Here is a 69,967-nt window from a genome sequence, read left to right as displayed (position 1 = left end):
TTTGGTATAAAATCAGGTAAGGAACACAGGAGGGAGTGAAGCTAGGAGCATAGATGTCTACAAACACTAATGAAGCTGACCTGTGGACTGGGATTCTAGTCCATCTTCTGGGGTTCCAGAAGGAGCTCTCTTAGACAACTATTTGAATTTTCCATCAGGTCTATGTCTGAAAGACTTGGTGTGGGATATGGTAAAGGCAGCCAAATGCTAAGTGGTGGTGGGAGGAAAGGGTGATAAAGCTGTAATTCAACAGTAGCTCTGTGTGTCTTGTAATACTGGAGTGATAATAAATTTGTACTTCTTAATTGCAAGAATTATGCAAAATTATATAACTAAATCAATGGCACTGATATACTTAATATGTAATTATATTATTATTCAATTATTTTCTTAGTAGTGTATTCCTTAATCAGTGAATGCTTAAGCATTGTAGTCTCTTACATCAGTAATAGTACAAGCTTGCAGGCTGGAGGATGTGAGTTAGACCCATGAAGAAACAATGTCTAAAGGAGAACATACTTAAACTAGCAAATATGTAAATACCAACTCTAATTTTGTAGTATTGGACCTTAGGTACAAAAACAGATTTCTGTCTTGTCAGATTGTTTAAATATTTAAACAAGAAACTAGTTTAAACAATGGGATTGCAGTCATTGATTGCCTCAGTTCAAGCTGCATTAGAAAAGATCTTTTAATTTCTTATTCTTGCATAGATTTTGTTCTTTCTTGATTCCAGGAAAGAAAATAATAATGAAATGCCTAGATCAAATGAAATACTACAAACTTCTTCCCTGGAGCTACTAGCTTCTTAGAAAGTGAGAAGACAGATTGCTTTCTCAGGCCAACAAGTTGGAAAAGACAGCCCTGTTAAAGCATCAGCCAGTTAATTTTATTAATATGTATATTTCCCAAGATAACACACTCAGATGTACAGTTAGTTTGAGGGTAATACATATAATTCTGGTATAATAAAATTGTTTCATTACAGGAGCCAGAGAGGTATGAAATCACTTCTTGCATTACACCATCTATTGATCATGAAACAACAGATTGCATAGTTTGATAATTTGTTGGAAAATGACTTGGCTGTAGTCTATCTTGTCCCAGTCTAAGGAACTATGTATTTCTTGTATAGCTAATAAATCAGGACTTTACTGAACAGAAATACTGACATTGCTGAAAGTTTACAAGTTACATATTCTAAATAGTAATGTTTTTTACTGCAAAAAGTAACATAGAGATTCAACTCTGCCAAGGAAGGATCCAAGAAGGATGTCAGATGTAGAAGGCAGGCAAAGGGTTGGGAGAAGCAGACTGAACCAGGAAGAGAGCAATGGAGAAAATCCAAATCAGGACTGAGGAAGCTTTGCTTGATATGCAGGTGTTTCTGCTCTGACAATTGTATTTGACACGGATTTTGAATCTGATTAGAAGGCTTTCAGAAAATTGGTCATAACAAAATATTTGCTCCTAATTCAATAACTACATATGAAACTAAAGAAAATCATTATACAAATTAATGTATTTCTCACTCTGTTTTCTGAAAGTTACAGCAAAATACTCTAAGTTAGGAGAAGTTTGTACAGAGAGGGAGTTGCAATGACAGCAAATAAGGTACTTGAAACAGGCACACTATCATACATACATACAATTTGTCAAATTGAACAACATATGCAAAAGAAGTTGTGATATACACATGAAATACATCAATATATGTGGTGTATTGTGGAGTTTTTTGTGTGTTTATTTTATTTTATTTTATTATTTTTTTTAAAGAAGGATCACCAGCATTTTTTATTAACTCTGAGGTAAAGTGAGACTCTTCTGACTCCAGCTGATGACACCAAATTTGATTACTGTGCAGCAAGGACACCTGCCAGCTCCTGAAATCTGTCATCTAGTGTGGTCGTTAGTGCAGCCTTATGAACTAGGGGTTGCAGCTACGCACCAGCTAGAGGAAACAATTTTCCTTTCCTTCCAAAAAGGAGAAGAATAAGTCATAGTCACACATTTCATTTAAGTGAGTGTGTATCTGTGTACATGTACACCAGCTGTAGTCATGGACAACCAAAAATTGGACTTAAACTTGATGTTTCTTCCAATTGAGTATTTGTCAGTACAAAGCAGTAATTTTACAGTACATGCATATTTTCAGTAATACAATCACAACAGTCTTGTAAACCATCAAACTATATACCTTCTTTTATATCACAATGAACAATTTCATATATAAGTAATGTCCTAAGTAACAGAAATATATGTAATCACGTGTTCAAATACCTGTTTTTCTCAGTTACAGTGTTGCTTAAAGTATTCTCTGTATAATCGTGGGCATCATTTACATGAAAATCGACGTATTTGGGTTTTAGAAAAATGATCTATCTGTATTACACAGACAAAATAGCATAGAGCTCATAAAAGCATGGAGAGGCATTCTGTAAGAATTTCTTCATTTTTACACCAAATTTGACAAATCATTTTTTAAAAGCAACATTTTAATGTTATCTCTAAGCAGATACAGGGTTAAGGCTGTAGCTGATTTTCCAAAGCCAAAAACTACCTGCCCTTAGTGTTCCTGACAAGAACTGTACCCCATGTGCTCATGGGAATCACAACAGTTCCCTGCTGCACTCTTTGTTGCCCTCTGCTGTCACCATGCCTGAAGGAGAGAGCAGAAGAAGCCACTTGACTCTCTCTTTTCTCAATATGGCTTTAACCTTGTGGCTTACTGTGTGCTTCTGATCTTTCTAAAGGAAAAAATGTCTGAAACAACAAAAATAAAATTTTTCACAATTCTGGAATTCATTTTTTTTTCACCAGGAAAGATTGGGACAGCTTTTTGAGCACTAGGTCAATGCCACATGGTAATCACACTTGCTCTGTAATCTGTCTTTGAGCTGCTCAGAAACTCCAGCTCTTGTTACGAGATTTAAGTCTGTTCAGTAGGAGTGAAGTGCCTAAATATTATTGATGGTCTTGGTAATGGCATAGCATATATGGTTACTTTGAAGATCAGAGTGCTTCTGCCATTTACTGCTGGCATCTTACTGTGTTTATGCCAACCATCACAAGTCTTATTTGCCCTTGTAGCAGGCAATGTGGGCATCCCTCTGAGAAAAATGTATATGAACCTGGCCTGTAATTAAATATCAAAATGCTATCACTAAAATGCCAGGTAGAACAATTAAGGCCATGTGAACTATAGATGGTGCTATAATCAGCATCTATAAAGAAGTTCACCACTGAGGTCACTCCAAATTGCAAATCCTACAGTTACAAGGCATGATGAAAAGGTGCTTTCAGGTTAAGCAACATGGATGACTGATGAACATTTTTGCACCTCATTTTGAAGGTATTCTGATGGTTTTCTAACATTTTGAAAAAATCATTGCTGACTAAGATTCATTTGGATCACTCACTAGGACATCCTTAATCTGATATCTGCACTAGAGCTAAACCATCAAAATTATTCACATTTTAAAAGGAATCTTCACCTGCTCAGCTGATTTAGCTTTCATCTGGATCTTTCTTGCTTAAAGAAAACAAAGCCTGCTGCAGGAAAGATGAGAGCCTGCCCTGGGAAACCTCACAAATTATTTGGCCTGGAGCAAAAGTGCCAGTAGAATGGCAGAAGAGAGATTTTTGAGTTCAATAAATGCAAGTCTTTGGAGACCACAATAAAATGTGATTCTAGTGACAGTGCATGTCTATGAAAATTCACTGCAGCAGCAGACGTCCCAGGTGCCTATTTTATCAGGAATCATTATGCTGCACAGTGTTCCAGGAACAGTTCTGGACAATGAAATAGCTTTTGTATTTGAGGAGGTGACATTTAGTCACCAGGCATTTAGCTGCCACGCATAAAGGCCACTGCCTGTGAAAGGGGTTTGTTTGAAAGTGCATGTGTGTGTTATTAACTGGAGACTAAGGGTAAACTTCAAAATTAAATATGCTGCAGCTCAGTCAATATCTTGGGCTCAGCACTGTTGGTGGTGGGGCAATGGGGAGGTGTGAGCTCCTGCTGAGCTTACTTAGAGTCAGGACTGCCTCTGAACCTCAGCAAAGGTTTAGTTTGAAATCTTGCCTTTGTGAATGCATATTTCAAATACAAGACTGTAGTAAAATTAGAGTGTGCATTTGAATTTGCCTCTGATGAATACACAGCACAAAGGAAATAGTCATTTATATGTGAGCATCTGGCTGAAGGCTGCATCCTTTGGGAACTGATGCAAGGCAGCAGTCTGCTCCACAGCTCCAGGGAGCAAAGAAATAAGGAATAGCAAGCAAACAGTTAAACTAATCAAATAAAACCAAATCAGTACAAAATGAAAAGCCCTCCAAAATATATTTTGACCCAAAAATTATTTTTTAATTAAGGACTCTCACACTCATGGGAAAAATCTTGCAACTGAAAGGTGAAGCTACCAGCTGGTTAACACTAATGTTATGAAGCTGAGTGCACTGAATAGTTCTGACAGGTAGGATCAGGACAGGCCTGCTGGAAACTCAGTGTTGCGTACTGTCACTGTCCCTCGACTGTGACAAACAGTGAAAGAGCTAGAAAGAGAGAGACACACAGAGAGAAAGTAATATTTAATTTGTTTTGAAACAGTTTTAAGTTCAATTGGAAAAAATAAAATATAAAAAATAAAAAGTAGCAACAGCAAGTCAGACTTTATTTTTAAAGATTTGACCAGGAAGCCTATAGAGAAATTTGTGTGCAATTTAATAATTACTTTAGAAAAAAGCATTACAATTTTCCTTTCAGTTTCTTTGCCACTTTCTTTATCTAAGAAAGCAGTCTGATACTGCACCAGGAGCTCCTGAAGTTTTAAACCCCAGAGACCATGCTGGCATTGAGAATTCCTGTGCAGACACAGTGTCTTCCCCTTTCATTTGCAGCTTGGTTAATGAGCCTGTAAATTGAATTAGCTCAGTCTAAGTGCTCAAAATACAAGCTGAAATAAAAAGAAAACAATATTAGAATAGTGTATGGAGGCTATACTTGTTTTAGTGCCTTTGGTTTCCTGGGGAATGGAGTAAGTCTGAAATAATAACAATAATGATAAAAGAATATGCAACAGAAGACATATTATTCACTATAATGTACAAACCAAACTATTAAACAGTGTTCAAATATAAGAGTGCTTGGTCCTTAGCTGGCAAGTCGTTGTTTCCTAGTATGAAGAGATTAAGGGTAGCTAAAGAAGGCAGCATCTTATTTTTCTTTTTTTTTTTTTCCTCAATGCTATGGTATGTGCATATCCTTTAGGACAAAGTTTGACATCTCATTTTTAAATAGCAAATGAGTGGCCCAAGGAAGTGACTGCAAATTAAAGTAGTGAATAACTGGATTTATGATAACAAGTGCACTGAAGCGTGGGGAAAAATCTGGACAGCACTGCGTCATTTGTTCTCAATGGTTTTGAAGCAACCAGTGCTAAAAGAAGAAAAGATATGTCCTCATAGGCTTCCTTTCTTCATAGATAAAAAAGTAACTCTTTTACTTTTAGCAAGCAGAAAAGTAAGGCTTCTCTCCTCTGTTGGTGGTGCCTCTCCAGCCCCTCTGCACCTGCTGGGGGCTGCTGTGTGCCAGCCTTACCCAGGCTGGCTCTGACAGTACCTGACCTCTCTGTGCTGCAGGAGGAATCACCAGCCCAGGCTCCTCCATTTGCATCCACTAAGCTCTGAATTTCTGTCAGTATGAGGCCAGCGTTTTCATCCAGTGTGAGAGTGATTTCATCAGTCGGTCCAGGTAAGCATTTGCTGACATTATTTCCCTGCTCATACCAAGAGTTAGCCTGAATCAAGTGTCTGAGGTGATTCCCAGTTTGTTTATTGAGATCCACAGAGTCTAAATGATTCACCCCTCTTGCAATTAGCTCAACTATTAAGCAGACCGATACTCTAATCCCCTCTCCTCTGCCTGATCCTTCTCTGTCCACCTCTAAACTTGGTTATGGGTTACTGTTTTGTGAAAAGATCACAGTCGTCTCCTGTCTTCTGTGTTCCTGCATGGCTCATCTGCCTCCAGGTCTCAAAGATTTACCTTTGGGAAGTGAGGGCTATTAAACTGTCCCTAATGTCACACAAGACAAAGCTGATATATGTTTCTATTATCCTGAAGGCTGTATGAAGTGATAAACTTTCCATCTAGGATTTAATAGATTTGTATATTCATAAATATTTCCTTCACTAAAACTGGTATCCACCCTATCTTAAATTAAAAAAGGTATAGCAATCCAGGCATTGGATGACTTTTATCAGCTATTGGCTGGATAGGAAACCCCAGTGTGTGCAGAACTCCTTCCTTAAGTAGGAGTCAGCATGCTCTTACATACACAAGCAGCAACTGGAATAAAATACCAAAAAACTTCACAAGATTTAGGAATCTTTCGTTCTCAGCAATGAACTGAAGACATGTAGGGTAAACAACATACAAGGATTTGTGAAGTTTTGAATAAAAGAAGCCCACAGAAAGAATGCTAGCGATAACGTTAGATAGTTATATTGGAACTAAATGAGAATCCTTTATCTTATTTTCATCACTCTTATTCCCACGTGTGAAATGAGACCTAAGCTGCATTGATATAGGTTATTATCTCTAGAGTATCTGCTGTCTAAAATTACAATAAAAATGTAGTTTTCTAAGGAGGAAAAAAAAAAAAAAGACAGAAAACCACTGAGTATGATTTTCTTTTGTGAAAGACAAGAGAAGAAAAAGAAAAAGAAAAACATTTTCTAAATCACTAGTAGCCATATTTTTGTCTCATAAATTTATGTCAAAACTACTACATAGTGGGAAGTTTGAGACAGGCATGCAAAATCTGTGCTTCAAGTCAGATACAGGGTTTTGGTAGATATTTGCATGCTCAGCAGGCAAATTTCTATACAGTCTGTGAGCAGAAACTCATACATATGCCCACAGATGAATAAATCTGATCAAAAAATGATCACTGCCATGTTGGTAGCACTGATTCCTTCAGAAGTAAAGTCCCAAAATAAATATTACCCACCCAAAACCACAGGCTGGATATAAACCAACCTGAAATACATTTTCATAATCTAAGAATAAAATTTTAACAACAAACCTACTCACAGTATTATAAATCCTTTTAATTTCTGCATAAGATTCTCAGAGTAATTCCAGTAAAACTGTATAATTTAATCTTTCTTGTTTCCAAGGAACATTTAAAAGATGTGTCTAAATAAGGTCACTCACTAATGAGATGTTGACAGCTCAGCACTAGGACTCAGTAGCTGTTTAACAGAACACAGCAGTGAGTGGTGAAGACCACCCATCAAAATTTTTACAACACTGCATTCAATGATCTAGTTGGAATTTGTCAAAAATCTTGAAAGCAACATGTAGGGCTAACATACCTGCCTTTAAAAAACATTTAGCTGATATTGCCCATTTTCAAGAAAATTACTGTAGATTTCAAGTTAACGGTAGTCATTGACTACCTTTCCATGTACAATGTAGAGCATTTCTCCCTAAAGAGTTTGAAGATGGAGGCTTTCTGGTGTTCCTGACAAAAACAGTAACAGAAAGATCCTATATGTCCTCCTACCTCCATGTGCACTTTTGTGCATTGCCTAGATACTTGTATTGTTTTCCTCATTCATTTAACTCATTCATTTTATAAACAGAAAAAACAACACACCCAACTCACTAATGTAATTACAAATACAGACACAGAAACCCTGCCATTCTGCCTAACAGTTGTTTAACAGAAGCTAAATGAAATCTACAAATAAAATAAAAAGGCAGTGTAAAGCTCTTGTAGCATGAATAATTAGATATTATAATAGCAACAGTACGGTTGGTCTGTAGTATTTTTGTTTAGCTGCTATGCCTGACAAAGAAGTGCCAGATGCAAGAGTTCCCTGATGGGTGCCTGAACATGCTCTGTGTGTCCATTTGAACTTTACTACAATTAAAATGTTATTTCAGACCTGCAGGAAAGTAGACAGATGTTTTTCTAGTTTAGCAAATGGGAATATTCCTTCTCTGAGCAAGTGGGAAATGCACTGAATCTGTCTCAGCTAGAAACGTGTTTAGAATCCACTGTTTAAATTGTCTGTTTTTGTAATCTGTGAAGCATCGAGCATGTTGTTCACAAACTTTACTTACCTGCAAAGGGATAAACAAACTTAATATTACACATATGTGTTACAAACCAAAATACCTGCTTCCTAGCAACAGATGGGAAATCTGGGGCTCGTGAATATGAATGTCAGGGTCCTGCTGAATGCTCTACTAATTCTGCATGAACAATTAGAGATTACAGAATATGTTTTTGATTACTACCATTGTAATAAAGTTAGAGGTGGTTGCAAACAAACTATTTACAATGAAGAAAAATTAATATCACAAGACGTGGCACTGTGAATTCAGGCCATCTGTCTAATGATGAATGACACCAGTGTGAATGGTATCAAGTCAGCCTACAGATTTACTATATATACTTAGTAACCTGCAAATACATAAGGCAAAATGGCCCCACTCATACTGTGAATCAAAACAGAGTATAACACTTTGTCATAGATTAAACAGCTCTATTACCACATGTTCAGAAATGAAGAAGACATTTGTTGGTTTAAGCTTAGTTTATTTCTTTTTTGGACACCTTTTTTCCTCCAAAAGTCTCATTTTCATGGTTTAGGATAACTTGTTGGGCTGTTTTAGTAGTATTAACTTTAACAGTTTATACCTTGGCCCTTTGGTCATTAAGTCCATTTTTACAGTCATTCCAAACAGCACACTCTATATTTTTTCAGCAAAATGCACACAATCTCTGCTGTTAATACACATGGCCAGATACTCCTTCAAGCATTTTGCTACAGTTGGATGTTATCAATTTGTGGCCCTTTAATGAGGAGAAGCTGATAGTGCTCTAAATTACAGCAATGGAGTGCCTTGGACAGATTCTCTACTTGCATAAGCTTCTGAAATTGAGGTATATGTATGTATGTATGTATGTATGTATGTATGTATGTATGTATATATATATATATATATATATATACACACACACATATAAATTGTGAACTCTGACAGCTAGATGTCCTCTACAAATTAAAGAAGTTGTGACAGGGCTATAAATGAGACTAGTTTCTTCTCTTCTGCTCTTTTTTTTTTCCATTTTAATGTAATTATAAGGGTCTCACTTGGCATAATGTGATTGCTTCTTTAGCTTAGTTCAAAGCTTTCATCTTAAAAGATTTAAAGAGTTTGGCTCACCTGACCTGGTTTCAGTCATTTCAAAGGTAAGTATTCAGACTGAGCTTATTATCATAGAATATGCTGAGTTGGAGGGGACCCATCAGGATCATCCAGTCCAACTCCTGTCCCTATGTACGGCACCCCAAGAATCACACCATGTGCCTGTGAGCATCATCCAAATGCTTTTTGAACTCAGGCAGGCTTGGTGCTGTGACCATTCCCTGAAGAACTTGTTCCAGTGCACCCTCTGGGTGAAAAACCTTTTCCTGATACCTAACCTAAACCTCCCCTGATTCAGCTTCCTGCCATTTCCCTGAGTCCTGTCACTGGTCATAGGAATGAAGAGACGAGTACCTGCCCCATCTCTTCTCCTCATGGGGAAGCCATAGACTGCAATGAGGTTTAGGCTTTCTCTGCTTTCTCTGTCATGGAAGATGTGATGAATTGTCTTCTGCTGGCACCTTCCTGTATGGAATACAGGAGATTCTCCAATGTCTGTCTCAGAGCAGATGTTTGTCTTTTAGACTGCGCCGTACAGCATCTGTTCCCTGGGCTTCATCCAGTGCTGCTTTCTTGATTGTGTGTCAAGAAGCGTCAGAAGTCAACAACTAGCAGAAATATAATAATCTTTGTTCCTTTCAGTCTAGTGATAAATTTGAATACGATATAATGTGAGGAATTTACTGGAAACCATACTATTTAGCAGCAACATCAAGGTAATGGCTTGGTCCAATTCCTTGTGAGAAGAGAGAGAAGAGACAGAAATGGATGTAATACTTTTTTTCCACTCCCACAGGATGCTTCTCTATTCAGGAGAAATCTCCATTGTGACAACTTTATCTCTGTGTGCTTCAATAAATGCTTGCTGGATCCCCCTGGCCTTGAATTAATCCATGGCAGAACATTAGAGCCAAGCCTAGCAGAAACAAAAACTGACAATAGCCAAATGATTCATGAGGAGTCATAATTATGGGTAAGAACTATTTGATTACTGCAAAACCCTTCAACATCAGTTTTTAATGAAGGCCACTCATTACGTGAAATAACCTTTTGAATGAAACTTCTCTATAGAAGATAGAAAATGATAAACACAAATAGAACAGCTGGCAGGGTGCAGCATCAAACTGGGTAAGTGGAATTAGTGTCAGCATTCACTACAAGTTTTATTCTACAAGAGGGACAGAGATAGCTTAGTCAAGTTCCATCCTTTCTGCCTTTGCTGAGAAGGTGCACACAGCAGATGGTGCAAAGATGTGCATTTCAGGTCTTTGAACTCTCAAATGTCTTATGTCATGAATACAACCAGTTTAGAGCCTGTAATCTGTTTCCTGCTGGCGCTGTGTGCTTACCCCCAAAGTCATGTTTGCTCAGAGAAGATCCATAGCTGCAATATCAAGATGAAATCTTACATGTGTAAATGCTCCTGTCAAGAGGCACTCTCCACTGTGACTGCGTATTTTTTTGCAGAGAAAATCGTGTCTATAGTTTCTCATTTCTCTTAACCAGATGTCAAAGTATTTCCCAATGAATAATGAAATTGCCATGAAACTAAATGATGAGCTAATTTCTTACCAACAGAGAACAAGATCCTAACAGCATTTGGAGTGTTTTTAAAATGTGGTACTGGTTAGTTCTGCTTTTATTCAATGCTACATTAACTTTTGGATCACTCAGGTAACATTAAATCATTTGCACTACAGACAAAACAAGCTTTCCTCTTGCCTGCAATAGGAGTAAAATGGTTTCTGTGTTAAAGAATATGCAACATCAAATGGAGGAGAGAATAATATAAGTGTGTCATACAAAATATTTCTGTAACGGAAGCTCACATTTCTAAACCTGTGGCAATTGACTGCACAGTATTTGGTTTTTTTTTATTATTGAATGACAAAAATATATAAAAAAATCATTACTGCAGGTTTTGAAAACAGTTTTCAGTAATAATGAGAACTGTATGTCTTGTCAAAATTTCCATGGCGAGGTGTCTATCTTACAGTGTGATCCACCTCCCAAAAAATTAATTTCAAGAGGTGTCTTATAGTTGTATTCAGTTTTAGTACAGACTTTGATACAGATTTTTTTTCTTCTCTAAAAGATAAGTAGCAAAGCATTTTGATTCTTGTAAGATTATTCTTACCTATTTTTTTTTCTGTGTAAATAGTAGTAGTTGTTAATACAGTGAATCACCTGATTTAGAAAGAGTGGCAACTATAAATGCTGTGAAATGCCACTAGCAGTTTGTTTCTATTTTGTAGATGGAAAATACATAATTTTAGACTTTAGTCCCACAAATTGTGTTTTTAATTGGTCTCAAGAGCAGTATTTTCATTTCTCTTGTTCAAAAGAAAGGCACAATTGCCTCCACCTAACTGCCAAGAGGCTTGAGCCTACACTTTAAAAATCTTGACCGTAAAGCCTCTTCAGATGCTTGAAGCTCTGCAGCTGCCCATAACCACAAGTGTTACCATTCTGCATTGGCTGAGCATCCAGAGTTTCTTTGCATGCCCACACCTGTCAGGGGGTAACAGCATTCAGGAAGCGATTCAGTATTCATGAGTCTAGAGAGAAAATGATGCTGTAGGGAGTGAGTAGGGAACATTTGCCAGGAAAGTGAGAAGGGGATGGAGTTCTTGGTGCTGCTCTAAGGAATACTTTGCATTTTAATTTAAATGGAGAAAATGCAGAAATAGCACTGTAAGTTGGAATCATCACACAAGCTCAGAAGCAGTTTGGGGATCTAAGGCACTACTACATGGCTATTGAGTAGACAGCCAGAAGCAATGTGGGTTTGTTATTTTTACATCTAGAGCTGGGTGCCTAAAGCACCAGCCTCTGCATGTGATTTGTTGGGATAGGGGAATTTGTTTCCCCTTCAGTTGAATCCACATTTTCCCTACTTTTTTTCTGTTTGCTCCTTGTTGTCCCTGCTAAGTAGCTTTCTCTGGTTTTTTTGTTTGTTTGTTTGTCTGTTTGTGGTTTTTTTGTTTTGGTTTGGTTTGGTTTGGGTTTTTTTGGGTTTTCTTGGCCCAGTCCCTTGAATAACACAAAACAGAGCAGAGGCTGTGGTTACTGTGTGGTACTAGTTGTGGCTGGTTTTATTTAATAACACTCTGTTACTCTGTGCAACAAATTGTGACTAATTGCTTCTTTGCTGCTCTGCCAGTATCACAAAACACCAAGTCAGAGCTCCCTGCTGGGTCTCTGCAAGCTTATATAACAACCAAACTTTGGTGAATGAAGTCTGACTGGTAGGGAAATTAAGTGTTTTGGTGAAAGAAATGTGCACTTCATTGACTCCAGTGCTGAATTTTGCAATTTTTCCATCAGGTGTAACGTATATAAGTAGTTTTGACACTGCACATCTAGTGAAAAACTCTTCCTTTTTGCCTTTCTCAGCAAACAAAAACTGCATTAATATAAACTCATGACATTTGTGTTATTTGATTTATCCTGTGTGGGTTTCAATTTTTATTTTAATCAGTGAATATCATTTCTTGCTTTCTTCCTTAGTGCTAAAAAGTACACCGTGACTTTTTAATAGTTAATTGATGAGATCGTTTTACGGGTTTTAGTTTAAAGGTAACCATAGCACAAACACATCCATTATTAACTGCAGAACTGCAGTGTAGCTTCTTGGGAACCCTCTTTAGTTTAATATGAGAACCTCAGCCTGCAGAAAACAGTGCTGATATTGTTGCAAAGTGTGACAGACTGGCAAATGCAATGGGCACCACGCTGGAACAATGCAAACTGATTATGTCAATGGAAGAGGCGATGCTTAAAAGTGAGATGAAGGTGGAGGGTGAGAGGCTGTCGAGGAAGGTTCGATTCCGCGTTGCGTCCTCACACAGTGGGAGGGTGTTGAAGGAGGTGTACGCCGACGGGGAGGCTGCCGACTCTCTGGACTCCGAGTACACCAGTAGCTCGGAGACTGACCAAACCAGCCGGCTGAGCGAAGTGGACGGGCAGCAGAACGGACACGTAGGGTCTGAGTGCGATGAAAATGAGAACGAGCAGGATGACTTGCTCATTTTAGTCAGAGCCAGGAAGGAGAAGGGGTTTGGTACAAAGCGAGTCAACATCCTCAGCAAAAATGGCACAGTCAGGGGAGTCAAGCATAAAGTCAGCGCTGGTCAAGCCCTCTTTGACAATTTGGCAAAAGTATTTCAGGTAGGTGATGTGGTCCTGCTGACTCTAAGCCCCATACCTGTCCCTTGGAACTCCCTGAGTTATTTTTTCCCTTTGTCCAAACCTGTCTCATTTAGGATTTCTCAATATTCTGCCACATTCCCATTGCAGTCTGTTTACTGTTACTGTAGAGGAGGAGCTTGTTGTTTGTTCTAGTACACTCCCACTCCCCACGCCAAATCAAATGTGAAATTTTTCTTTTAAAATTGACCTAAGCATGTTGTGATATCCAGGTATGGACCAGGAAAGAAACATAACAGAGGGATTAACTGGGGCTTTGTTGGAGATCGATACAGATCCACTGTACAGGATGTGTCATATTTCCACTTCTATTATATTAGTTCTAATGTGTTTACGATGTTATCTACTCTCCCCTACACGTAAATATGTATACTTGCAAATTCCATTGTGTTTAATCTGCAAAGTAGATCAAATTAGATGCAGGATGGCAGCAATTATGATTTTCCCACATGAAAATTTCAGAGGAATGAAATCTTAGTCAGAGGTCTCTTTCATTACTGTTTTCCATTTATTTTGTAAAAGGAGCAGAATAACTGTACTTAAAAGAGTATATGCCACATTGACATCTTAGCAGAGAAATACAGGCCTCAAAAAAACCAAGATAAAGTTTCTAAAAAATTAATTTACATATAATTTATCTATATATGCCATTCAAGTCTTTAAATCATTAATATTAAAAAGGAGCAACATCTATGTGACCAAATTATCTTTAAAGTTTTTTATAATTCAGAATTATGATGGTTACTTAAATTAACCTCTAATTGGCTTCAAAGCTTCATTTTAAAACTATTTATGCTGTTTTAAAGCATAAGGAATTTGATAGCAATGGTTGTGCATTGAAATGGAATCTTCTCAAAGTTCTTCTAACTTTGAAGCTAAATAATTTCGTAATACATTTAGAAATGGCTGTAGATTAACATTCTCTTTCTTCTGAATATTTATGTATCTTCTATGTTGCATCTAAGTGTTAAGTCTTTTTTTCAATGTTATGATATTCCTGTGAAAGAAGAATTTTTCAGAGATTAGTTATCCGTTCATTTTTGTTCTGTACATCACATAGCACTTAAGCATCTTGCTTTCTTTCAAGCCACTCACTGAAGAATTTGTCCTTGAGTTTCCTACTCCAAAAAAATCTGTAAATTCAGGTTTTCTAAGTAGATACAAGTTAGGAAGTGTTAGCAGGGGCATGTCTGGATTCTTCTCCAACCTTTATTCCAAATTCTGTTCCATGTTATTTTGCTACTTGAAGTTCACCCTTTCACCTCTCTAGCCTCATTCCCTCCTAAAACCTTCCTTCTGCTGCATCAGTGACTCCAATTTAAAAAGTTGAATCACCTCAATAAATGGATCCATCTGCAGACATACATACTTTAATTAGAGACCCTGTCATCTTGCTGTTTCTGTTTCGAATTTTAGGCTGAAAGTTCTTCAGGCAAGTTTCATGGACCGCAATCAATGTACTTTGATTGTAATTAAGTTTGTTTTATTCCTAGCAGAGTTAGAGCTAGGCACTATTTCTATGATGTGTTTTGTTGGAAGAAACAAAGGCTTGAGAGGAGGAATATCCATCTGATAACTTCAGAATATGATATGTAGCCAAGTCTACAACAGAAGTCCATAATTAAACCCTGTAAAATAATTAAAAATGATAAGGATCTTGTATTTTACAGCAGAAGAAAGTGAAAAAATTGAATTATCAGGTGAGAACAAAGTTAGAAATTTTTCATATAGCACATAATTAAATATAGGCACTCTGCTACAGACATTTTAAAGGCCAAAAAATAGGCAAGCTGTGAAAACTGATAGGAAAATATATGGGGAATTAAACAGCTTCTGCTTAGGCAGATCTCTGTAACCAGTTTCCAGAAATAACTGTATATTCTCCCCTTAAGCATCTGCTGTATCAAAGACATATATTCCATAAGAAGAACATCATAATTTGAGGTTTCTACTCAAACTAGTTCCTGTTTCCCCAGAGATGAAGTTTGAGGTCCAGTGAAGAAGAATCATCATTTGCATGTCTTTTGTCATACTGTGAGTGAATTTTCTGTGCCACATGGTGAACACAGAGGAGAGCAAAGCATGAAGGTTGACTTTGACACTGATTGGGAACTGCTTGATCGTGATGTGAAACATGACTGAAATCCATCTAATTACAGATGAAGTAAAGACCTTTAGGATAAGGTTAGAGGATGAATTCTAGTCTTCTGTAGGTATGTTCCAGACTATTAAATACCACTTAGAGAGCAACAGGAGTTGTGTATTCAAAGGTATAAGACAGAAATATGTCTCTATTGGAAGATACAACTCAAAATCCTTCAACTGGGCATTTTTGTAAGTTCCTCCCTGGATTAGTGGTTGAGTCACCATCCCTGGAGATATTTAAAAGATGTGTAGATGTGGCACTTAAGGACATGATTTACTGGTGGACTTGACAGTGTTAGATTAATGATTGAACTTGATGATGTTTAGCTTCTTGTAGGTAAGCAACAGCAGATATATAACAGTTAAGATGTATATAAAGTCCCTTTTCTCTGAGGAGAGCCCGTTTCTGCCCCTTTGATGATTCAGCAGTAGATGACCTCACTATACATTTCTCAGAGTCAGTGTCAAAGCAGACATTTGTAATCTCAGAATATGCACACAAACACTTGACAATCCTAAATCTCTGAGCAGTTTCAGTATTCTGATTCTTCAGACTATATCTGCAAACTCCTGTACTATGCTGTTACCCAAAATTCTCAGATGCTCCCTGTGGTAGAGGAGAGATCCTTTGAAACAAATCACTTTGTTCAGATATTCTAGGGATATGCAGAGATTTGTTAACGGGGCTTTGGTAAGCTGTGCAGTCAAGACCTTTGATATTTTCTGTTCAGATATCTGTGCTAAAAGCACTTATGTGTATTTTAATGTTCCATGGTATATTTGCATTTTTGAACATTTTTTCTGCTTTTCTAACTAAAGCCTTTCTATTGAATTCATTTGGACAATTCCTTCCCACAACAGACTTACCTGAAAAAACTCATACCTTCTGGTGTTTTTATGAATGCGAATAGAATTGTGTAATACAGGAGACATTTCTAGAGGAAAAGCTGATTTTTGTTGTTTTTGTTGTATGATACAAGCCTGGCCTGGGAACGCATATCTACTGCCAAGTAGATGTGCATCCCACATCCATACACTGAGCAATTAATCACCAGCACAACCAGCTACTTCCCCTTTCCACCATTCCTTGGGAAGAGAAACTAGGTTCCTTGCATAAGTCTATCTGATGACTGTCTGTGTCCCCAGATGCGAGCTGAAGCACTATGACAGTAAAAGGTCTCCTATCTGGGTAGCCCTGCATCGCTGGTGAAGCTGCAGCAAGTCCAGTAGGAGCTGGGCCGTGGGGATGGGCTTGGACACAATATGTTTCTGGGGCTTATCTCAGCCTCATGGCAAGATATTTTGGGGGCAGAAAGGCAAGGATGCTTTAGGGGGAGCATTGTTTCCATGGCAACATCTCCAGCATTTTTCTCCCAGGGGTGAATGCCACACAGAGAGTGTTGACATAGCAACCACATCCTGGGAAAGGGCGGGGGGGTGAAGTTGAAGGCAAGAGGCCTGTCTGTGGTGATCGGTAGAGGGCAGGGATGGTCAGACATGTCCACCTGCCCTCCCTTTGCACGTAGCCTGGGACCAGAAGGCTGGCCTCCTGCAGGGCTGCCAGCGCAGCAGTCAAACAGTCAGGAATATTTTATTCATGAGAAATGTGCACTACTGAAAAGCCTGAATAACAGAAAGAACCCGGAGCTCCCAGTCTCCCTGTTCGTGCAGCTCCTTGGTATAAGTGAAATTATCTCCTGTTGAAACACTGAAAGTGATGGTTTCAGCAGGTCCAGAGCTGGACATGTGACCTGCTAATTGCATCAGGAACATAAGACGCTTCTCTGCATAGCCAAAATAATTGTGGTCTTATTTCAGCATGTTACTAAAAGTGAATGGAGATGAATATTTTCTATATATTTCCCATAGAAGGTAGTAGAGAAATTGTTCTTGTTTTCTTGATACAAATATAATTTTCTTCATGACCAATTTTTATTACTAGGGCACCCATATGATAGTTTCCAGGTGACACAGAGCAAAAATCTTTGGGTTTTCTGAAATAGTACTAAGTATTGCAATGGTAATTTCATGCTAGACCAAGTTTCCATCCCAATATGCAATGTAATGGAGCTCAGCCAAACTTTTACACAGGTCTCCCTTCATTTCCACTGTTTTAGCGTTGGTCCTTTCCTCCATTTCCACATTTACATGCTCAACTGGTCCTCTGGCCTGCTCTGAAGGTCACCTTCTGTTAAATTAGCTACAGATTTCATCCTCAAGCAGGGCCTGCTGACGTCCATTGCAAAAGGACAGGCCTGGTTAACAAACCTGATTAATACCTTTGTGAACATTGCACCAGAAGGGATATAGGTTAAGTCAGACATCATGTACTTGATCTTTATGATGTTTTACAGCATGGAGTCTCACAGGTAGAGCTAACATTTAAGGTTGCAAAGTGCAAGTCAGTATTCAGCCTGATAAAGAATTCACTTATTAATGCTTACAGAGAGAGGTAGGAATGAGTTAAGAATCTGGTGGAAGTTTGTTAAGAGAAGGAAAGCTTCAGGGCTGGCTATATTCACTTTCATCTTTCTTTACTTGGTGTTAATAGTACAAGCAACGACTTTAGAGTGGGTGGCATGTTGGATGCCACTCCAGCCCCCGGTTTGTTTATCACTACAATCCCTTCATATCTGGGGGAAGAGAGAGAGAGAGAGAGGTCTGCACTTTCATTTGAGAAGTCATGATGTTGTCCTCCTCACTTCTTTGGCAGATGACCAGTGCTGACACTTCAGCATCACTGGACTCTTTGAACTCAAAGACCTCTGCTGAACTAAGATTGTAAAAGGTCTCCTGAACTTTCCCTTCCTATTCTCATCCCTACATCCCGCCCCATGACTACCAAAGGGCACGGCTTGCAAAAGGACAAAGCATGCTGCATTGCGTATACCTGCTAGTAGCAATGCTAGGGAAACCTGCTGATAACCTAGAGCATAGCATTTGCTCTAGTAATTCCACTTTTATGGATGGAGATAAATACCAGTCAGCTGTTAAGTGCCTCCTCTGAGGTTCCAGTGTATGTTCCTGGTGTTAGCAAGTCTGGAAAACTAATCATTAACCAGTGTTGCACTGAAATCCACCAAAGAATAAGAAAAAAAATTGTTATGACACAGAGGAACAAGTGATTATGAAGAGTAGGTTTCTGCTTGTTACAGAAAATTCAGTGTTGGAGGGATGGCTGGATCATCACTAGAATGGGCACCGTGTCCCTTAGCATTTCCTTTGTACCTTCTGAAATGCTTTGATCTGTGACCACAGTACATGAGACAGTGATTCAGCTGATTAAGTCACAGTTAAAACATTTAGTTTCCAGAGCTGGTGGCTAAATAGTCACACTGATTGAAAAAGTAACATGTTCAGGTCTGTGAGCTTTTAACTGGAGCCTGAGGTTAGTCATTACTAAGGACACTGGTATTTATTGTTGTCATATTCTCATACAGATTAGCTGTAAAGAACTGAGCTTAGACAAGTCCATTATCAGACTGTTCATGATATTTTAGGGTTTGCTGCTATTGGACTTGAAATACATATTTGACATAGCCTTGAAATATTCAGTAAATAGATTTAAATTATCTAAACCTCTGAAAGTGATCTACAAGCTTTGAGTTAAAAAACACTTATCAGTCTCATTAAAAAAAAAAAAATCTAGGTAAGGGATGTCTTGACTCTTCAATACACTCAGTTTTGGGAAGCTTAGCAACAAAACCATGGTAATATTTATCACTTCTATATTGACTGAATCGATAATTGATGAAAAAATAAATTGCTAGACTTCCATGCTGGCAGTCTGATCATTACGTACTGATCATCTGTGCAGCCTTCTAGAGCACTGCAAGACTTCAAAATTATCCATGTCCTGATGTGTCCTGATCCTTGTAAAGGATCTACAAATGAGGACACTGTTCACTCAGGTGCACTGTATGGGGTGAGGCAGAGAGAAACCTTGGGACAATAAACATTTCTATTCTGTGTTTCCATATGTTTCTGCTTCAGAGAATGTTAAGTGTCTACTGTTTCTCGAATCACACCTACATCTATCTGCAGGTGAGTGAAAACTGTTATGACACTGAATTAATACCTCCCCACTGGTTGCAATACTTTTTATCTGTTTAGTAGAAGTAGATATGACTACATTAAATGCAAGACAGCTGAGAAATAACTTTTAATAATTTTGCAGTCAGGCATTAGTGGCATGCGTGGTGCCTGTTTGAACTTTAAGAGAGGGATCTTTGCATATCAACCTTCCCTGAGGCAAAGTCTGCACTGAAACACTTCCTAATGTGTGTGAAACACACTGGAATCTCAAGTATAACCAAACTCTGGTAGGAGGCAGATGGAAAGAACAGTGAGGAAAATATCATTTTGCACTTCTTTAGCACCTTCTCTCTTCTGTTAATAGAATATTGCTTCTAACAAATGGCTGGAGCTGAACCGAGCTGGTTCAGGCTTGCCCTACCTAGGATGTAAGTGCCTGTGGTTCAAGCAGACTGTGCAGCCTATAGGAAAAAGCAGAGCTGCTGCCCTTGTCTGGGAGGTAGAACAAGGTTAAACTGTTCCCCCTGTGAAGTGTGTGCCATGTGGCTACTTTGCCTCATACCCTGGCCTCATCCTTTGGACAACAATGGGTGTAGCAAAGAAGCTATGGTAGGACTGCAGTGAATATGGATATATAGGGTATGTGGTACAGGAGTGAATCAAGACTTTAGGTATGGATTCAAAAAACCCACAGGCTTCTGAAGAAGGACTTAGACATCAAGCTCCAAAACTGTGATCGTCCAAACTTCTCTTTTGTGCCACCTTGTCTCAAAGCCTTTTATTAATGAAAATTTGACTAATGATTTGTCTTGGCCATGTGCCTCAGCAGCTCAGTGTTGACAGGACATGATAGTTACCTCCTACTCATGTCCTATGGGAACCACAAAACAGGCGTTCCTTTGCCTGTCTCACCTGCAGAGATTGATGCAATAGGTGTCCTCTGAGCATGCCTAGGGGATCAGATCCTACACAAATTGTACATAAGCAGATGCTGCTTTGTTACAAATCGTGTCTGCAGGAGGCAGTGGTGGGAGTTGTATTTTGAATTAGACAGTCACAAGACAGCATGAATACTTTGCTGGAGCAGGAGTGGAATACAGGCTTGCTGATTCTCAGCTTGCCATCCCTAATAGTATGCTTCAGCACCATGCTTGACATCCATTTCTTTATTTCTCACTTTTAAGTTTTATAATGATGGCATTGTTTCATCAGGGAGCTATCTTAGAAAAGTTTGTAGTGACTTGCATGTTATGGACAAGAGGCAGAGAGGAGACTGAATTCAGGTAGCCAAGATGTAAAAGATTGTAAATAATCATGCTCTACCACTTTGTTTCATTCTCTATCTTCAAATCTAAAAATATTTTTGCATTCCTTCTGAAAGAAAGAACCAGCATACTTGTTCTCAGGCAATGAATGTGAATGCCAAATGGAAAAAGTTGCCTCCTGGTTGTACTAAGTGGGATTCCTAAACCATATTGGCTTCAGGAAATTCTCTGAGCTGAATATAGTTATAAAATGAGAGTGTAGTAGGAGAAAATACCATAGATGCTTGCCATCCTCTTATTTTTAGTTATCTGTGTGGTAGCTGACCTGGAATATTAGACGAACACTGAATATGAGCTCATGTACTACTCTGGGGCTCTGACTTCATGTCCTTTTGTGGAACTGCTCCTGAGAGAACTCAGCTTTTGAGTTAATGTGGAAAATACTTCATCTTTCTTCAAACTGACTTGAAAAAAACATAATGTTACATAGACAGCCTATAAAAAAATTCTTAGGATGTTACTGCACATCTTTTTCTACTTGTTCTAGCAGTAGAAAATATGTTTTTTTCCTAAATTGACCTCTTACAACACAGAAGAAGAGGAACTGGTTAGTTTTAATCAGTAGTAAACACAGTTTTTTCTAGCTGTGAAGCTCAATTCAGTGACTCAGCAGGACAACTGTGAGAAAATACATCTCGAAATATTCTTAAACTAGGGCCATCAACAAAAGTTGGGGCTATTTCCCTTTCTTTGGTGTGGTAAAACAAGCTGCCTGTTAATTCATTTGCCATGTCTTCTTGCCCATGAATATCTATGTGCCTTTGGCAGGGCATAAACAATGCCCGTGGAACGCATAAAGCTGAAATAAATTGCCTACAGATATAAACCATCCTTTATGCTTAATTACTAGCATAATTCTTGGTCATTGACCTCAAATGTTTGTCAAAAAATAAATTACTTTGCAACCAAATATTTAAGGATCTTCACTGCAAATGAGTGTCTTGGGTGAAGTACGGTTTAGTTACATTCACAAATATGGAAGCAAATATTTGGCTATGCTGGGCCTATTTGTCACCAGATTGCACAGCTGTGCAGTTGTTCAATTGCAAAAATATGGTAATAATGAGGATCAAATATAACTCATACATAAAAAAATAAATCATAAGAGTGAGGAATTATCTTTACTGGATTATCCAGGCATGCATTAATGCTTTTGATTTCATGCCATAGAAGACATTAGCAAAAACAGTTTATAAAAAGTTAATTACATTACAATTCCATTTAGTTTACAGATCTCAGAACTGTCACAGTTCTGAGTTAGGATTTGCAAATACCTAGACTCGTGTTTACAAACACAAGCTAGACAAATATAAAAATACACATGCCATAGAGGTATTGTGCTACAGTGGTCCAGGAAAACTGCCTTTTAGCACTTGACTAAACCCACATTTCATGATTCACCTGCTGCTAATTTAATTGATGTGTAGGTGTCATTGAGGAGTATTTCCTCCCCTAAGAAAGAAGAAATGAAGTCATGCTTTATTTGCACATAATGCTTGCTAGACTACTCTGGTCTGTCAGCAGCCTGTTCTGACATTTTTCTACTTGTGTTGGCAGTTTATGACACACTACACCAACACAAGGTACATGATTAATGGCTTGAAAGAGATATTGCTTTTTTTGGCTGCAGCTTTAACCTCTGACTGCAATGTTCAGCAGCATCATAAGTTTGTTGCTTAATTGCAATAAAATATGCTTTAGAAAGAATTTGCAACCAGAGAGAAAAGGATATGACTTTCATGCATTAAAACCTTCCTCACTGATGCAACACCAGTGCTAAGTAATACAAAGCATGAAACTTAAATCTCACTGAGTTTTTACAGAACTTTTAAGAAAAATAATAAGGACAGCATCCCCAGCCTGTTGATTTTGAAAAGAAGCTGGAAAAAATAGAGCTTCCCATTCAAACAGGCAATCTTGTAGTTTTGATTGACATAGAAGTTATATTGTGGGGAGGCTGTCAGAGCACAGCTCTTTACAGCCTCCATCATACAAAGCAACAGAAGTGGTCACAGATGAGCAGCTGGAGTCACTGAGGTAGAGACTCATTTCACACATGGCAAGAAAGAAGACAGAAAAACTATCATTCCTTGCTAGTAAGAATTGTGGAAAGCATTTTTACAACCTTAGCATGATTTTGCTTTGGGACTATATCTATAGACACCATCCATCAATAATGTCAGAGGAGTATGCCTTCTTTACCACAGAAACACCATATACAGAATTGTTCTTTCTCCACTTCTCACAAAGTAATATGGAAAAATGTACTGGCCAATATTTTCAAACTTTTATAACAACATGAGGTGTTATGTTCTGCATAGACAAATCAGTCAATGCTAGTGTGAAGGCAACAAAAATTTTCTTTGGGACTGACTCCAGGTAGTCTTGTTTGGAATACTACAGGTTGCTAAGTATCTAAACAGGTTTTAAAAATACTAAGAATTGACAGCAGCCTACATTATTATTTAAGAAAAACCTATTTCTCCCTGCAACTTCCGTAAGACAGAAACCAGTCCATTTCTAAATCTGTGACCAAAGTTACAGCTTTTAAAGAAAATATGATCTTTTCCTGCCCAGCTGCTCATGTCCTGCTACTGGTTCACTCCATCTAAGAGCTAAGGATGCTCCTTCCCAGGGCCACAGACAATTGTGAGGCCTTTCATTGCTATTCAAGTGGAAAATGTCATAAGAGACAGACTGATAGACACAGTGAAAAATGAGACCTGTAAGTATTATTGCTGGAGTTCCTTCCACCTATTGCAGGTCTTAATCTGCATCTTGAGAATTTCCCTTTCCAGGTGTTGGCTGATGCTTTCAGGTTCCCAAACATGTAGTCAGTAAGTCCAGTTGTTCTTTCAGCCCCTACCTTGATCCAAAAATACAAACACAGTCCCTCCATGACCAAACTTAAGCCGCCACGAAGGTTTAGAAGAAAAAGCAGTTTCTAAATGACTTGTTCAGGAAAGAGATTCTATTAATTTAAATCTGTTTCAAATAATTTGCCATGGCAGCTGTTTTTTGTGTCTGCTGAGTGGTCAGGCCTTTTGAAAACCTACTATCAGGTTGGTCTGTAATGTTCCTGTGCATCCTCATGTGAGAGACTGTGCAGTGGAAGTGCACTTTTAGAAGCCAATATTTGCAGCTGGATGTAGGTAACAGGATATTTTTTTTTTTATGCTGCCACTGAAGGAGAGCAGCCTTGCACTATGTAGTTCCTTCAACCAGGTAATTTTATCCTGAGCTGCTCCAGCAATTCTCTTTTGAAGTCACAACAGATAAGGACAAGAGTTGTCAATAAAGCTGTCTAGTGAACTTTCAGTCCAGTTTTTCATACTTCCTCTGTGGCAGGTTATGTAACTAGCAGAACTGTAATAAGCATGGAGCTTCAGCCTTGTTTGAAGATATATGATATTAGACTAAATTGTTATTGATTTTTCTTGCTGCAGGGAATTAAATGATATTTATGCAAAGGAGCCCCTGAAATGTTGCTCTGAAAGAAAAACAGGTAATTAAATAATCTCAGCATCTGCATTTGTAGTCACATTCCTTTAACAGAACACATTTAACTCTGTGACATGATATAGATTCTAGCTCTCTTATAAGAACATTATTATATGAGAAGTATGATTGCAAGAACTTCTGTTTTAATTAAAAAATAAACACCTCTGGGCCAAATTCTGAATCAGAACACAGCGCAGAGCTGCTCACATAGACCTTGCTAAAGAATTACTCTTACCACAGATGTGATAAATGTAGGATAACTCCCTTGGCAGCTATTTTGACTAAGAGGTTTAGGAGCTGGTACAAAGTATATACCTGTTACATTCTGATTTTCAGACATATTACCTATTTGGTTAAAAAAGAAAAAAAAAACAGCTCACACCTTAGATTTTCTCAGCAACAAAATCTGTAGTTCTGCACCACATAGATGAATTACACAGAAATGGTGGATGACTAATCTGTCCCCTTTTGTACATCAAGGCTCGCAGCTGTGTTATAGGCTACTCTGAGGGAGAGCTGGCTTATGCACGCTGTCTAGGAGTTGCATCTTCTAAGTTTGCATAAAAGTCTTAAGCTCTCTGCCTTCCCTTTTATGATCTATGGCATAAGAAATGGAATGAAGCACCATATGTGTACAGTGCAGATGGATCTTGAAAGAAATGAAGATAGAGTGTATAATTAGTAATTAACTACTCAGGGTTTAAAGATGAAGGTACCAAAGTTTTAGGTATTATTAAGTCATGAGATAGCTGAGAGCACAGTTCCAGTTAAGTTAAGTTATGTAATAAATCAGGGAAACAAAGACCTTCATAACTCAGTGTTAATACTGAACAAAATAGTCCTATAGTTTCAAGAGATCCTTTTCATCACTTCTGTGTATTGAGTGATAAGGTTTTCTCTCAATGAAGAGTAGGGACTGAATCAGCACTTCTCCAGCACTTTGTTGCACTAGGCATAGCTGAACTTTGCTCTTTGCCTCAACCAAAGTCTTGTGCAGAATTCATGCCTGGTTGTGGAGTGCTTCATGATTCTATGGGAGACAATGCTCTGTGTTCACCTGAGTAATGGCTGGCCTGTTTTTGCAGTGCAAATGACAACTTCAACTTTTTATACAATATCCTGTTTTTATCTCAGCCCAGATGGGTAATATTTTTAGGTAGATTTTAAATTGTATAAAGCAGCAGGAAAGAAAAGTACATAATTTACCAGATGTCTGAAAACTAAAACCAAGCATACTGAGAGGATGATGGTTTCCCATTTTTGTTCAACAGGAATACAGTAAAAGATGAAATAACTTTTGACAGAAACGTTATTATCTGCCAAACATGAAAATGCCAGGGTGTATCCCAAATCAAAACGAGACTCCATTTATCTTTTTCTTCCTACTTTATTGCTTAGGAAGTTAAATTGTGAAAAATAGATCATAATTTTAATTTTTTTTTCTGCTATTGATTGCAGTTGAGATTAGCACCTTTTTTCATTTATACAATTGCCTTCTTTAGTTGTTTTCTGAGTGACTAGATGTAATTATTCCATATAAGACAGACTGACCCTAGGGTGTAATTAATCCATGATGAAAAGCTGAAACAGCCATCAATGAAAATGTTGTAAATTTTCAGCTGAGCTAAATCTAACTGATAGAGCTTTTCTGAATACCAATTTTTGCTTGCTGATTGTCTTTAACACTAGGAAAATCAGCAGTTGCAGCACTAGTGCAAATAAGAAAGAGGTTATAGATTATTGTATTATTTCCTGTGACATTCTGGTATATTGAAGGTAAATCTTAGGAAACAAGATCCATTCACCACAAGAAGTATAACCTGGCAAAGGATGAAGAACCACGTAATATCACAAGTTGGATCTCACCAGCCAGCCATTTTATTCTACAATCAGAAATATGATAAAAGACATTTGTAAGAAGCTCAACAGACTAGATTTTTATTTTCATAGACCACAAATGCCTTTTAATTAGACAAACTGTAACTGAGGTTTGGAAACCATAAAGGGGATCACTACGTGTATAAACAGTACCTGGCTTAATGTTTAAAGATAAAATGACTGAGTCAGAGATCCATGTATGTATTATTATAATGTTATTATTCACATTTATCATTCTCTCTAGTAGTCTAAAGATACAAAGGGAGTATTTAAAAAAGGGTAAGTAAGGCACTGGTGAAAGAGAGGCGAAAGAGAAAGAGGGAAGGGATAACCTTCTTTAAAAAAAACACCTTCATCTGCCTGCCAGAGACCTGTAAACAGGGTTTTCCATAGCTGCTGCCAAGTTAAAAAGAAGTGGGTCAGAGTAGACATAGCAGTTTTCCTGACAGCCGTTTGCTGCTGACCAACACAGGTTTCTTTCTCTGCATTGTGAAGTGTTCCATTGAGTGGAGCAGCAGTGATTACAGGCAGATGGGGCCAGCATGCTCAAAGAGGGACTCACTCAAAGCCATCCTGTTTGCTGACTTCTCCATGTGATCTGCGATATCAAGCACCTTCACCTTTATCTGCAATCCCTCAGCAAGTCCTGCTCTAGTTCACTTCTGGCTAAAGCTATCCTTAATTACAGAATATTCTCAAACAGGACACAAGTTGCCCAATGATTCTTCCTGAACAGGCATGATTCGAATATTTTGAACAGTGCGATAAAAAAAAAAGAAAAAGAAAAAGAAAAAGAAAAAGAAAAAGAAAAAGAAAAAGAAAAAGAAAAAGAAAAAGAAAAAGAAAAAGAAAAAGAAAAAGAAAAAGCTGCTTATGACAAGAGAAAATAAAACTTGAACCCCACAAATAAGGGTGGTGCCTAAGGCAAATGTATTGTGTTTGTTTGTTTGTTTTTCATAATTCAAGGTGTTATCATGGGAAATGGTACATAAGTAAACAGAAGAATTGCCAGCAGAGTCTGAGTAAGTATCAGGACAAAATGTTCCCTCTCAAGACAATTAAACACTGTTGAAAAATACTGCTCATATTATTCAAAAGAAAGACCCACAGTAACTTAAAATGTGAACTGACAGTAAGAAAAGTAACTGCAAGAAAAATAACTAGACAGGTATTCAAGCATTTCATACATACAACCAAATACAGGCAAGTCTAGGTATGTTTAAATATCCTTTTTGAGCAAGTGACCAAACACTAAGTTCTAGTCACAACTCTTTAAAGTTGACCTACATGCTCTTTTCTTTTATTTCCAGCCCTTCTTTTTTGTTTTGACTAGAATCAGAAAACAGAAAGGCCCAGAAAAAAATATATGAATAATTTGAACAAGGTTTTTTTCAACTGGTGAAAAGGTTACGTTTTATTGAAGTCCAATTCAGCCTGTTTCTCCCTGTTGCTAGTGATATAGAGATAGAGGTGAGATAAACACTCAACAAATGTTGAATAATAATTATTTTCCATACTCCTACATATAACTTTTATCACCAAGTGGTAACCCAAACTGTTAAGCAAGGAAATTAAATGATGTAATCTAGAACAAATCTTTTAAGAATAGAGGCTTATTCTCAGATTTCCAGGGCTTGCACATTATTTAGATTTGTTTAATTAATATTAACATTCTTTTCATGACCCACCTGCCATCCTTTGTTTCAGTTCTCTGGTCTTCCACGCTATTAACAGACATGGCTTTAGGCAGGCAGATGCTATGCAGCTCAAGCCATACATTTTTAATTTACTGATGGCAGAATTTATTTAGGTGACATGCAGCAGACTTTTTTTTCTCTCTCTTACCTTAATTAGTTTCTGTTTGCAAGATACTTTGGAGTAGTAACAGTGGCCAACTAATGTAAACAGCTCAGTTATTACCTGTCTCAGCCTATCCCTTATATGTCAGACTACCACAAGTAGTTTCATCAATGTGACAAGACAGTCTTGGTGCAATTTGTGTGGCTTCAAGCCCCTTCTACTGAATACAGGAATCATTTAAAGAATTGCACAGTGTGAGAGGAGGTTCTTGGAGACTCCTTTTTTTCAAACAGCTTTTAGCGCCACTTGTAAACTGCTGAGGACAAAACTATTTTCAACAGCTCTCGATTCTTCTCCATCAGTCTTTGGGGACAGTGTCCTCATACAACAAAAAAGTGCTTCTCCTTTCTTTCAAATCTATGTATAACTTCCAAGGGTCTTCCCAGAGACTCTATCTCTTTTTTTTCTGTGGGAGGAATTTATTGGAGATGTTGAATTAGTAAATACAAAGTGAGAGAAATAAAGAGCAAGCAAGCAAAAGAGAGAAACAACAATTATATCACAGGGTTGTTTCTTCCTGGGAGAATTGCAGACTAGGTTAGAATTACCAAGAAGTTTATCTTTTGCTTCTGATTTTCAAAGGTTTCATTTATTCTTATCACACGCAGAATGGCATAAATAAACTAATAAGAAAGTACTGACAGACCTTCCAATGCTTGATAAATAAAATCCAATTATGCATGGACAGATATGGATCTTCTTTTGAGTAATTTGAACACTGTAATAAACATTGCCCTGGCAGACTTCCACTGCATCCATGTGCTTTGTGGAACAGGAACTGCTTTTATCACCAGAGTCGGTGCCACTCCTGTAGCAGGTGCTTTGACTTTAGAAAATCAACACAAGCAGAGGCATCAGGGTCTAGCATACCATGAACCCTAGGGAGATAACCTGTTCTCTTATCTGAGCACCGGTGCCCTAAGAGCAGACTGTAGCCTGGTTGTACGCATATGTGCTGGATGAACGATAATGAGGACACCAGGAAGTGAGCTCACTTGTAGTCTTTGTACCTTCTGACCCTGCCAATAGCTGAAGCATACAATGACCATTACAAACAGCAGGGAGAGGCAGGGTCATGCCCTGCACTCCTTTGCTGTGGTATTGTAAGTATTTTTTCTCCGCTTTGAAATGAAATCACTTTGACGTGCGTTGGACGCTGGCCTATGCCAGGGACAGAAAAGAAGGAATGATGTTATATTGTATTATTTAAGCAACAGAAAAGGTCAGAACACATGTACACATGGTGTCAGAGGATGGAAAGCCTTCCTTTTGTTTTTTGACTATTCAGTCAAGTGATTTGAATGCTGATAATAATGTTATCAAAACCTCATATATTTTTGCATAAAATTGCTTTGGATTAATTAAGATGAAAGGAACAATATGCATATCATATGCAATATTATTATTATTGCTATTTTCATCTGACATCCCTGCAATTGATATACAGCATGAAAAGTACATACAAATTATGAATACTCTATACCAATGTCTTATGGATAATGAAATCCTACTATTTTATACTGCAGCTGATGAACAATTTGGATGATGCCAACCTTAAGGAGGTAAAACTGCTATTTTACAATCAGCAATATGTAGTGGGTGCATAGATAATAGAGATGACAGTCATCCAAGAGTTAGAAGATCAAAGAACTCAGGTTCTTGATGAATCACAGCCCTTCTCTATAGCTGTGACCAGCTCCTCCTCTGAAACTGAAACAGGAAGAAAAGATGCGTTTCATGTCCTGTGTTGGGACTGTCAAACAGGCAGAGCCTGCACATTTTGGGAATGGAAATATTCCTAGGACTGGTTTTTGTGGGGGAGGTGAGTGCTAGAATACAGGCAGACAAAAGGAACACAAGTATTTGTGTTGTTTTAAAAGATGAAAGAAACAGTGACCTAACTGCTTCCCTGAGGAAAGCAAACCCCATATCTTTATCTGGGGCTGTTCAGACCCCGGTTACCTCATTAGGAATGCAGATCTTGATGCCCTCTCTGGTAAGTAGGTATTGGTAAACCTCCCCAGCTTGCTGATGGTTATAAGGATGATAATGAGTGATAACATTTCGCTGTCCCAGGGAGTCACAAACTCCAAGTCCTACAGTTATAGTCCTTGCAATTACCAAAACCAGATAAGAAAAATTATAGTGTTTTGGAAGTGATCTGTTTAAGAGAAGGTCAGTACATGCTTTGACTTCAGTATATGACTTATGTTATTGCAGAAATTTAGTCTCTGTTCTACTGAGCTCTACTAAAATGCAGTTTTCTGAATTGAATGAAGTTCAAGTTCTCAGTTTTCCTGAACATTGATATAGTGCCAGGACCTTGAAGACAGTGCAAACAAGATAACAGCCTTAATGTAATAGAGCACTTAAGAGGGTGCTTAAATTTAAACTGCACACTGCTTTGCTGTGTAAGAACCCATAGAAGGCTGGAACTGCAAACAGTGAAGTGGAAGGGAATGTGATTTCTTAATGAGAGGTCACACAGTGGGCTGGGAAAGTACTTGCTATTTCTCCTGCATGTGTAAATAGATATTAACATCCAGAGAAAAGCATTTTACTTTTGTTGATGAGGTCTGTTTGTTGGAAGAAGTCTTCTGGCCAATGAGTCAATTCTTCCTGAAAATGCCATTAAACTCTTCATTTGAAGCAGACAACCAGCAATGACAGACAGAAGAGACTGGTTCATAGCTCTCTTAGTGTTGTACTATGTGGCTGCAGTGGCAAATATAGAATGCAAATATTCAGCATCCATCCATCTCATTCAAAGAATGTTGCATATTTTCATCTAAAGAGTGACATGACAAAAAGTATGCTTTTCATTAAGTGCTATACATTTTGGAAAACATGTATGTACTGAGGAAGTGTTATGTGGGAAAAAATTGAAACATTTTGTTGATAGCTTTTCACTTTAAAAAAATTCTTTCAGAAAATATTCATTACTTTTAGCAAATATTTTAAAAGCCTTTTAAAGCTCAAAAGCTAGTAAAAGCTTTTCAGTCTTGCAGAAGTAAAATGTTTTGATGGTTTTTCTCCAGAACTTCATCAATAAGAAATATATAGCTCTTTTCTTCCTTTCTGTGTGGAAAGGAAAAAGTAGAAATAGATTGTGGTCAGAAAATTGATGTTAGATGATTATTCTTGCCACTCAGTTATTGATAGAAATTCAAGCTCTAAGATATGTGATACAAATTATGAAGCAAGCAGCTTGATTTGAAGCTTCTCGATATGCAAGCACACATAAAAAACCCAATGTGTACACAGATATGCATATGTATATATATACAGGCACACTCATTCTTCCTTGCTCAACATTTTCGTTGGATCATGAATGGTGCACTTACTTGCTAAGTACCTCTGGTGCAGGGTTTGTAATGTGTTCTAGATTCCTGCCTCAACTGACTTAGCGGACAGCAGATACTTCTGCCAATCTGATTGTATCCAATTACAAAACCAAGGGTGCACATTTCAGTAGCACACTCTGAGATGTTGAAAGGTGATATTCTGAGACAGAGAAGGGCATATAAGCCGTTGATTTGGGTCACAGAAGCACTGCATGAATAACTTTAGTTGAATATTTTATCCAAACAAAGTAAAAACCATTAAGAATGTCATATGTGATAAAGGTTGGCCTTAACATTTAATATTTTGCCAGAGTATTATACCATCCATTAATCTTAGTAGAGAAATACTCTACTTTTGCTAGAACACAGTTGCTCACATAATAAAAAAAAAATAAATAGAGCTAAGTTTTGGTTTGTTGTTTTTTTTTTTTTTTGTATTTGTTATTGTAAACAAGCATAGGACAAAGGTAAGTACTTTAAAAGAACTAAATGTAAATTTGTGGGTGATACCACCATAGAAATAAATTATATATGGATATGAATGTAAATAGCTATCCCTTTCATACTGATGGGAATAAAACCCACATTTGTGCCTTCTATTCAGAGGGAAGCTATAAAAAAAAAAAAATCCCACATCTACTTTTGCAGTATTGCTGTCATAGTTTTTATTTGTAATAAGATGAAAATGAGGTTAACACTGAATATTCCTCTTACTACTGGGCTTGTCTGTTTACTTGCTTGCAGAAGTGGTCATACACAGAGGTTTTCAAAAGGAAAAGTTACTGCTGTTTTATGAGCAATCACTGTATGCCCCAATATCCAGCCGTGGTCCTTACACCCCAAGCAGAAACGCATTGGTGTGGACCTGTTCCTCTGCTCTGAATTTGGCCAGCTCTTAGCTGTGCTGCAAAAATATCCACATTACGAGTTTTGGTCCACAGATAAATAGCCATTCTACGGCAGCAAGGCAGACATAAAAATATCATAAAAGATATTAAATTAAATTTATCCCCTTGGGAAAGCAATTAATGAAAAATACACTGAAGAAATAATCTAGTATCATTACTCAGTAATTCCCCTCTCAAATAAGAGTGTGAGTGATGTCTGCTCAGACTGGCAGGGACTGCTTATGGCCAGGGTAGCTATCAGACCAGTTGAGAAACATGGACTCTTCTGGTTGCCACTTCAGTTGCAGCTGGATCCAGAAGCCAGGGATCAGGTAGAGTGGGGAAGGTCTGAACTCAGAGATGTCTGTGGGAGTTTTATGGACTGCACATTTAACTGGCTTTCAGAAGTACCATGGAAACATCTGAGTGTTACACAGTATTCTCAGAGCTACTGAGAAGTCTGTTATTGGCATGGCAGCTGCTATGCACAAAATGTAAATTCTCAAACATATTTTTGGAGTGTGACTCACAAATATTTCCTATTTCTTCAGCTGCAGTAATATACAAAATTAAAAAAAACCAAACACCTAAATATTGAAACAACTTGGAGCTTCACAAATTCTGTAATGCATTGGTTCTTGTACACTTACTCTAGCTACCAAAATTTCTTTTAAAAGGGTTCAGAATGTCATAGTTTAGTTACCATCTCTCTGTTTTATAATTTACTTTATTTTGTTTCACTGCCTCTTTAATAATATTTTTCATTATTTTATTTAGACACATAGTTTGTACTACTCTTCCTTTGTCAGCATCCTGACATTTGGGTTTTTGGTTAATTATATATTTTTTATTATTTGTGACTTTTCAGCCCTTTCCCAGTCCTCTGTATCCTGTTTTTTTGCTTATCTGCTGGCTCTTTTAAGCCTTCTCTTTGCACCAGCAATTTCTTTCTGTAGTCTGTGTTCTCTCTCCATGCTAAGCTCATGTATTTAGCCTCATGGGATAACATCTCTCATGCCATTTGCAGAAAACTTGCTCAGTTGATGATTACATTTAGTTGCAGCTGTGTCAGATGGATGCTGGTGGGATGGCAGAGTAGGTTTTACCGAATCGTACACCAAAGTGTAATTCCTTGATTGTGAAAGCCCTGATCCACCTGGTAGAAAACTGGGAAAAGACTGAGTCAGGAGCAAAAGAAGATCTTTTGTTTTTCTCATGTTCAACTGTGAACAGGATTGAATGGATGCAACAATTGTTTTTTCTCTCTAGACAGAGAAAAAAAGACAGGTTTTCTCAAGAGACTTGGAGTGGCATCTGTGTCCCAAAGGGATGGATGCAGGTCACGTGGCTGCTGGTGCTGCCTGCTTGAAGTTCCTAAGAAAAATTCAAGCTCTTCAGGCTGATTTAGTAGAACAGATTCTGCCTTTGGGGAATGACAGCACTGTGCTGTTAAACTAAAACCTGTAAATGACATGGAGGATCTTTACTAAAGCAACTTTTTTCCCTCTGAAACCTTAAATCCCTTCCATAACAGACTTTCTACATGGACACCTTCTTTGTAGTACACTCTTGACCCACATGCGTAGGGTTTTCTGAACCTGACACAAAAGTTGTCACCTCAGGCCAAATGATTTCCGTAAGCTTCAGGTTTCAATGAGTATCCCACTTATGGCAAGTGCAAGAAAGTCGTCAATATATGTTGTTCAAAATATTTTGGTTTGTTCATCTGTCCAACATCTACACCCCGAGTAAAGTTTTGTCATGCCCATTAACCAGGGAATTACTCTTTAATTTCAACTAAAAGTTTATGTGCATTTGAAAGTTACACATCATGATTCTAATCTGAAGTCTGTTACACAAAATTATAAAAGTAGTTTTTCTAACATGTCATTCTATTAATTTTTTTACATTGTTTGTAATTTATTTTGGATTTTTTTTGCCACATTTCCAGCCTAGGAAGGAAAGCACAATGTTCAAAACTTATTCTGTTGATTTAATTCTAGAGTGTATTCTAGTCACTAAATATCATAGGCTGTAGTCATTGAATTGTGTAGTGAAATAGGAATTAGCATAGATTTTAGTTGGGAAAACTCTTTCTAATTTCTTGACTCCGATTTTTTACTACCAGTGTGGTTCAAGACAGGAATGATTTTCACTGGTGTGATATGGTCATGCCAAGGACAAGTTGTGTGTTTGTAGCACAGAAAATGATGTATTTACTAACATTTCCCTAAATAATTGTTTAGTAAATGCCATTGATACTTCTGTGCAGGGCAAACAAGGGCATATCTTCACTGACACATTAGGAAAAAAAAATAAAGGAATAAGCCTAAAAGTGACTGTGTATACACCTTCCACTTGATACCTTTCCAGATCACTTTACAACTTTCCATTTTTCCGTGTCTTCAGCTGCTTATTTGTATGCTGTAGGGACACCACAGTCCTGATACTTCACTAGATAATGACTGTCTGTATCTATGCTACCAGCCTCTGGAGTCTGGGAACAAGAAGCATTAGAGTTTATAGCTAAGCAGGAACAAGAATTTCCATCCTGTGTAATACTTTTCCACTTTAAAATGTATTTTCACTCCAAAAAGGAGAAAATAATGAGTAACAGTGAGACAAACTGTCTTTTGAAGTAATATTTCAAGAACTCCTTTTGGTTACTTCTACAAAAATTAACTCCTCTTCCTTTCAAGAACCCATGCACGGTTACTAAAATATTTGACAGTGTATATGTAGAGTACCTGTCTTAGGTAGACAACAAATTAATCCCCTAATGTCTGGAAAATATGTTGGCAAAGAGTAAATGCTGCAGTAGTGGTGTAAGATTTTCCAGCTAGAGAACAGGCTGGAAAATCTTTATAACATTTGTTCCTAAAATTGAATTTCTGACATCCATTCAAAGAGAAATAAATACTCACCTATCACAACATGGTTTCTTTCCAGAACTGGAGACAGACAAATGATAAATTACATATGCTTGCAATTACACTTCCATTGATCTATAAATGACCTGTAAAACCAAAGTTTTTTTCCTGAGAACTCTTCACCCTACATTGAACCTTGGAAACAAGCTTTCACAGCAGAATATGCTTTTTGTAATGACTATTTTTTGCATTTACATACCAAGACAAATCATGACCTTATTATTTGGCAAAATCTGTAATGCCATCTACCCAACTTTACAACTTTGTCTTAATTAATATTTTTAATGGAATTGCTCAATATTTGGAAGCTATGAACACTTTATTTAATGTGACTGGAATTTTTTTGTTTTCCCCAGGTATCAACAGTGCCGGAATTTGGCCGCATAATAATTTATACTACCAGCCTTCGTGTGGTGAGAACCACTTTTGAAAGATGTGAACTGGTTAGAAAGATCTTTCAAAACCACAGAGTTAAATTTGAAGAAAAAAACATTGCTCTGAACAGCGATTACGGAAAAGAACTAGATGAAAGATGCAGGAGGGTCTGTGAAGTTCCCTCACTTCCAGTTGTGTTTATTGATGGCCATTACCTTGGGGTAAGTAAGGCATGAGCCTATGTTTTATTCTGCAGTCTGGAAGTACAGGAGAAAATCTCGATGAATGTGAAGCAAAGTTTTTATAAAATTGTTTGCAATGCTGGAATGATGGGAACATTCAAAGACAGAGATCCCTTTGTGGGAAGTGCAGCACAGATGCGCACTGGCTGGTTTGATCTGAAGATGCAAAAGATAAGTGGGGAGAGGCTATCAAGATGGGAGTAAGATGCTATAATACAATCGAAGCTATTCCATGTTTCTTAAAAAATAGTGTATCTTTGTAGTTGAAACCATTACAATCCTAGAGAAATGGATTTATTTTTCCCCATGGGAACCTGAGTGTGTGATTGACTCAGGAAGATGAATACACACAGCATAGACCTTTCATTTAGTAATATCTGTGTTGAATATGAAATAAACAGCTTCGGGTATCAGGCCTTAAACATGAATTGAATTTTATACAATGTAGTCATCAGGCATCTGCAATCAAGTGAATGATGTTTGAGGTACAGAATTGGTTAATACTTAATGTTAGAAAATTGTAGCAGTCAATGAGAGACAAAAAAAGCCCAATTCTGCCCTGTTGAAAGGCAACTCCAAATTGAAAACTAGAATCACAGAATCATAGAATATCTTGGGTTGTAAGGGACATCTAAATGTCATCTAGTCCAAACCCCCTACAATAAGCAGGGTATCTCACATGAGAACAGATTGCTCAGAGCCCCATCAAGTCTGACCTTGAGTGTCTCTAGGGATGGGGGCCCCACCACCTCTATAGGCAACCTGTTCCAGTGATCCACCAACCCCTTATTAAATAACTTTTTCCTAATGTCCAACCTAAATCTCCCTTCTCTAGCTTGAAACCATTACCCCTTTTCCTAGTGTTACATGCCCTGGTGATCAGGTCTTCCCCAGCCTTCTTATAGGCCCCTTTCAGGTATTGGAAGGTCACTATGATGTCCCCCTGTAGTCTTCTCTTCTTCAGACTGAACTACAACTCCGTCAGCCTGTCTTCATAAGAGAGGTGCTCCAGCTCTCTGATCACTTTTGTTGCACTCCTCTGGACACACTTCAACTGGTCCACATCCTTCTTGTGATAGGGGCTCCACAGTTGGACATGGTAGTCCAGGTGAGGTCTTACCAGGGCAGAGTAGAGGGGAATAATCACTTCTCTCCATCTGCTGGCCAGACTTCATTTGGTGGAGCCCAGGATGGGGTTGGCCTTCTGGGCTGCAATTGCACATTGGTGGATCATGTCCAGCTTTTGATCCACTAGTACTCCCAGGCTTTTTCCACAGGGCTGCTCTCTGGCATGTCTTCCCCCAGCCTGTATTAATATTTCTGGTTGCCCCATCCAGGTGCAGGACAGTGCACTTGGCCTTTTTGAACCTCATGAAGTTCCCCTGGGTCCACTTCTCCAGCTTGTTCAGGTCATAATCCAAATTTGTATCCTGCTATTTGTACCCTGTACCTCTGAGTCTATATTTGAAACCATCTTTTCATTAAGACCAGCCTGTACTTTTGAAATATATTTCTCAGAAACTGAAAAAAAAAACCCCAGACTTTAAAAGAAGGAGATTCTCTAAAGTGGCACAAAGAAAACAGCTTGAGAGCTCAGACAAGGTATTTGTCTTGGGCGGTAAAGAACTAGCAATTAGCACCAACAGTGAGACTGTGATTTGTGAAGACAAACTATATTTAAAATCAGCAGGGTTATTGTATTTGTATTGCTTGACACATTAGTTTTCACAAAGTACTTAAGTAATAAAATAAAATGCGATCAACAGTCAGGGCATAAGTGAAAACTCAAGCCTGTAAAAACACTCAAACACCCTTTCTGCCCTTTCTCCCTGCCTGATTTCTAGCTCTCAATGTGCTATGATCTGGGTGGGCTTTCCTGAACACTCTGATAAATGTATTTGCTGGTACTGGGCTCACCAGACCACTGCACCAACTGCAAGATCACCTGTATGCAAAATACTACCAGAGTGAAATTTCCTTCCTAGTAGAGAATGCTTTTATGAAAAGCCTGAGTTAGACATTTCTCCAGCCACCCATGAACAGAAGTGCTTCATTCAAAAGCAGCTTAAGATGTAACAGGATTCAAACTAATATTTGCCCACCTGTCATGTTAAAAATACAAGTGAGTTATGACCAAGTCCAAGAAAATCTCACTCTGCATGTCATCAATTTGTCAAAATAATTTAGTTAAAATACTGAAACAGACTGGATAATTTATTTGCTCAGCTCTAGGTGAGGCCTGGTTACAGTCATGTTGGTGTGATGCATGGCACATTATTTCATTGCTGCTTTCTTTTCTTTTTTAGCAAGATGATGGTAAACTTATCTTTTAACAGAGGAGCAACAGTGTAACAAGCCATGTAATCTCATTAAAACTATTCACTGCATAAAATGTTTTGGAGTGGTATAGAAAGGAAGGGAAGTGAATTAGGAAGCTGTCTGTCTGTGGGAGAGAAAAGTCTAGCTGTTCAGCTACCTGCTAACAGGTACTCAGGAGGTTTTACCTCCTGTAGGTATAAAATGAAGAAAGAATTTAGTGTTCTTGTCTAGAGCTATTTGTCACAGCATGGTCACTCCATTCATTAATGGAAGGAAAAAATGTATTGGCCTGCAAAAAACAGAGCAAAATCAGACTTCAGGGGTGTTTTTTTCCTACTTTATTTATTAATTAATTTATCTATTTATTTATTTTTATTGGTGAGGCACACTGTGTTGAAATGGAGCAGATTTTATCTCCAGGAAAGGATTATAGTTATTCCACGTAGCAGCAGTATTATTTGTGGAGAATCTGCTTTGTGAGCAGGGAGTGGTTCATGTTCAACTCCTCTGCTTATGGGGAACATCACTGCCAGCCTGGACAGTAGCAGCCCTTTGCTCTGCCATTGTGGGTGCCCTCACCTATGCTCACAGATGAGGTTTCTGCCCTCAGCTGATCTCCACTAATTACTATCACACTACAGGAGCACTCTCTAATGTGGTTTAGTTGAGGTGAACCAGGATGGGAAAACCAAGACCTAAGGGAAAGAAAGGGTCTGGTGGGGTGATAGAGAGGGACAGTCCCAGGGTCAACATGTCACTGGCATTAGCAAGGTGACTTGTGTCCACACACTCTGTTTGGTAAATGTGGCAAACCCCACAGTTTTCATTTCTTTGTCTTAATATGATTTCATAAGAGAGGTTGGCATTCATATACTCAGGAAGAAAAATAAGAGGGCAGGAGGACACTTTGCATATCAAGAAGGACTGGACACCAGGTAATCACCCTCCAGCTCTGTCAGCTCTGTCAATGCCTGCTGGATGTGGCACCTTAAGAAGACAATATATCAGTAGCTCCAAGGACACTAAGTTGGCTGGAACTTGTGCTGGGCTTATGTGTCATTAAAATGTGATTGAGAACTAATGACAGAATTTGTTCTCATTGGTAACGGTGGACATTTCTATAGTGCCTTTGATGATAATTGACTTCTGATATGCAAATGCAACACAGAAATCCAGAAGCCTGGTGTGTCAGTAAGTTAATATTGCAATACTTTATCTTTTTCTCTCTATCTCTCTTTTTAAAATTTTGACTGGCAAATCCCTCCCTGAAGAAGATTGCGTGTAGCAATACAAAGGAGAATCTATATTGAGCCAGGCACCTTTCAGTGAGTCATAAGGAGGAAAAAATCAAACTTTAATTAAAATATGAACAGTTTTGAAAGGGAACAAGATTATTTTTAATGAGATAAATGTAACAATAGCAGCAGAAGACAGCATATGGACATCAGGTAGAATAGACGGTATCCAAGGTGTTCAGAAGCAGGGACAAGGTTGCTAGAGCACTGCAGGCTGTGTGGATAAATCTTCACAGTAGTGTGGAATTTGTCAGTGCCTGCATGGGAGGAACAGAACAAACCAGCGACTTGAGCAGAAGCCACAGAGAAATCATGTTTATCCCTTGTCAAGCAAAGTCCTCTGTGCTGCAGTACAGCAGGTTTTTTAATTTTCTTATTTCTTCAAGATTGTGTCATTGTGTTTCTTGACACACAGTCTAAATACCAGCCTGTCAAGAAATTGCAGATTCTTTCTGCAGCATGCTCTTTACCAGCTGATCTAATCCTTCCTTTTCACCTGAGGCTGTCTCCATCTGAAATGGAATTATGCCATCTGCTGGGATATCAAAGCAGACTAAATAATGGCTTCCAAAAACCAGAAAACAACTCACACACACAAGGAAAAAAAAAAAAAAAAGGTATTTATTAACTCTTTAACAAAGGCACTCTGGGCTGTTTGCTGTTTGAGGTTTATGTTATATAAAGACCCACTCTGCTGGATAAGAGATGCACACTAAAAAGAGCAATTAGAGTAATCTTTAGTAAACATGTTATCTCACCTCATACTAGTTTTAAAATATGACTTTTTATTTCTCACTTTAAATATGTGACTGAATTCAGTATTCACCTGCCTTATAAACCTACCTGAATGTTTTTCAAATATGTGAATCTATTTTTTTTCCCCTTAAAAAACTGTTTCCTATTTAGATCTCCTAGCTATAATTAATCCACAAGTGAGATTTACAGTAAAATTGTTTTATTTAACTTTTTGTTTATGGTTATTTCCTAAGAATGATGAGGCTACTTTTGTAATTGACTTTTCAAAAATATCTGTGTAACATTTTTTGTTATGCAGGTAATAGTAGCTCCCTTTCTGCTGCTCTCCAGTGCCTTATGTGTTTAGTAGCTCTCAATTGCCTCCATGTTTTGTTAAACACTTTCTCCTGGCAATCACTGGATGGGGTGGTATGAATGGCTCTGTGGCAGTAAAATCATGATGAAATCATTGCATCAAGTCACCTAGCATATTCCCCCTTGCTTCTTCCATTTTGCAGTTTAACATTTCAGGTACAGCAGGATGTAATTTCTCAGATAGCTCTTCACGTATAAATCTTTCCATTTTTACATATAAAATCCAGCATTTCTAGTGCTGGTACTGTATCACAGTGTCAATCTTCTCACTTTATGGGCAGATTTCCAGGTGTTTAGTCATCCTCCATGTGTGTCTGCTGCCACCTTGTCGTGGGAGGTGTAAGGTTGTAGGCTGAAGAGCTTGTGAGCTTTGGGCAAAGTCAGAGGTATATACAGCCTGTCTTTTTGCTAAGCCACAGTGAAAAAACATGGCAAGTCCAGTAAGGTTAAAGGTGTGTGTTTGCATTCTGCTGTCTTAGCAAGAGGCCTCTCCTGTAACCTTAGCAAAAATCTCTTTTTAAGGAGATAAGGTAGGTGACTTATCTGCACAACAAATATGTCCACAGGGGAAATGTTGCAGAGACATGGTCATTTTTCTCTGTATAGAAGGAAGTGTGTGGAAGAGACGCTGCTTCCCAAAATCAGCACAGCCAGATGTATTCCTTGAGGAAGAATTACACTGTGAAAATGGGAATGCTCTACGTCCAAGATAGGTGAGCACCAAAGTGGCTTAGTGACAGGACAGAGCTGGGACAGACCTTGGATTTATCCTAGTTCTGCAATTTGTGGGACTGTACCTGAAATACAATGCTAGTTTCTGGATATTTTCAAGAGAGAAAATTGGGAAAAATATATTGAAGAATAAAAATGGTCTCATAAACCTGTTGAGTGATTTAGCCAAGTCTGTGGCATTTCCTTGCCCAAAGAAAGGCAAAGACCTGACCACAACCACTGGGCTCATCCGCCATCATAGAGAGCTATGGAAGTTAGTAGATAAAGGATTTACAGGCTAGTGCTTTGAAACTTAACTCATTAACAAAACTGAAAACTCTCTTCTCTCTGCTGCTTCTCTAAACATTCTGGCCACTGTCCCTCATGCTTCTTATGTGAGTCTTTAATGTTTCACATTCCTTTGTGGATAATTGTGGACTGAGTACAATCTAGGAAGAAAAAGTATAATTTTTGGTCAGAAAGCAGCTATTTGACTTATTTAACAGCTGCTTTAATTACTCCATTAATTGCAGTCTGTGTGTGTTAAGATTCACGTACCCAAAGGGAAGATGAACCTCTGCAAAGAATCTTTTATTGAAATTCCTCCTGAGGCAGCTGTTAATCAGAAAAGACAAGCTGAAATGCTTACAAACATTGATAGCCATTCGGACCTTTGGTTTTTAATTTAAAAACCATGGTAATGAGGCTTTCCACTTTGAAAGTAACACAGCTGGCTGACTGAATGTCATCTGAAATATAAATCCTTTAAAATATGAATCTATAATGGGAAACCTGTCAGATTTTTAATTACACTGCTGCAAAACCAGTCAGCATTATCACATCACTGTAACAAGGAGCAGAAGCCACAGGAATGCTTTTGCCAGCTGTTGCCACAGAGAGGAGAACCTTCCCTAAATGGAGGCAAAACAGGGCTTGCCTAGCTTAAGGAATTTGTAGTGCTGCAATCATATCAATAAAGCTGCAAATCCTTTATGTCTGTGCATCAGACACCACAAGCTTTTTCTTATGCTGCTGCAGTGCATTCAGGCTCTGAGCTAATAGTCTGTGGGCTGCCTTGGCCAACCCTGGCTTTGTTGTGCCAATCAGCCTGTGGACCATTCAGTGTGAAAGTAGAGAAAGATTAGACGGCAAGCCTGAAAGGGGCTGACAGGCTGCTAAAAGCTGCTCTGCTGGGACACGGAAAAGCCTAACGCATATGTTGAAGCTGGAACTCTCTGTGCCCATGGTCTGTAACAGCTTTCAACAGAAGAATCAGCACTAGTAAGGCTAGTGGCTCTGCGTCTCCTGTTATCTTCTGTGACTAATTAACCACAACAAACTTTTTTTTTTTTTTTTAAAAAAAACCAAACCAGCAACCAAGCCCTGTTTGAAAGTGCTGCAACTGTAAGTGTAGCATTCACTGAGAAAGTGAGACTCACATCCACTAAAATACTAGTAATTTCCTTTTTAACTGAAATGAAAATAATTAAAAGAAGAGTAAAAAAAACAGGCTGGGCATGCAGAGACTAGGAAACTGGGGTAATACAATGGCATGAACCTGTAACCTGTTCTAGATGTAGTCAGTCACTCTTAGCAGTGGATAAGGGCTGTGCAGTTCCTTCCATCTGTGCCTCACTTCATTTTCTGTATATATATATATTTTTTGTGATTCACTATTAAAAAGTGTCTACAAGTGTTTGGTAATATTTAGTATTCAGGGAATTCGATTACATAAATGAAATGAAGCATTCATTTGTGGCTCTTTACTAGAAGAAAAGGGAAAAAAGATTACATCATCTTTGACACTTTAATTTCGTCTATAATAATCTCTTAACATTTCATTTACTTCCAGGATAATAAACCAACAACACTTCAGTACTGCCTTGACTTAGATCACAGAACCCCTCAGAGGCCTAATGTACTCAGACTAAATTATTATTACGCATTCTTGTGTCTAACTTCAATGTTGTTACACTATTTTCATTACCTTTTTTCTTCTTATGTTATACAACAGGCATATAATGTTTTAATTCAATGCTCAGCTGCCAGAATATTTGAAATACAATTTCCTGCTCTCATTTAGCTGCATTCTCTGATGTGTTGTTTATTTATATATTGTAATTTTTGACTCAATAACTAGAAATTTTTTATTTCATCAGGAAACATACCTTGCAAAATAAAGGGAAAATGATCAGAGTTTCCAAGCTGTCACCTTTTCCAAAAAGGCAATGAGAATGGGAACAAACTTCAAGCACTACTGTCAGAACTGCAATTAGATTGTCCTCTCCTTATAGCTTTCCTAAGGTTGACCTAATTACAAAATACTTAATGTGAGTCAAAATTGTCCTCAGCCTGTTTAAATTTTCAGGACCAAATCTTCTAGTCATGTCTCTTTTTTTTCAATACTACATTGGCTGACCTTTTTCTTCTTTTTTTTACTAATAGGGTGCTGAGAAAATTTTACTAATGAATGAATCTGGGGAACTGCAGGATCTCTTAACCAAAATCGAGGTAATCATATTTCTGCAAATAAATATAGGGTATACACATTGAGTACTTGTAATTAAATAGATTTTTTAAAAATTCTTTTCTTTTCTTCTCTTATAAACTGATGATCCTGAATGCTTTTTTTGGTTTGCCCTTTGAATGAATGATATCATAGTATAACAACAGCCCATTAAGTTTGCAGAAATGTGAATGGCAGTAACATCAAACCAAAATGTACACCTATATTTTCTCCTGAATTTGCCACAGCAGGAAAGGCAAGTCATTTTCCCTTTCCCATAGCTTTTAACATAATCTCTGGTATTTATCCATCGCCATCGCCTGGGAGTGCCAGGCCTCTCATGGGGCCGCTGCACCCCCTCCCTGTGCACTGCAGTGAACACATTGGGAACCTGCACATCTGCATTCTGACTAGACCTACAGCTAGATATCTACAAAATCTGGATGAATTCTGGAAGTTTCCAATTACACCAGTTTACACAAATTTCAAATTAAAGGTTATCATTCCTTCCTCAAGCTCTTCATTTGTCCATTGAAGTTCTCCCAGGGCAGATTTGCCTTTTATTATGAAGAGCTGATGCATGCTCCTGAGGACCCTTGAAATGGGGGTCTGCTCTCACAGCTTTTTCTGTAAGCTATAATCTCCATTGGTCATCACCGCCAGTCTTGTGCTGTTGGCTGTTCAAGACATTTGCTGTTTTCATTTGGATAGCCGTCAAGAAGAACATTTTGGGGAGATGTGTGTCATAATGTCTGGGTTTTATGGATAGCTGTGTCCTTTGAAAAGGAATGTATTGCTATTTTGAAATCACCCCTAGCCAAATTAAGATAACACATAAACTTCCGAAGTATGTAACATCAACATGCAATTGATTTTGCCCCACGTTTTTTATTTCTCTATGTTTAGCCAATCTACATCAAATGCTTTCCTAACATGCTCTCAGTACACCATGTGTATACCCTACAATTTTGAGTTTATCAAAATGAGTGTCTCTTTTTGAGAAGCATATTTTTTTTCTTTTAGCCAGTCTCCTTCTTGAACTCCTCCAAAAGTTCCAGTCAGGCTGAGCCCAAGGATTGTTCACCTCTGCTTTATTCAGGATGTAGATTTAACACAATTCAGTAAATCATGAACTGCCTCATTCCTTTGCAGTGCAGGTGGTACTTTCTGCATTTGTCTGGCCTGTTCCTTAGCTCAGCCAAACTCCCTTGCCTTGTGACTCAGTGTAGGTATTTCTGTGTAAAACACAGAAGAAACTGTTGGCCATATTGAACCGTTATGAGTAGCTAAGCAGAAACTGTTAAGAAAAAGTGTTTTTATGATTGAAGTGTGCAGATTTCTTGTTGTCTGATTAGAAAGATTAGCTAATACACTTCCTTAACATTTTTCATTGCTTTGGAATGAAATGTCCTGAGATCCTGCTTTGGGGATAGGGCTGGGGGGGGGGGGGGTTTGTGGTCCCATAATGTTATTACTCGGTCCAATGTGTGTCCTAATCTTGGTAAAGAAAGTACATCTATAAGACAAACAATGCCAGACTGCAGCTGACTGATAACTGCTGCTTACTGAATAGAATCACTGCTTCACTGCCTTTTGGTTGTTCTTTTTTTCTTTTTTTTTTTTTTTTTTTTTTTTAAATGGATTTGCTACAATTGCAAGTTACAGGTAGGTTCCTTCTTTATCGAAGGTGCAGAAAGTGGTTACACAAGCTGTCCTCTGTTCAAGAAGGAAATGGCAATTGCTTAAGGAAATGAGCTAAAACAATTTTGCATTTTTCATTTGTTAGTTCTCTTAACTGCATGGAAAGTTATCTTTTCACAAGCCTAACAAGAAACAATGAATGCAAAGAATAAAAATTGTATTATCTTAAAATTTTGAGATTATTTGCAATAATGTCCAAAGTAGTAAACTGCCATCATAAATTACAAAAATGTGGGCACTCCTGAGACAAAAAGAATGCTAATTTTACTTTAAATACTTTCAAACATTGTCCTTAGATAAGTTAATAATAATGGAGTTGTTTGCTCAATTAAGCAAAATAGCAATTTTATGAGCTGCACCACAAAAGGAAAAAGTCTGTATGTTCATCTGAATTGTTAATAGATAAATATTGTTATTAATGGTTTAGCCAAAATCTCTTTGGCTTTCTTGATGAAGCTACAAGAAGGACTACTTATCTTTACATACTCTAGTATACTCTAGTAATAATTTGTGACTAATTTTTTAGTGGTGCGTAATTCCTCAGACTAACAGTAGTAGAAATGGTATGGATTTTTGTTCTTCCTCTGTAAATTAATCTGTGAAGTCTTTACCCAACAGTGCAATGTTAAAGCCACATATCTGTGCTGTGGTAAGTATTCAGTGGGGTGTACCTTTTATTTCTCTGATGTAGAACTCTCATTAAAGAAACCAGCAATATTTTCAGAAAGTGAACCTTAAAGATGCCTTTGAAATATTTTCTGGTGTTCACCATTATTTTAATCCAGCACAAAATAGAGTAAAATTATTGTTTCACCCAGAAAAAATAATTTCACTCAGAATTAGGACTATTGAGGGAGCTCAAGCCTTGCTTGCAGCAATTTTCTCCAGGTATAATTGTTGAATATTGATGATCTTGCTTCTTTACACTCAGACCAGCATTCTACACACATAAATTGGAATACACCACTTGTTTCCTCAAGCACTACTTGTCAGAAGATATGAATTGCTTTTTCATATGATCAACTGTAACTGTAATAGGAACTATATGTTCAGCAAGAGCACACAAATGCTAGAAGTCATAATATCTTAGCATACAGCATAGAAAACATAACATCAACATACACTGCCTGGAGTTTGGAGTCAAGGAATTGCAATACTTTATAGAATTGATTTTGTCCTAAACCACATCAGAGTAAATGTATGCAAGCTATCCTTTAGGTAGATATTTTGGCAAATATAACCACAGGCTACTAAGGCCTAATCTGACTGATGAACCTGCAGTGAGCATCTTTGAACATTGCATGTGGATCTGACCAATGAAAAAGGCAAATGTACTGGTCTTCCATGGTGGTATTCCTTGGTAATCAAGACAGGAAGAAGAAGATATATTCTCAGCTTTCCTGGAACCCTCATTGTTCTAAAATTTATGGTGGTTGGTGAGATAACATTTTTATCTTTTTCACATTCTTCTTTGAGCAGAGAGTCCAGCATCCTCATGAGTGCCTCTCTTGTGGTGGCTTTGGTTTCCTGCCGTGCTCAGCGTGCCATGGGAGCAAGATGTCTGTGTTTCGGAACTGCTTTACGGACTCGTTCAAAGCCCTCAAGTGCACAGCTTGCAACGAGAACGGGCTACAGCGCTGCATGAGCTGTGCAGGTTAAGAATGGCATCTCTATATGTGCAAACTGATTTTATGGAACTGCACCAGTTTGTAATATGATTTTTAAAAAATGAATCCGTTTATCCAATTCCACCAATAAAAATCCCTTTATAGTATACTTCTGCTGGTTTGATCATTTGAGCCATTTAAACTTGGGTCACTGACCTTATAGTGAACTCTGAAATATATTTTTCTACTTTCTTTATAGAGAGGTATGTAGTCTGCAAATCTCATTATCAGCCCTTTGGATGTGAGGTCTTCCCCTTCTCTATAGGGGTTCATCAGCAACAGTATGTGTTTCTGAGTCATGCCCTCAAGATTACAGCAGAACGAATACCTTCAGATTATTGTGTAGCTTCTGCTTTCAAGATCAGTGAGAATAAAGAATTTGTGATGTGGTCTAGTCCAAGACCATTTCACTCAGCGGTTCCCTGAAAGTTGTTGTGGCTGAATCTGGCCTGCATTCTAAGTGCCAGTGGAAGAACAGAAACATTCTTTAAAGTCCCATGTATCAGCTTTCTCTTTTAGTACGACTTTGCATTTGGTAGTAAATATTGTTACCCAGTTACATGAACATTTAACACAGTTGTTGATAATCATTGTACTACCTCTTTATGACCCTATATATAGTGATCAAGTCTGAACACCAGATAGCTTTATAAATTGCATATACAGTAATTGAGGCTGAGGTGTCTGCTTTTTCAGCTTAGTAGCTGTTGTGTGTTTGATGGCCAGCTTGATGTGAGTGTCTTGGGGCAGCAGTTCTCTCAGGGAGGACCATTTGTCTATGCCCATACAACTCCAGCACTGTATATACCTCTGTCATTTTCAGTGAGCTTCCTCAACAGAAGCAGAAGAGAATTAGTCAGGGATTATTCTGAATGACCTGTGGGCTATTTCAGTTTGGAAGAGCATTAGCAGTCATGCAATTGTAGAGTACTTTTTAACAGGGTACTTTAGTGGATCACCACCTTCTGCTTACACTGATATTGCACATCTTCCTCATGTTGCTGCTGTCAGTCTGTACTGGCACAAACAATACAGATATTTAGCAGCTCATTGAAGTTGGTGTTGGCTAGAAAAGTCTTCCATGGTAGGCATTTCATCCTGTCCAAAGTGCTTTAGCAAATATTAAGCCATGTCACTTCTTGCTCTTTGCCTCATTCCCTGTAAAGCTGTGCTGCCTGGGGTTTCAGTAAGAGCAGCTGGCTTCACTACATGCTGCTTATTCGGTGGGGGACCTCATTTCCCTTCTCTCTTCCTTATAGAACTTAATTTGTCTGTGATGGCAAATTCAGCTTTTCTTTCAGTATTTTGGGTACAGCACAGCTGTGGAAGAATGGAGGATAGCTACAGCTGCACAAAACATTTTTTTAACATCTTTATCAGCTACCTTGATGAGGAGATAGAATGCAACCTCAGTAAGTTTCCAGACATCACGAAGTTGGGAGGGAGTGTTGATCTGCCTGAAGGTAAGGAGGCTCTACAGAGGGACCTGGACAGACTAGATCAGTGGGCCGTGATCAACTGTACCATGTTCAACAAAGAAGGCCAAGTGCTGGGTCCTGCACTGGGGCCATATCAACCCCATGCAACGCTACAGGCTTGGGGAAGAGTGGCTGGAAAGCTGTCCAGCAGAAAGGGACCTGGGGGTTCTGATTGACAGGTGGGTGAATATGAGCCAGCAATGTGCCCAGGTGGCCAAGAAGGCCAATGGTGTCCTGGCCTGTATTAGAATTAGTGTGGCCAGCAGGACCAAGGATGTGATCACCCCTCTGTGTCCAGCATTGGTAAGGTCACACCTCAAGTGCTGTGTCCAGTTTTGGGCACCTCAATACAAGAAAGACATCGAGGTGCTGGTGTGTGTTCAAAGAAAGGCCATGAAACTGATGAAGGACCTTGAGAGCAAGTCTTATGAGGAACAGTTGTGGGAACTGGGGCTGTTTAGTCTGAAGAAAAGGAGAGTGAGGGGAGACCTCATTACCCTCTAAACTACCTGAAAGGACATTGTAAAGAACTAGGTGCTGGTCTCTTCTCACAACTAACTGGTGATAGAACAAGAGGAAATGGCCTCAAGCTGCGCCAGGGGAGGTTTAAACTAGACTTTAGGAAGAACTTTTCCACTGAAAGGGTTGCCAAACATTGGAACAGGCTGCCCAGGGAAGTGGTTGAGTCACCACCCCTGGATGTGTTTAAAAGTCATCTAGATGTGGCACTTGGGAATATGGCTTAGTGCTGGACTTGGTAGAGTAGGGTTAATGGTTGGACTCGATGATCTTGAAGGTCTTTTCTAACCTAAGTGTTTCTATGATTCTATGAGTCTATGAAAACATGGCTTGCAAAAAAGTCCTGATGCCTGATTTCCCTCACCTCAATCAACAGCAACAACCTTTACTCCACCTCCATTCTACTTGCTATATCTAGACACGGTAGCTGGTGCTGAAGAGTTGAACAATTTTGCCTAACTTATCTTTTTGAACATTTGCATCCAGGAAACTTAAGTATATTCTATGAGATACTGAATGTGCAGATTTGAACATGCTTGTAAGATCCTGCTTGTCCTACGGATTCAACAATGAGGCTCAGAGGTAATGTCTGGAACTTCTGCTTAACATGAGAGAGATTAAATTTTCTAGAGGCCATACACAATGCTTAGTAGTACCCTAGCTATAAATCTCTGAATTGCAGATGTGCTTAACTTATTACTGCATGGGTAAGAAGAGCTAAAAATGCAGTTCCCTTCTTTTATTTAATACCATCATGTGACTTCCATTGCTGGTTAATATTGCATTCCAGACTGGTATGATAGGGAATGACATGTAGCATAAAGCATAATGCTTAGAATATCATCATTTCTGATGCATGCAAACTTACTTTTTTCAGTTGTTAATATGTTATGAATCTAGGGGGTAAGCACATTCACAGTAGTGAATATCACTCTTAAGATGGCATAAATATACTTGCCTCTGACAGAAATTGCTATTGAAGAAAATCCCGGTGTATTTGTCATGTTGTAATTCCCCAAAAAAGTACATTTTTCTTGATGAAATAGTCCATATCACCATTCTTCCACTGAAGCATTATGTGGTCAAATTATATAATTCGTCTAAGTATGTTAAACATTTCCATTGATGTGGAATGAGACTTTTCTCACCTCTCAGGCAATCAGAAAATGACTTGTCTTCAGAGCGAGATAAATACACTAAAACTAGTTTCTTTCTTGATTTATCTCCAGGGGCCATGCAAGAAACCTACATAGACTGTCCTAAACCAGGCACTACCCTTCTAACAGAAGTACATAACTCCTTCTAACAGAGGCACATAACTCCTACTAGCAAAGATGAGGCAAAACCTTCTTAGTTTTTCTTTCAGGAAAAATGATGAAAGCAAAAAATCGTGTTTTGTAGAATCTTTGTTTTCAGAGGGCTTTTTTGTGAGACTGGGAGATAATAAAATAAAGCACAGGACACATAATGTTCACAAATAGAGCATTCTTCAGGAACAACGTGTTTTTCAAGAAACCTGTGACAAATTTCCAGCACCAGAAAAGTGCTTTTTTCCTCTGTCATGAACTGAATTACCAGCTTTTTCTCTCCAACTGTATTTTCTGTGTAGCAGCCTGCATGAAAAACAAATTTATTTATTTTTTTGGTAGAAGATGATTTTGCTGCTTTTAAAAAGATGATCATACATTGTCAAACCTACATGTAATTTCATTTTACCTAATCTCATTAGGGAATCTTCTGAGCTTATGACTGGTCTTCTCTGTAGAGTATTTTACTGTTTGTAAGAGTAGAGCATAAGTAAATTTGTTACTCTAAATAGATAGGACTCCTTTAAGTAGGGTTCTCATCCTTCTCACTTTGTCTTCTCTGTAATAACATTAGAGTATTTCAGCATGATGCATTTCTAACCGGCACTGTTTCAGAGTTTAGAGATTATTAATATTACAATATTTATTTAATAACACAATATTACAATATTTCTTTAATAAAATTTTTGGGTTTGCTATGTTAGGGAGTAGCTTAGCACACCAACGAGCATATTTTCCTGTGGGAAAAATCCAGATATTTTCAATAAGAAATAGCATGTCTGGAAGTTGATTTCCATTCAATCTTTCTTTGTTTCCTTGGTATACTACTTGTAAAGATACAAAAGAACAGATACAATGTCTTACTTATCAGCAGCCTGCTGTAATAAAATATTTTATATTAATTTGAAATTATGAGAGTGTCTGCAGACCATGCAGCAGAAAAAGGCTTGGTCTTTCAATTCACATATAAAAACTGTATCAGATACAGAGCTTACTGAACTCTGCACCTAAATCTAAAGTTTGTTGATCTCAAACAGTCCTCTCAAATTCATGAGAGCCATTCTAGTGATCTAGAATATTGGTGTAGCTTCCCTTTACAAGCAGAGCACTGTGAAATAGTTAGGTAGTTAATGCTATACAGTGTGTAGTATAAATGCCTCTTTTAAAATAAGAATGCAATGTGCCTTGAAGCCCTCCAACATGTTCACTCTGAGAGTTATTTTTTCACACCTGGGAACTCATAATTATGGATGAAAAGGACGGGATATGTCTTGAAACAGATTTATTCTGCTGTAAGTAAACATGCATTTGAAGAAAACTTAAAATTTTTTACTTCAGTGCCATGTGAAAAAAGTAACAACAAATTTTAGAGAGCTTTTGCTTTTTTATTAATGAAAATAAGACATTAATTTTCTGAGCTGAATTTTACACTTTTCTTGAGTAAATAACTAACACTTTAGTTACTCTTCCTAGCTATTGCCTTTGTATTATTACATTAAAATTAATTCTATTCACTTAGCCTGAGATACATTGTTTGGCCAGAAAAGCATTCAATAGGAAACATTTATTCCATAAATAAATTAGTAAGGAAAACAATTTAGATTGCCTAGCTTAGTTTAAATAATTTAGAGTCAATAGTAAAGGACACTGTAGTTCAACAATGTCACCGTTTGACTCGGGTCTGAAAACAATGCTCTCAATCCCCTCCCCCTTCCACCCAGGTAAGGAAGGAGAGAGAGAAAAAGAGAGATTTGGCTGGATTGAAAACTAAACTACACAGCTTTAATTACACACCAATGATATAAGAAAATATATACAATTATATACAGATATGTTTAGGTATGTGCAAGAACCTCTCGCCTACCCCCACCCCCAGCAACTCCCACAGTACTCCCCTGAGCTGGAACAGTCCCAAAAAATCCTGGAGCTGCTGGAGAAGGCAGAGAGTGATGAGGGTCAGGAGTCCTCCCCGGATGCCGGCCATGGATGGAAGAGAAGGGAAGAAGAAGCAGGAAGGAAGTTGTCTTCTGTGATCTCTGACCTTCCTCTGAGCTTATGTAGGTATATGGAATGGAATATCTCAGGCCAGTTTTGCTATCTGTCTAACTCAGCCTCCTATGGGGGAGTCATAGATCTCCCCATAGTGTCTGAGCTGGCAGAGGGAAGGTGCAACCTTGAAGACCCAGCAGTTAGAAAAATGTTCCACTGTCTTATCAGCCTTAGCTAGAACAGAGTGTTGCTAGTTAAAAGAAAGCTCACTGAAGAAAAAAAAGTCAGTAAAAAGGAAAATTGGCTTAATCCTGGCTCAAACCAGGACAAACAATAGTTTGAAAAGTAGAAATTACTAGAAATAAACCTTTATACTTAATCCGATTTTTCTTCTTGCATCAATTTACTTAGAGGTGATGAATCAGGAAATAATTGCATTATGAAATTTATGAAGGTTATGAAAAAATTTGTTTAAGCTTCTTCTAGCTTACCAGCTATCCTTTGAAAAACTGGTCTCAAATGAGTTAAAAGATTTATGAAATCCAATAAATTTTCCACTCAAGAAGAGCCATACTGCAATAAAACATATTACTGTCTGTCTCTCTTAGAGATCTCATGTTTTTTCCACTGCTGGATGGATCATCGTGTTGAAAACAAAGGTTTATTCAAAAGAATCAACCTCCTTGCCCAGCAATCAGATATTAGGTTCAACAAAAATAATTATGTCTTAGTGACCTGAAAATTAAAAGCATATAAAAGAAATATGCTGTGGGGTAGTGCCCTCTGGTAGCTGACAGAGTTATATTTTGATCTGATGAAAAAAACCTATTGTGACTACATGAAACAAGCAGGGGGTATTTGACCAGTCAGAAGGGCTGACTACAAGCTGGTTTTTTTATTATTGATCATGATCTGTTCAAAGTAGACAAATAACGATAAAGAGAAAGTCATCAAATGTCATAATTTAAATGTGAATGCTCACCAAATTACTACTTTACAACAGCCATTTTACTTTAAACAATTAAATCTGATGGCTATTTTCTTGACTGTCAGACAGAGGATGATTTCCTCTCTGATCTTAAGTCAGGCAAATTATAAGTGAGAATGACAAATCTATGAAGCATCATCTAAATCTGAGTGCTTTCTGAGCTAATTCCCAGTACCAACTTTATACTATTTCTAATTTGGGCCACTGTCTGAGGCTCTGAAGAACATCCATATTCTGTTTTACACATAAAGTTAATTTGCACATTAATTCTCCCTATCATATGACAAGTGGGACTAGCTCAGTAGGACAGAAATGTTATACTCCGACAAAAAGCCTCCAGACCTAGGGGTTGATATATTTACATTTAACCTTATGCATCAATAGAGCTGCACTGACAATGAGTGCTTTACACTGCCTCAGGGATCTAATCAGAAAGACAGGATTTCAGATAAATACCTCAATCTGCAAAATTAAAAAGCTCAGTAAAAATATAATATTTTTTTTTCATAAGCACAAAAATAATAATCACCATTACTCATATATTTGAGATATAGTAATAATTCCTTTTAGTAACCTGGGAAAACCATGCTGCCTCTCATTACATCTTGATTGTAATAGCTGATGCCAGGAAGTTTTATTTTTCATCATAATCACAGAATAATATTTACTAGAATACTATCAAAAAACAGAAGTGCATTTTTAAAATGTAAGCAGAATCTTATTATCATTATTATTCCCTTCATCAGTTAGGATCCCAAGAGAAGCAATATTAACTAAAGCAAGATTAACAGACAAACATATTAGACAGTTTAGTCTGTAATCCTCTTCCTCAGTGTTTTAGAGAGACTCACTAATGGGATTTCTGCAGGATGCAGAGTTTCACAACAGGGTTCCTTGCTGTTTGATGTAGTGTTGCGATATCTCAGGCCATGCACACATTGCACCAAGATGATGAGTGCTGCCCTGTCTTGTTCCATGTCCCACATTCTTTGATCAGTTTGAGACACAATCCTAAATTTGTCAGCCTTTTCTCACCTTCTCAACCAAATATTCACATCCTGTATAAAAAAAGTTAACAATAAAATCTTCTGCTATTTTTGTAGCCACCATATCTGATCTTTCAGGACATATTTCATGAGCAATATGGTTTGAAAAACCCTGCAATATATTTCTGCATTTATTCTCCACTCATTTGTCAGGTCTATGATGGCAATAAGTCTTTCCTTTTGCAGCCTGCACTTCTTGCAGAGCATCCAATGCTCAATAATGCCACATATGTCATGCCACACTTTACACTTTCCTTCAGCTGATTTGGTATATCTACTTATTGCAGGATTTATAGCCTCAGGGCCTAGCCACAAATCCCATGGTCCTGTCTTGGAGCTTTCCTGCCATCTGTCTTTGCTATACTGTAACTTATGTTCCAGAATATCTTGCTATACCATAACTTGTTTTCAGAATTTGGTCCCAGATTCACTCATTTCATCTTCTCTCCCTCAAACAGTTTATCCACCCCACTTAATAGAGGTAGTGTATTCCACTCTGCTCTCCTAAATCTTCAGCTGGTGTCAGCCTTTGTCCTCTGCTCCTCCTGACAGCCATCTTGAGTGGGGCTATTAACCTCCTGTTGCTAACTGTCTTAATCTAATGTACATCTCCAGAGAAACAGAATAAAGCCAAAGTAGTCAATATATATATATTTTAACTTATTTTATTTCTAAGAGTTTTATTAAATCCAAAAGCATTTTTTTTTTCCCAACACAACATTTCAAATTGGTAACAGTAATAATTATAAACTAAGAACAGACTTGTTTGCTGTGAATCTGAAAGTATTTTATGAGCAGTGAAGATCAGTACAATTCTGAATGAAAAGTCAGATTTAAAATCCCTGTTTTAACATCCTTGTTTGCCTCAGAGGCACTGAAAATTAATCAGAATCTCCAGACAACAACAATCTTTTTTATTTGATGTATTTCTCTTCCTTTCTGTAAGCATAAAGTTTTCCCAAAACTTTCATATCCAAAATATGAGCAATTTCTGACTTTCCTTCTTTCCATACTATGTTATGATATACCTGAAAGTAATGAAATTGTTAAATATAGCTGTAACATGTCTGTTTAAACTTTAAAAATCTGATTGTGTATAAAAATCACATATGTTGTAAAGTACATTAAAAATTTGTTCTTTCTGATATAAATTTGCCACCCTAACACTGAACAGGTGATTCACCATGTCATCCCTGTTCATTAGAGACAGAGGGCAATAATGATGTTCTGGTAACAAGTTTAGTAACATTTTATTATCCTTACTGGTATTTGATTCAATGACTTATTAAAATAAGCATTTTGCTTTTCTCGTTTCATGGTGCCATGTGCCATTCTTGTTTTTATTGCAAAATTCTTAGAGAGAGCCTGAAGCTGTGTTTGGAAGAACCCTTTCTCGGCACAACATTTACGACTTGCTCAAAGCTTTAAAAGTCTCATCCACATTCTTCATGAACTGTCAGTCCTGCATGAGACATGGTGAAAGCCTGCAGCACTCCTGCTGAAGTTTTGGATATGCCGCATGTTCAAGGACGTGTTCTCCAGCCCTCTTATGGGATGACACACTGAAAGAGTGTACAGGATGCTGTTGCACCTGCTGCTTCCACTCCTATTGTACCTCCTTGAATGGGCCAAAGTCTGCATCATAGGTAGGAAAACACACTAGACCTTAGACAATGATTCTGTGTTTCACAAAGTAAACTGAAATCCCTCTCATGTTACTCAACACAAACATGAGTGGCATGATTTTTTGTTCCAGTGTAACAACTTCTTTTAGCATTTTACTTGATGTGATCTGTTTTAAGCTTAGAAGTTATTACTGTGTATAGTGCTACAGCTATGGACACAGACAGATAGGATCAAGTGACAATAAAATGTGGCATGAAAACTATTGTTTTTGACTTGTTCCATTTTGTGTTCAGTAGAATTAGGAGTTTTAAATTAAGAGTTTGTCTTTGTAAGGTGCTTACGGATTTTTCTTGAGGATCAGGATACAGCTCATTCTGTAATGGAATTGATTTCTTCTCTCAAAAAACAAGGTATGCTGGAAAAACTTGTACTGTTGCAGTGCTTGACCACAGGAAGCAGAGACAGGGTGATTTATTCTGGACTGTATTCATTCTGGGGGGTTGTAGGACAATTCTTCCTACAAGACCCTATGTTCAGCCACTTACTTCTAGTGCTCTGCAATAACATTTCATTCAGTAATGTTCTTAACGCGAGTTCTTACACGAGAGAGATTATACCAGTTCAGCACTTAAATTTGTGAAATTTAGCGTGTTAAGAAAAATGTTAACAGTAAACAGTGCTTGTCCATAGTAAGCAGAAGTTTTGTGTTCAGTTCATATCTTTAAAATAACCACAGATAAAAATCCCAGCATAAATGTGTATGTTCACATTAGGAATTTAATTTAATTTTTTTGCTTCATCCATGCTAGTTTGAAAGAACAAATAAATTATTGTCCTAAAATCATACTCTTTCAAACAGTTCCCATATATTTAACTGAATGCTTGACAACATTTCAGTCACTGCACAAAGGACAGACTTCTCACTGCTTTTCTTCTTTCCTGCTCTTATTTATGTCATGTCAAGGACAAGGGGAATCTGAAAACTGTTTTCTCTTTCAGTATGTTCTCAGAGACACAACCTGAGAGGGTCCTACATAGACTTTGCATGTCCTGTGAAGCCCTGAAAATATATTTTGTTGTGTAGGCTAACTTTTCACATCTTCTTTCTATGAAGAAAATTCTTCAGTAGTTTTCTTTCTTTTACAGCAAAGAACATAGTTTTTCACAGAGAAGTGTGAAAGAGAAGCTTCTCCCTTTTTGAAAGACAATAAAAATAAATAGCTACTTTCCTGATCTGATCCAGGGGACAATAACTTCACACAGAGTCATTACTCCTTGGATAGGGTATTACAGGAAATTTTGAGATCATGTCTAATTTGTTGTTTGCTGGATATTTCTGCACTCTGGCAGGCAACTGCTCATCTTGCTACACTGAGCAGTTTCCCTCTGAAGTACAAAATGAGGCTTGAATCTTATTCCATAGCTTCTTGGCCATGGAATGGCCTGTTTCATTTAGATATCCTAGATTGGCCTCTAATTTCTTTGTGTCAGTAATCCAGCTAAGATAATTAAATAAGCAAAATTCGTGTGTCATGTATAAAAGCTATATTATATTAAATTCCTAATGATTAGAAATACTGAAAAAGTATTTGGTACAAAACATTACTGGAATCACAGTCTCCTGGTGTAAGTGAGAAGGGATTTTTTCTTTCCTTTAGAATAGATTGTTTTTGTGGTTTTTTTTAATAGCAGGGGAAATTAACCCGATTAAATCTGCCAGAGCCTTATAACAAACAGAAATTGCTGCGTCAGTCCAAAGTCAATGATGATATTAAATGCACATTGAAACTGATAGCAATCTCAAAACTGGTACTTAAGTAGTGCTGATGTGTAACATCACTAAAGAAGTCAGATAAATCTCTGATGACGCTGTGGTCTCATGTTGCCTGTAATAAAGTAAGAATGAGTTGACTTGTACTCTAGCATTAACTGTGAAAGTTCCTGCTGTGAAATTATTATGTTCCCTTTTTTTTTTTTCTTCTCTGTTCTATTACATTGGAAGAAATCACTATCTAGTACAAAGAAATTCATAATAGCTACATTAAAAGCCATGCACTTTGTCCTTGGTATAACAAAAGTTAGTAATGAGTTCTATTTCTGAGAAGCAAAAGAACTGAGCCAAATAGCCCTAACCCAGAAATAGTATTTTAGGCAAACCAGAGTACACAGTGAGACTGTGAGACTTGTAGTGGGAAAAAATAATTATACGTAATACTGTAGTTTCTTTTATTTATGCCATGTGGCTCTTTATGGAGCTTCTAGCAATTTTAGGATTTGTAGCACTGTGCCTTCTGCTACAAACTCTTCTTTCTATTATTGATGGGGATCCTCTACAGCAAACAAACTTGTTAATGCATTTCTAGGGTAGGTTTTTGGCAGTATGAATTTCTGTTTTTTTTTAAAAGACAGGGTTTAAGACCCTATTAAGTACTAGCTGTACATAGGAGAGAGACTGGGCAGAAATGTTGCCTTCATGTGTTCAAAGTTATTTGATCTGGAGGTAGTAATTTGTGGTTCTATTTTTAATTCATTGGGAAAGGTCATGATATCCTGAAAAATATTGATGGAAAATGGCAGACTGCCTGTAGTAATGATGCAAAGAGGACATGTCTTCCTGATGAAATGCAACAGAAATTTTGGCACAGCAAAAAGGATCTATAGGAGGACTTTTAGAGCAATCCTAAATAAATTGGTATTAGAAAGAAGAAAGGAAAAAGTGTTGTTTGATTCTAGGGCAAGTAGAGAGAGAGAGAGCAGCCAACAGATGTCATCACCTCTCTCTAACCTTGCTTAATGGCACATCTATATAAATGATATAAATAATATGGAGATGGTTGTAAATTAGAAGAATGATGAGCAGAACTGACCTGTTTTAAGAGATGTTGATTTCCTTTTGATTTTAAAATCCTGCTGAAAATAGGTGCTGATTCTTAATGTTCTTCTCTTTCTCCAGGGGTTTACTCACTCTAAGCTGCTCTATGGTCATGACTTAAGTGCATATCATATATCACAAGAGATCAGTTAGATGAGTTAGCTGAATTTTAATGAATGGAAGAAATCTCGTTTGTGAGGGATCCAGGTGACTTAGTGCAATAGCTCAGATGCCAAAGCTGCACAAATGTTTCTGAACATTCTTTGGCCCTAAATCTGTGTATTTTTCTAGGAAGAAAATATTTTTTGTGTAGATGTCTCATATCTAATGCCAAATGTGGCCACAGTATCTGCAGTGACAGCAGGCCCGGCTTATCGTGTTTCCAAGTATATCAATCTGAAATTTGACACAAGGGAACTATGTAACCTCTGCAATATGACACACATTGGACTCGTTATCTCAGCAACTCATGACCTCTCTGTGGAAGGTGGATAAAATATTGACTGTTGGGGGGAAAAAAAAAAAGAAAAAAAAAAAAAGCTGATGCTGGTCTCAGTTTGGAAGGTACCTTGACAACTTTGGCAGACGTATTAGAGACCTAGAAGTGTATAAGAACATTTTAGAATATATTGAAGACTTGCCTAGTTTTCCATTGTCAGAGACAAGATGATACCAATCAGGGAATGAAGAGAAATAATTTATCTGTTGCTAAATCCTTAAAAAATTGTGGAAGAACCAGGTTTCTAAAGTAAAATCTACTTCTTCCCAGCTGAGAAATAATAATAAACAAATAGATAGGAATTTATTTGTAGATCAATACAAGAGATTACTTCCTCACAGGAAAAAGGAGACCACATATATTCTGTCACTAATTCCAAGAGATCAGATTTCATTTTGGAATTAAAATGATACTTTTCAATATACTGCACTAGTTAAAAGGCTTGAAATAAGTGAATAATAATAATGAAAATACCTAAGAAACTCCAAAAACCCACACCTCTGTCTGTTACTTTCTTCTCACTTGTTTAATCTTGTTAGAAAATTCCAGACCTACTGGCAGAGATGCTGAGTGCCTTTAGCTTGAACACCTTTTGAAAGACCACTTTAACCACCTCCTAGAAGAGTTCTATGGGAGTGTGTAAGAGAACTGCAGTGCTTTCTTTTGCTTTCCTACTGCTGAACTGAATCATGATGTAAGTGAGCAAAATATAGGAAAAAACCTGCATTTGGCAGGATGGATGGAGCCTAATGCCTCCTTCAGCCCTGCATTGTTCCTTACAAGTGCTACATGCTTGGTTTTCCTCACTGAGAAGCACAGTCATGTGGTAGATGGAATTAGAGTCCAACCCTGCTATGTATCGTTTGTGTTCTGAACTTTCACATTACAATAACAGCTATTTCTGGAAGTATGAAATACAGTTTGTAGGATCAGCAATGAACTGCAGGGATTAGAAGAAATATCACCAATGATATACTAGAAAACAGTGATATCACAACTTTGATGAAAATGATGGGAACAGCATGTGGAGCACAGCAGAGAAAAATGTTCCTGTGATATATTTGTAAATGAGAACCCAGCAGAGTAAGCAGAGTTTCATGTGGGATATGCTGTTTATTATCAATGAACTTTCATCCTGAAAGCATTTTATTGTATGCAGTTTTACAAGATACCAGGAGTAATTCAAAATGGTTAGGAAGCTCCTTAATGACCATACTGTTCACATGCTGGGCAAAATTTGTAGCCACACTGAGACAACTAGTGGTACCATGGACATGTCATTACAGAGTGTTACAATACACTTTTGTCATATTGTTGCCTTTGCTGATAATAAAAAAACACACAAGAACAAAAAAATCCCAAGCAGCTGGCCGAACTTGCTGGTTGTTATGGAGTGTTTTCAGCAGTCCCAGAAGTTTCTGTCCTGGGCAATGCAGCTCTGCAAGCTCAGCCTCCAGCTCTCTTTTATCACGATGGCAAAAGTGTCACTGCTTTTCCCAGAGCTGCTCTCGCTTCTTGAGGGCTCACAGCTAATGCTGTGTACTGTGATATAAGAAGGAAAGATCTGTTTACTTGCCTGCTGCCTCCTCCGCTGGCAGCACAATTCCCTGTTTCCCTATTCTGCTGCTCAGAAAGCTGTCGCTTTGATAAAAAATGAATTATAAGAAAAAGCAGAGTAATATGAGAGAAATAATTTCTGTTTGAATAAGAAACAGAATCACTACAGTTCCAGAAATCTTTAGGACAGCATATGGCTAAAAGTGAGGGACAGAGGCTCCAGCTCTGAAACAGTGGGTTTACATTGTCATGAGAATAATTAGTTACCTGTGGAAAAGGGCTGCTCTTTTTAATAGGAAATACATTGCACAGAGATAATCCAAATCACATCCCTGGTGGACTAGCAGAAGTCTGCTGAACATCAGAAGAAGCTGAGGACCTTCATTCACAACTGGTTACACAAAGAGGCACCCTAGGGTGAGATGAAAGGGACAAAGAATGAACAAACACAAAAGTAACTTATTTTGCTCTAATGTGTCTAAACTACAGCTTAAAATAATCTTCTTCAAAGAAACAGTCTTCAGCAAGTCAGTCTTTTCCAACCCAAAGGCACAAACAGATTGTTGCTGTGATGTTTTCTCTTCTGACCCATGCAAATACTACTGAACTGAAGCTAGAAAAAATACATTAAAATACATTTTTTTAAATGTTTGTGATTATTTGAATGATAGAAACAGTTTTGAAAACTTGTGAGTGCATCTATACTGTTTGGACAACTGTAAATGTATGCGGGTAACTTCTGCTGAAATGAAACAGTGGCTCAGAATTTCTTACGTAGGTCACAGGCATGTTAATCATACACAAATGTGTGTGTGTATATATACACACTCAATAATCCTCTATGCTTTCTGAGAACTATGTTTATTGCGGAAAATGGAATAAATAACAGGAACATTTTAAAATAATAGTATTTTTAGATGAGGTTATAATTTTTCTGAGATGTTCCAGCACCTTTCAGAGCTCAGTAAACAAGACTGATCATGATTTAGTAAGACAGAGATTATTTTCCCTCCAGCCTTAACTCTGAAACAGAACCGAACTAAAACACTATCTTTATAGGGCATCTCTGCATTCTGGCAATAACTGGAAGATTATAAAGATGTTGATGAGTTCATGTAGGAAGTTAGCAAGGTAGAGCTGTCTATATATAAAAAGCAAATATTTTCATACAGAGAAAGGGTGAATATATGTTGATCACTGATGATATTTTGAACTGCGGATGAAAAGGTAAAATAAGATGTGTTTGCATGGAACAAAAAAAAATAAATTACAGTAGTTTGTATTTTTCTTCTACAACAATAAATCCTGCTATGACAATTTTCGTTTGGCAATAATGATAAATTAATATCAGATAAATATTTTAATAGCAATATTTTATCTTGGGGTATATAATGATTTTAGGCTGGGTTATATGGAGGAAAGAAGCTATTTTTTTTCCTAATTTCAAAACAATTTTGTTCATCATGTTCTTTTTCTTTCCTTTCTCCATCCCCTAATCCTGCACTGACTAGGCAGAGCACTTCAAATGTGAGATAAATAGTACTGTAAGGCACACTGGTCTCCTGTAATTCCCACTGAGACACCATTAAGTAAAGAAAAGTTGTTAGCTATAAAACCTGGTGATCCTTAGGGATGAATTGGAGGACAATTTGCCTTTAATAGCTTTATCTCTTACTAGGCTATAATTCACTTACATTTCTGTCAACAGCCTCATCAATGTATGACTATGACTTTCATGGAAATTACTGTACTATAAAACTTTCTTCACTGTGTGATCTTAATTGATAGATACACAGGAGCAGAAAAACTACAGAACCATGATACCATATTATTTTGCCCTCTGCTCCCAATAACTGTCTGCTAGGATATAAAATGACAGGCAGCATCTTTGCAAATAATTTTTACATGCCTTTCAAAAGATGGTAAGCCAAAGGGCAAGTGACCCTACCCAGCAGAACTCTACAAAAATATTCTACAAAGGCACCTGAAGTGAAACGTGTTTTTTAGGCTGGAGTTAGTCAGTCAGTCCAGCCCTTGCTCTCCTGAGTAGGAGGGTTCATATGCCAGGGATTGCTTTGAAATGGAAGGCTTTGCAGGCTCTGAGCACTGGGGCAGCACTTACAGCCTAGCATTCACTGGAGGATGCTGACATTGATATGACAACCATTATTGCCACTCTAAAAGAAACATATATTTTTGGCTGTGTAGATTAGATTATCTGGATCACATAGCAAAACACAGAGGAAAACTGAAGGCATTTTGAGAACAGCTTTGGCCTTACCCTGAAGACAGTGGTGTTTTGATGAAGGAAGCCCATCGGAGCAAGACTGAGGCTGCCATGCACTAGTTGTGCAAGAGAAGCGGGAATTGAAGCTGTCTTCCCACAGCACAGAGCTCAGCTTGCATTGAGCGAGTCAGCGTGTGGTCACATTGGGACCAGCTGGTTATGAGAGAATTTAATTGGCTTCGGCAAAATTTGGGAAAAGACAGATGTTGCAGGGCTGGCGGTGTTCCTGCAATGTGATTGTCATAGTGTAATTTCCCGCTGGTGTGTTTCACATCCTCCAAAGCCCAATTAACCAGCTAAGCTTTGCTTGCAGCAAGCAGTACTAGGAACACACTGGTTTTCCTTGGGGCAGATACTTTAATGTTTTCTACATGCAAAGAAAATAAAAAGTTGTCTTTTTACGGTTAACTGGGCGAGAGCACTGGCACTTTATACTGGCAAGACTTTAAAAATAGTCTATTCTGTATATTCACAACGTCTTACATCTTCAGTGCACTCTAATGCTTCCTTTCAAAATGACAGGATTTTTCATTCCACTTGCTGGCCATGTAACTTTCTATCTGACTCAACCTCCCCCAAGCCATTTCCTAAACATGCTATTTAGCTGTACAGTTCTATGATCACCTACTTCAGGACCTTAGACCTCTCTTCTAGGTGATTCTGCTTACTTTTCTCTCCTGAATTCCCCTATTCCCTTTAAACCTACCAAACCCAGCTGTACTACAAATAATACCACATACACAGCATCCTTTCAGTCTTTAATTGAAAGAATTAAGAGAAGCTCTGCCATATGCAACCCAGCCTGTGTACTCTCCCTCTTTCACATGGACAGAAACATGCTGAACACTGCAGCTATTAAAGAACAAGTCTGACAGTAGAAATTTTAGATTCTTGCTCTTATTGTCAGAGAAACAGTCTTCTGGTTTCCTCCTACATTTCTCTAAGACAAGCTGTGCAGTTGCACTTCTTGCTGATGGTGGTCTGAAGGGAGGTGATCTATTTTGTCAGCTACATATTTAGTCTACCCATCATCATTTCTTTTCTGGGTAAGCCTTGTGCACTGCCAAAGATACTGCCAAACACTTCTCATTTGAATTACTAGAGTGTTTTAGAGAATGCTGTCCCTTAACACAGGATTCATGCTGGAAATTAATGTAATAATCCTTGCGCTATGGTAATAAGATGTAAAGATCAGTATTTGAAGCCCGGTTATTCACACACAGCCAATGTAGAGAGTTTCCACTGGAACTCTGGATGACTTGAAAATGTATATGAACAGCAGCAAATTCTTCATCTGCATAATCCAGAGGTCCTGAGGGAGCAGAAAGTTTCCTGATGTTTGCAGCGATCCTAGAGTGAAGCTCCACAGTGAAACAGAAGAAATGCACACACAAGAAGTTCATACATATAAGAATTAAAAGCATAAGGGATAGCTGCTAACTCTCCATAAAATTCAAACAACTGGCAAATAAGGCAGTTTATTTTTTATGATCTATTTTTAAATGTTGAAGTTTAAGCCTTTCTAAACCTCCAAACTGAATGTTTGTTACGTATTGACTTACAAAATATATTCAGTTATGAAAAGCAGCATAACTTGGAGGCTCACAAATGTAAAGGAGGACTTCACTCTAACACAAAATGTGACATCGGTCCTGTATGTGAATTGTTAGCACTGCCAGGAGTTTTCAAACATCCTCAAAAAAGCATGAGTATAGCCATATATATCCTTCCATATAGGCTAATACATTACAGGGGGAAAACGGGTACTTTCTCAATGCATAAAGAACTCTTCTCTGAGCCTTAGAGACATTGCATGTGTCTTGTCATGGTGTATAGATCTGCAAGATTTATAGACATCACGGGATCATGAACAATTTTCTTTCACCTAGTTAACAGCAAACAGTTTGCATTTAACAAATATGTATCTCCAGGAGAGACACTTTATCTTGATACAAAGACATAACAACTATAAATTCACAGTTTCCTTTAGGATTTCCCTATAATGGTTAATCATCCTCATTGTTAGAAACATTTAATGCCAGAAATTTCTGGCATTACTTTCTGTCCATATGTTCTTATTATGACTCTACTATATTAAATATTCCCTTAATAGATAATTTATTGCTGTGAAGGCTCTTGCAAGCAGTAGTCAAGTCACCTCTCAAGCCCCCTGTTTTTGGGATTAACAGATTGAGCTCTCAAACTCTCACTGCTAGGCAATTTCTCCAGTCTTTAAATTGTTTAAGTGGCTTTCATCTAGAGATTTCCTAGCTACCTTTTTACTATGCAGACATTTAAACTATACACAGTTTCATAATATCGGTGGCAGTCTCAGGAGAGCCAAAAATAAATTAATTTCTTTTCTCATACACCTATTACTAATTTAAGTATCACATGGCTGCCAGTCCTTTTTAGTGCTGCATCACATGGGAACTTGCAAAGAGTTATTTTTTTTAGGAATATGCTACCAGGTCCTTTAATCCTTTGAAGCCTGCACTTGGTTTGTAACACTAAAAACTTGCTTAGATATTTTACTCGAGTTCAGTCAAATGCTAATCTATTTTCATCATCCTACTACACTATTCAGCTTTTTTTGCCATTGTCATTGTGTTCCTCATAGTTTTACTTATCTGTTCTGTTTACTATGTATAAATATTTTAACACTTTTGTTGACTGTTAATGGACAAAAACACTCTATGATGCTTGGAATGGAAACAAAAAATACAATAGTGGGGAAAAACCAGAAACATCAAAGAAACAAAAACAGATTATTTGAGAACATGGCTGCATTTGCCATGTCCTGACTAGCTGTTCTGTCTGTTTTTTTTTTAACTTTCTAACATTATTTCTTTTTTTGCTCTTAGTATAATTTTAAACTTATTTTTTTAAAACCTTCGTTCTCTCCGGAATAGAGATATATTTTTCATCAAGTTCTTTAACTTCTGGTTTTTATCCACAGCAAATTGATTGATCATAAGCTGTATTGATTCCATGTTTATTTCCCCCTTCTATATGCGTTTTGCTAGATACTGCATTCCCACTCCATCCAAAATGCTGCCTTGACTTCAGTTTTGATCCAAATAGATTTCTAAATGAAATTTTCCTCCATCTTGAAAATGTAATTCTTAAAACAGATCAATTTTTTAATGGATTTTAAACAACATTCTAGGAAAAGGTTTATAGGTTTTTTTTTGCCTGCAGAATTTTTTTTTTTTTTTTTTTTTTATCTTGGTCATAATTTTAATCAGTTTGGGGAGAGGCAGACTGACTAAAGCTTGTCTGTTGTTCCTTAGAAAGTTACATCTTTAGATATTACTCCAGAAATTCCATCAATTATAAGAAATCTTCAAGAACATAAAGGCAAGGCTTAGGTTATAAATGTGCATTATAAAGATACATTTAAAAAAAATTAAGGTAAAAGACAAAATTAAAAAATAGACCACACTGCTCAGACAAATTTATTTTTATCTAACTAAAACCTAATTTTACTTAAATAAGCAGACAAAATAAACAAGTTATGGTTTGGTCACCTTCACATAGCTTGAAAACAAGCAAAAGCAAACTAAATGATGCCTCTGAGTTGAAAAAAACCTACTTAAGGCTCTAACACCTCTTCTTTTCTTGTTCACACCCCCTCTCCTTTGGAACGTGTATCCCAAGCTTTTACTTTAAAAAGGTTTTTAGCTTAAATATATTCAGCTGTAACCACTTACTTCCCAGCTGTGGTAATGCCAAGCCTAAATGGTGATCTAATTTATTAGGTTGCTCCTCGGAGTCTGGTAAAGGGATGTTATTCTTTCAGGAGAAGAGTTATGTTTTTGAGAGCTGCTAAACCAATGTGTATCTTCCTATAAAAGGTCAATGAATAAAGCTACTTTCTCTTCCCTTATCTTGCTGTCCTGCTGCTCTGTGGTGCTGGGGGCTGAATGCGGTCTGTGCCTTATAGAAGGGTAAGTTTGTTGTGCCTTTGTGGTACCTCAAAGCTTGGAACCTGTTTCTGGGGTGAAATCGGTCCTTTTGGTAACATTGTGGGATTGTTGTCACCTTTGCAGTTGTGAAAGATGGGACAGGCTTTGGATATTCTATGTGAACCCTAGAAAACTGCAGCTGTAGAAAGAATATTTAAAGCACTTACTATACTGTATTCTCTTTTATGTCAGAATGATACATATTTTTTGTCCTTTTAATTTTCTATTTCTTTCTGTCCCCTTCCCTCCACAGCAGTCCAAAGGACTTGTACTGTGCTTTCTGGGGGGGCTATGTCTCCTGCTGTGTGGAATCCTATTCTGCCTTAAATAGGAGATAGTCGTGAAAGGAAACATCCAGAGGTTACTGAAGAGCTTCACAGCAATGTCAGATACAGCTTCTTTCATATTGGAACTAGCACAAGGGCTAAGAAAATATCCTAAGTAACTGTAATTGGATGCCCTAGATTTCCACCCGATTATGAGCTGGAGTGTGACAATTATACATATATTATGAAAGATGGTGAGGTCAGTAACCATAAAAAGGTTCTTCTAGACTTTATCTTTGCAGAATAGCAAACTTCTCACTAGAAAAACAACACTGGGAAAACCAACAACAACAAACCACCGAACAAACAAAAAGGTGTTTCCCCCCCTGCCTTACAAACCGATACTTAACACTTGGTTGAGAAGATCAAGCACAGCAGAAAGTTTCTCATTCACCCTTTTGTGCGACACAACCCTCCCATCTAGCAAAAGACAATGAGCAGGCATGTTGGTAGTTAGAAGTCTGAGAAAGTACAGCAGGAGCTAATAAGCCAATCTGCTACTTGCAGGGTATGTTTAATATTAATAGCCTCTGTGGGTCTGCAGATGCACAGGTGGATGATGCTGGAACATAGCACCCCAAGCTAGGATAAAGCTTTGGGAGCCTGCATCAAAAGAGCCTCTTGTTGAGCGTGTATTGCTCAGAAGTAGTACCAAACCTTGTTATTCAGCTTTTGTGCATGTGCTGTTTTCCTTGCCTTTTTGGTTGTCACAATTATATTTATTTTCTATGGATTCACACCATTTTTGATCTTTATTGCTGCCTTTGGCAGGAGCACTCAGCTGGGACTTGGGTAGAGGACACCCACAGCAAGGACTAGGACTGATTTGCATTTTACAGTAGCCTCCTGGTCTGGAAAATTGCCTGCTCTCCCACACTTGTAATAGATCCTGGGGCTTTCTGTTGAACTCCACAGAAAGACTAGCACAAACCTTGTTTCATTAACAATTACACTTAAAAAAACGTTAGTAGAGTTAATTGCTTTGACTGACTGAGGTATCTTCTAGTTGATTCATGCAATGATTTAGAGACACTTAGAAGCCTTACTTTTGAATTTAATAAATGTTCTTTTTCAATCTGGCTTCTTAAAGTTTAATAGTGGAGGACTAATAGTTTTTTAACATCTCTCTAAACTGTCACGACTTTTTCAGTCTGAAAAATACTTGGTCTGTCTTTGGTGTTCTAGCTTTTGGACTGGCTTTGGTGTCAGATTGGTTACTGGCTGTGTTCCCACCTGAAGTCTCCTAAGGAGGAATTCTGTCTTGTTTGTTATGATTACTTTGTATTTTTACTTATTCTCCCGCTAATTTATTTTTCCAAATTTTCTTGCTAGAAATTGTAAAATATAGGATTCAGTGACTTCAATGCAAAATTTCCATCCTAATAGTACCTCAGGTTATTTTCTTTGGTGGGGATAAGAGGTGAAAAATTTACAATTTTATCACGACTAACAAGAAAATATTAATTTAGACCTAACATCCTTTTCACATAGATAGCAAAATCTTCTGAATTTAAAGTTTGATTCAGCATTTGATTTTTGTAGTGAATCTGTTTATTTTTACTGTGAAGGACAATACACCTTTACAAAGAAGATTTCGAAAAAAATTTGTTAATATGTATGTTTTTATTCAGTCAGCTTTGACAAAAGGGGCTTTCATTACAATCTCATCTTTCCGTAACCGCCTCTTGATATCAACTGGCTGATGCAAATGTCTTGCCTAACGCTAGCATTTGGGTAAAGCTCCGCAGAACTGCTTCACCAGATGGAGCTAGTGTGCTTCCAATCTCTGACAGCTGTGCCTACCCTGGAAAAAGAGGAGCACAGCAGTGTCCAGCACTGTGGTTAGGGATATATCAGGGTCAGCAGTGAAAATTTTCTTTTGGCTTAGCGGAAAAGTAGCAAACATAAGCTGGAATTAAATGTCCTTTCTCAAGCATTGGTGGATAAAAGGAGTGCAGCTGTGTGATTCAGATATCCATGATGTACTACAACATTGGAAAAAACCTGAGAAGCATGCTAAATATTGCAGTTTTTTCCAAAGTTTTACTGATATCTTGCTGTTTTGCACTGTTACTCTCTCACAGTAATATACTGTGCTCATGAAATGCCATTAAATACTACAATATTCAGAACATGTGTGGCCAGTTTTCCCATGAGACCTAAACATGTTGGTCATGTGGGACTATGGTAAGCAAGAAGATGCTTCCATGGAGCTGCAGCCACTTAATTTAAGCCT

The 69,967-nt window shown here is 37.7% G+C and overlaps 1 protein-coding gene across 1 annotated transcript; it reads left to right on the top strand.

Moving 5' to 3' along the window:
• Positions 1-12,985: 12,985 nt before the first annotated feature.
• Positions 12,986-47,261, top strand: GRXCR1 (glutaredoxin and cysteine rich domain containing 1). Its single transcript, XM_051617439.1, has 5 exons — positions 12,986-13,399; positions 16,802-16,804; positions 35,700-35,939; positions 43,841-43,906; positions 47,082-47,261. Exons 1-5 carry the CDS (start codon positions 12,986-12,988, stop codon positions 47,259-47,261), a joined length of 903 nt encoding a protein of 300 aa, XP_051473399.1.
• The last annotated feature ends 22,706 nt before the right edge of the window (positions 47,262-69,967 follow it).

This window comes from Apus apus, chromosome 4 (genome assembly GCF_020740795.1).
Source record: "Apus apus isolate bApuApu2 chromosome 4, bApuApu2.pri.cur, whole genome shotgun sequence".
Lineage (NCBI taxonomy): Eukaryota > Metazoa > Chordata > Aves > Apodiformes > Apodidae > Apus > Apus apus.
The sequence above is the reverse complement of the archived record's forward strand: the minus strand, read 5'-3'. Positions and strand labels throughout refer to the sequence as shown.

Bases quoted from the DNA above. Each gene is read 5' to 3' on its own strand.
- GRXCR1 (XM_051617439.1), top strand. From the start codon at position 12,986: ATGTCAATGGAAGAGGCGATGCTTAAAAGTGAGATGAAGGTGGAGGGT. The intron at 35,940-43,840 runs GTAAGTAAGGCA...TTTTACTAATAG, and splicing joins TTGATGGCCATTACCTTGGG to GGTGCTGAGAAAATTTTACT. The intron at 43,907-47,081 runs GTAATCATATTT...TTCTTTGAGCAG, and splicing joins ATCTCTTAACCAAAATCGAG to AGAGTCCAGCATCCTCATGA.